The sequence below is a fragment of the Dipodomys merriami genome, unplaced genomic scaffold (assembly GCF_024711535.1).
Source record: "Dipodomys merriami isolate MVZ:Mamm:240054 unplaced genomic scaffold, mDipMer1.0.p SCAF_204, whole genome shotgun sequence".
Lineage (NCBI taxonomy): Eukaryota > Metazoa > Chordata > Mammalia > Rodentia > Heteromyidae > Dipodomys > Dipodomys merriami.
Window position 1 is genome coordinate 392,183 of NW_027203427.1, and position 72,089 is coordinate 464,271.

A 72,089-nucleotide genomic window follows, 5' to 3' on the forward strand; every position below is an offset into this window, starting at 1 on the left:
ACTCCTGAATCAACTCCCCCCCCCCCAAGTTGCAAAGTGCATTTCCAACTTAGTGTTTTGGGAGTATCACTATGGCATTGGGTCTCCCTTTGTCCTTTGTTTCACCATTTTGTGGCCTTGAGCTGAAGAGCGCAGTGATAGCGCCCAAGCCCAGAGTTCAAACTCCATGACTGACAAAAATAAGGAAAGAAAGACAAAAAGAAAGAAAAGTGTCAATATATTTTCAAATACAAATGTCTTCAAAGAATATTTTGAGTCCATTATATTTTCCAGCAGTATGTTCCAATCAGTGAGGACATGACATATTTCATATTGATATTCATATTTTGGGGGGGTCCAGTCATGGGGCCTGAACTCTGGGCTTGGGTGCTGTCCCTCAGCTCTTCAGCTTAAGACTAGCACTCTACCACTTGAGCCACAGCACCACTTCCGGCTTTTTTCTTTTGCTTATGTGGTGCTGAGGAATCGAACCCAGGGCCTCAGGCATGCAAGGCCAGTGTTCTACCACTGAGCCATCTTCCCAACCAAATTTGGTATTAAGTAGTAGGCCTGACAGTATTTTTTTTGAAACGTAAAAGATTTTTTTTCCTTTTAAAAATAGTATTAGCATAGAGAAACTGTACAAAGGGCTTTCATTGGGATATTCACAAGATGATTAAAATACACATTGATCAAAATTCAAAATATATACTATTCTTTATTATTCTTTATTCACATACATTTATATGACATATATGCCTAGATATCATATATGTCACATATTCCACACAGGACTCCTAGGCCACATATATGTCACATGTGTTACATACATTACATGTGTCACATATGCCACACATTTGTCACATGCATGTTACATACAATATCATTTGCACGTGTCAAATATGTCACATGTGTTATATATGTCACATATGTTTTGTGTGTCCAGTATCGACATGTGCATTATTTACACATGTTTATATGCTAACATATATGGGTATATTGTCCTATATACTCTAATGACATATGTATATATTCTGAGTATATGTTTCATGTATATATAATGTTCTCTGTATACTTCTTCATAATATTCTCTATACACAGAGACTATATAATATTGCATTATAATATATAATATATTCTATTGAATTTATTAATTATCGCCACCTCCTTTTACTTTTCACTCTACCTGATGGCCCTCCAAAATTTATCCATTTATTCACTTTTTAAATTTATTTTTTTGTAGAAGTGATGTACAGAGGGGTTACATTTACATACGTAAGGTAAGAGCACATTTCTTGTTGAACTTGTTTACCCCCTCCCTCAATTTCCACCACTTTCCTTTCCACCTGACTACACTTCCCCACAAGTGTAGTTCAACTTAGTGTTTGTGAGTATTGCTGTGGCAATGGTTCACCATTTGTCCTATTTTACCATTTTTATTCCCTTTTCCTTACACAAATGACTTGTAGTTTTAATTTAATATTTCTTCTGAATTATTTTCTGAGCACTAAATTATTTTCAAAGTAGCACTCACTTTCATTACTGTGTTGATTTCATTTCTGTGCGTGTATGTTTACATTTCTTTTACAACTCCCTATTTACTGATTCCTTTCACTAGAATGAGACTTAGGTTTAAACATTTATAAAATGATAACCAGTTTCAAGTTTGTTAACCTGAGTAATAAAAGTTAAATCTCACAGATCTGAAAAATTATTACTGAAAAAACAGTAAAAAACTTTGTGGGTATATAAAAATTTTATGTAATTTGATGTGCTCATCATAATTTGTTCTCTTTCACAGAAATCATTGCCAATAATTTTGACATACAAAGCCAAAATAGTTTTTATGCAATTATCACTTTTCAGCTTGTTAAAATGTCATGTTTAGCTAAATTTCTCAAAAGAGATTTCAAGGTTAGCTTTCTTGCAGAACACTACCTAGAGTTAGATTTGTTTGTTGGTGTTGCTTTTCAGTTAAGAATGACTTTAAAAGATCTACATTTTATTAGTGTTTATTTTTAAGAGCTGAGGTTGAACATATGACCTCTTATTTATTAGAATGGTCCTTGATTACTTAGGCCTTGCACCCAAAAATGCTTTTAGAGGTCATTTTGGAGATAAGTCTTCTGACCATTTTTTTCTTAGACTGGCCTTCAATCAGGATCCTTCAGATCTCAACCTCCTAAGCAGCTAGGGCTACAAAGCTTATCTCTGCCTCCCAGCATTAATCTATGATTCCCATTGCTCCAGTATTTATGTTCAGTTGTGTGAGCTTTGTTCTGAAGTGAACTAAGGGAAGCAATATTTTCTAGAAGTTGGGTCATTCTACCCTCAAATGCATTAGTGAGAAGTGCAGCATTATCACATTGTTTCCCTGTTGAAATGATTAGTGGTATGAGGTTCTTACTCCTGTTATCATCATTAAGTGAAGCCCAGGAAAATGCGAGGCACAAGCTAATCATAAACAGAATGCTGCATCCTGGCTTGGACCCAAGGTTACTATGCAAATCATGAGATGATGTGAAAGAAAAGTGCAAGTGTGGTACATCTTGGAAAAGGGAGACAAAAATGGAGTTTTCCCAAGAATTGTCATTGTGAGACTGTGAATGGTCAGGATTGGCACAGTAACTGCAAGATTCTTACTAATATTCACCAAAATTTTCAGTAGTTAAATACATTAAACATTAACTAAACTCTTCCAACTGATACACCATGTGAAACATGACATGGTTGGTACCAGAACAGTTGATTACAAAAATAAGGGAAGCAATACTTCTTGTGTTACCTCATGCAAAATATTTAAGTCATTGGACAGGATGAGGACAGAGTGCAGTATTTATGGCTTTGTCTTAGCCCCTTCTTTGAGTTTTAAAGTCATGTTTAAGTTCCTCTTCTTCAGTACATATCAGTTCCGGACATCAGAGCAGACTTCTGATATCTCTTTCAGTTCAAGCACCACTGCAGAACCTTGAGTCACCACATGCTCAGGAGTCACCTTTGTCACTGCTACTCAGGTCAGCCAGACTATCCTGTCCCAGTCTAAGGTTCCACACCTCCCCCTGGTGGTCAAAGGTGAAACAGCAGCAGGTCTCAAGTTGTACAGCTGTTCATTTATTCCTATCATCAACACAAAGGAATTATTTACTGTTATATACTGATAGTTATTATGAACAATCGCCAGCAATGAAGTCATGAGCACATCTAAGAAAATCAGTGATCTCACAGAATTTTCATTTTAATGAGACTGACAGAAATCAAATGAAGAAATACTGTTTCTTTTTTTTTCTTTTTTCTTTTATTTATTTTTTTATTGTGAGAAAACTGTACAGAGGGGTTACAATTACATGGGCAAAGTAATGAGTACATTTCTTATCAAGCACTGTTGCCTTCTCCTTTTCCCCTTCCCATCCCTTTCCATCTGCCCCCCACAACCCCAACGGATCCTTCCCCCCCACCCAACGTTGTAAAGTTAATTTTTCAACATAACAACTTGTACATCTCATTGTTGCAATGGGTCCACCTGTATCCCTATTTAAATGATTTGGTTTTGCCCTTCCCCTCCACAAATTATACCAACATCAAATACAGTGAAAGCAGGGGTTATACCGTGCGGGAATGACATACAAAGCAACAAAGAAATCATCTTATAAATATGTTAGAAACAATCACATGAAAGAAAAAAAAAACATTTGAACACTTATCTTGGGGTTCATTTCCCTAACATCAACTTATCTGACCTTTTCTGCTTGACTCAGACATATACTAGTTATTGCAAATAAGGGAAACCATAGGACCTATGTTTCTTTGGGTCTGGCTTACTTCACTTAATATAATGCTGTTTCTATGGCTGCTCCTAACTTACTCCTTTGGGATTCTCATCCCCATTTTCAATGTTGTTGTGGCTTTTGAACTTAAGGCCTGGATGCTGTGGCTGAGGTTTTCTGCTCAAAGATAACACGGAACTGCTTGATCCACAGTTTCACTATTGGCTTTTAGTGGTTAATTGGAGGTAAGTGTCTCACAGATTTTTTGTGTGTGAGCACAGCTCACTTTCCTAAGTAGCTAGAATTATGGGTTTGAGTTACTGGTCCCGAGTCGTATTGTCCCACTTTCAGCAATGTCCTTAATCAGGGCACATGGTATTGGGCTTCTTCTAATTTATCATAGTGAACAGAGAAATAGACAAGAAGTTGGACAGTTGAACAATTATTATATTTCATAGAAATTAAACTCAACTGTGTGCTCACTAGTGGCCAGTTATCCAAAGGCAGAGCTCTTCTAATCCATCATGTGTTCACAGCTTGAAGCAGTACACACTGGTCAGTGAGGATGATTACTGTCTGATGAAATCTATATAAACAAACACAGACCAATTTTTAGCAGTGTGTATATTTTTACTATATTCATCATGCGTTTCAATAAAAAGTAGCCTGTCCATTTATTTTAAGGGAAGCATTTGAGGGTAAAAAAAGAGAAAGAAATGATAGTCTCTTATATCCCCAAGATTCTCAATAACCCCTTTTAGTTCTATGACTAACCTTTTCCTTCTCTGATTAAGTCACAGCATTGGTCCTTAATTGTAGAGTGGACACTTGCTTCTCTAAAACACTGATTTTTCCTTCTTAATTCTCAGGTATCATTTGGTGTGCTGTTCAGTTTTGAGGATGTTGATTCCCATCACATTCCATAGATTAGGTTCAGCCTCACTAACTGGATTTTAGAGAAAAAAAAGTCTTAGGAGGCAATGTCATGTGGTTATCTATCCTCACGGGGCATATTACCTGTGCTTCCCTCGTAGGAAAACACTGTGTAACAAAGATTGTTGGATTTCAGTCTTTATTCACATCCCTGCCCAAGCATCCATCTCTCTCTCTCTCTCTCTCTCTCTCTCTCTCTCTCTCTCTCTCTCTCTCTCTCTCTCTCTCTCTCTCTCTCTCTCTCTCTCTCTCTCTCTCTCTCTCTCTCTCTCTCTCTCTCTCTCTCTCTCTCTCTCTCTCTCCCTCCCTCTCTCTCTCTCTCTCTCTCTCTCTCTCTCTCTCTCTCTCTCTCTCTCTCTCTCTCTCTCTCTCTCTCTCTCTCTCTCTCTCGCTCTTTCTCTCTTTCTCTCTCTTAAATTCCAAGGGATTTCTAGGCTTTCATGTCATGGGCAGAGGAGGAAGAGCAAACATACATTTTTTATTGTATCAGAGCCACCTTTAGGAGACATATTTCTTTTTCTAATTCTCACCCATTTAATACATTGTCACAGTTTTCAGCCAAGTGTAAGTAAAAGTTTTCCAAATGGCCATCCAGTTTCTGCTCTTGTTTGGACATAATAATGAATAAAGTCCATGTGGGAACCCTCCTCACTTCACTCTAGCTTCACTGCCTGTGGTCTTTGTCCTTACTGCCTGGAGATGTCCTCTGCATACTGTGTGGCTCCAGTTCCTCATCCTCAATCTTGGTCATGTTGCATTTCACCCCATTTGTTTGCCTGTTTGTGTCTCATTGTGTCTCATTGAAAACACCATCACTTAGACACTAGAGAATCTGGAGGGGGATATAAGGATATTCAGATGTATGGAATGGAGTAGACTAAAGTAAGTGTGAGCCCATGGTTTAGAGCACAACATAGTTTCTGAGGGGCCACGGTTTCAGATAATAAAGACAGGAGACATACTGCACTGAAAAGCTTAGAAAATGACTGGTGTTGAAAAGAATAATTGTTACAAAGCAAGAAATAGAACCAAGTTCTTTCCTTCATATGAGGTTGAAAATTAAAAAAAAAAGATCTTATGAAAAATGACTTGGAGGGAGGCTTTGGGAAAGAATATTCACAAGAGAAGAAAAGCCAATATTCATCAGGAGTACACAGGGCAGCATTGCAAACACCATGGGCTGGTCTCTACATTGCAGAGCATGAGTTTTGTTGCACTTGTTTTGTTTTAACATGGTATTTAAAAAAAATTTAAATCCATCCTGCTACCTAGGTAGCTATCTAGATTTTCCTTCCTTGTATCCTTGCTTCCTTGCTTTAATCTATTTTATTTTTTTTATTTTTTTCTACTTCCTTAACTCCATACATTCCTACCTATCTACTTCTACCTAGCCACCTACCTACCTACCTATGATCAGTGTTATCACTTATCAACTTCTGGGTAATGCTGGTTATGATTAACTACACTTTGGGGTAGGGCAGAAAAACAAAAAACTCAGATATCTCGTGCCAAGGCAGCAGTCTTCTAAAATTATTTTCATTCTGATTTTTTTTCTGAGTGACTGACATGAAAAAGCTATTGCGAATATCCTAATATAGATCATGTTGAAAGCAAAATATACTTGAAAAATTTTTTGGTCGGTCATGGGGCCTGAACTCTGGACCTGGGTGATGTCCCTCAGCTCTTTAGCTCAAGGCTAGCACTTGAACCACAGTGCCACTTCCAGCATTTTCTGCTTCTGTGATGCTGAAGATTTGAACCCAGGGCCTCATGCATGTGAGGCAAGCACTCTACTACTGAGCCACCTTCCCCAAGCACTCTACTACTGAGCCACCTTCCCAACCCATAAAAATAAACTTTTTAAAAAACAGTAAAAGAGTCATTCTGTCTTTGGAAAAACATTTTTCAAGGACAAATTTGTGATGTGCAGGTCTCATTGGGACACATGATAACTTTAGTTCTGGGCTTTGACCTTGATTTCCACCACCCTGCATCTGTGCTGGCTCTGTTGCTTTGCCTAGCAGTTGAGGATTTGCATGAGCCCAGAGCACAGCCCACTTGGCCTGAGAACTTCCTTAAGGCTGCTCAAATTCTGTGTATCAGTCAGTTCCAGTCAACACATACCATGGACATGAGGGCCTCTGCCCAGCTCCTGGGGCTCCTGCTGCTCTGGCTCCCAGGTAAGGAAGGATAGCACTTCTTCCACCCTGTGGGAGAAGTCTAGGTCTAGAAGCCTGGGTCTTCATGGAAGGTCTCACAGTATAACTAATTGGGTGGATATTTGTCTTTTGTTTCCATTATCAGGTACCAGTTGTGACATTCTGATGACCCAGTCTCCATCCTCTCTGTCTGCATCAGTAGGAGACAGAGTCTCCATCACCTGCAAGGCCAGTCAGGGTATTAGCAATGTTTTACAATGGTATCAGCAGAAACCAGGGAAAGCTCCTATACTCTTAATTTACTGGGCAAACAGATTGGAATCCGGGGTGCCATCCAGGTTCAGTGGGAGGCAATCTGGGACAGAGTTCACTCTCACAATCAGCAGCCTTCAGCCTGAAGACTTTGCAACTTACTACTGTCAACAGGGTAATAGTTACCCTCCCACAGTGGTACAAGCCATCACATAAACCTCCAAGGGAAGCAGAAGTGACAGGCTGGGCTGCCCCAGCTGCTTCTCCTTGTGGTTTCACCTGCTGACAGTGCTTTGCAGCTACAGCCAGGCTCTGAAGTTCAGTTGGGGGAACATTATATATACATCAAACATATACTCAGAATATATACATATGTCATTAATGTATTTAGGACAATATACTCATATATTAGCATATAAACGTGCAAATAATGCACACGCCAATACACATGAAACATATGTGACATATATAACACACGTGACATATTTGACATGTGTGACTATAGCATATGCAACATGCATATGGCAAATATGTGGCATATGTGGTGCTTGTAATGAAGGTAACACATGTGACATATGTGACCTGGGTGTCCTATATGGAATATGTAACATATGTGGTATATAGGCATAAATGTCATATAAATGTATGTGAATAAAGAATAATATATGTTTTGAATTTTGATCAATGTATATTATAATCATCTTGTAAATATCCCAATAAAAGCACTTTGTACAGTTACTCTAATACTATTCTTTAAAGGAAGAAAAATAAAAAATCTCATCAGAAATGACTTGGAGGGAAACTTTGGGACAGAACATTCACAAGAGAAGAAAAACAACCATTGATCAGGAGTGCACAAATACTTCTCATGCTGTCCTGTTTCCTGAGACTCCAGCCATCCCACCCCACCTGCTCCCCTTTCACCACTCTCTCTAGCAACACTATTACTCAAGGAAAGAGGGTAGTGGGCATTGGGAACACATTTTGTCTCTTCACCTCTTAGCATGATTAGAACGAGAGGAAGAAGAAATAAGTTAAAATTGAACATCTGTGGTTCATTAAATATATCCTGTGTGATCTCACTGAAGCCCATTTAACTAACTCATCTTCTGAATAAGGATATTAATTTTTCATGCCATCATGCCCATGCAATTGGAAATCAGCAAACACACAGATGAGTAACATGAACCAGACTCTGACTCTCTATTCAAAACAAACCTGGATTCCCTTGTAACAGAGCATCTTAGACCATTTTTAATATCTCTGTTAATGAAGAGAACCAATCTTCATTTTAAGTGGTTTGTTCACAGGCAAAGGGAGAGAAATTATGTTTGATCAATTATATTCCTAAGATTCATAATGATACTTCCTTCAAAATGTAACTTACTTTCCTTCTTTAATCTATAATTTATGGCCTTGGTCATAGATGAAAGAATACACATATATGTTTGCTCTTCCAATGCATCTGTTATGCACAACTATTGTTTGTATGCAGTTTGCTTTTAAGGATGTTTAAATTAACCCCATTGCAGGACAGCTGATTGCCTGTTTGAGAAGACATTCCCTGGGCAGTGATTGTCTCCTACATTTGTCCAAGTTGATCTTACCTGTCTTGACCTCATGGAGAGAAACAGATCCTAGTGGTAGATAGAAGCCTGTGGGTGGCAAGGAGAATACACAGTCATACAATTTGTTAACAACAAGGAAAATCCTTCTCCTAATTACAGAAGTAGGATACAGGAGGACAGAGGAGAGAGGTAGGAAAAAATCATATCTTGCTATAACAAATGAACCCCTGGATTAAGTTTTGTTTGAGCTCCTCCTTGAATTACCTTTTGTTTCTCCTGAATGTCTCTCAAACTAGATTCATGCAGTTTTCCTCCAGGTTATATTCAATAGTGCATATATATGTGAGCAAAGACCAGAAGTGCCACTGTGTTCTTTTTATGGTGACTCTTAACAGACCCATGGTTTGAATCATCATTAATGGTGATCTTCATTTCAATTCCAGACTAGGTGATGGCTGCCAGATTTCTCTGGTGTATAACAATTCTTTCCCTTTTGCAATTTATGAAAATGTGTGGAGAAGTTTTTGATCATTTTAGAATATCACATTCCTTATGAAAATATCATGGTGAATCCAAGGATTAACAATTGATTCCATGAAATCGGCTAGTGGGCATCCCTTGCTAGCTGATTCTCTCCACTTTTTCCTTTATCTCACACACCAGGAATTTTTTTGTTTTGGGCATAAAATGGTCCAAAATTATCTTACACTTTCCTAGTTTTGCTTAAAAAAACCGGATTATTTCCACAAGGGTCACTTGTTTCATTTACTGGAGAAAGTTTACAGGTGCATTAGTGATAGTGCTATCTTTTTTTTTTTTTTTTGTCGAAGTGGGGGCGGCTTGACCTCTGGGATTGGGCGCTGTCCCTGAGCTCTTCAGCTCAAGGCAAGGGCTCTACCACTTGAGGCACAGCACCACTTCCAGTTTTTGAGTGGTTTATTGGAGAGAAGAGTCTCATGGACTTTTCATCCCGGGCTGGGCAGAACGGTGACCCTCAGATCTCAGCCTCCTGAGTAGCTAGGATTACAGGCATGAGCCACCAGCGCCCAGCTTTGGTGCTATCTATTAATGGAACTAGAGCATCATTATTTCTAGGCTGTGAAAAACTATCCATCCACTCATTCATTCATCTAGTCTTACATATACATACATATATGTGTGAATTTATGGTGATTTGTCCACCTGAATGCACAGCAATAGGTTATTCTGAAATACATTCTTAGACAAAGTTCTCCTGTAGTTAGATTATAATACTTTCCCTCAAGAATTTAGCCACATGATCAACTTTTTTGGATGATGAGAAATACCAGCTGTCACTGTCACTTACATGATCACAGCATACATCCCCCCTCACATATTTGCTCATATATTACTCACACTGGATAACACTGCTGAGATGAGTCAACTTTGCATCCCATGCAGTAATGATTTGTGGGCCCTGACAACTGCACAGGCCCATAAGGATGTCCTCGTGTCTCATTCCACCTCAGCACCTTCAATGCAGCCTGCAATGCTCTTTCTCCCTGGCATAGACAATCAGCTCTCCTCACTCTTGCTTCTAAGCCCCATGTTGACTCCTCTCAATATGAATGACATTTCCATGTACTGCTGGCTCCTAGATTTTGTTAAAAAAATTCCAACATGATCTTCCTTTCCATGGTTCTACTTGCTCTACTTGGGCCCAATATCTTTAACCCAGCTGTTAAACACAGTGTTCTCTTCTCAAATAGAAGAGACTACCAAATGAAAGGAATATATGCAAGTTTAGGCAACTCAGTAGGCTTCAGCATAACCCAAGTTTATCCTTCTTTTCAAGGAGAATCTCTGATTCAAACACAGTAGCTTTGGTTAAGATGTTTAAAACCCAGAAGGAATATGAAGACCTCAATAATGGACATTATAAACTATACACACCCCTAGGATGGTGGAAAAGATTGGTCAGGTTTGAAGAGAAGAAAATGTCTTGCTTTTATGTATCTGCTGATGCAAGAAATTCAGAGATATAGGAGAAAACAAGGCTGTGCTGCACAAGTCACAAGGTTAACTATTTTCTAATCAATGTAATAGCTTTACATTCTTATTTCATCTCTAAGGATCGCATTACAGGGCAGCAGTGCTGACAAATTGCCACATAAAGATGATCAGTAAAACAGAGCAATTCCCAAAATTCCTGCTCTGGATAATAAATGCCTGTGCCAAATGAGTATTGTACAAACGTATGTAAATTTCTGGAACTAACCTTTTGATGGATAGGTCTTGTCTCAGATAAAGAAATAAAAAGAAAAGAGATTTTTATCCTCAATGGGATCAGTGGTGTGCTCCACCTACAGGAAAGAAATGTGCTGATTCTCTTCTGTGGCTACAATACAGACTGTTGCCTGACCTAAGTCTCCTGAGACTCAAATTTGTGTAGATCTACTGAGATGAGGCAGCCGTACAGTTGTGTTTAACCTTGTCCAGATGCTGATGATTTGCATGTGCCAGCAGCACAGCCCACTGCCGTCAGGACTTCTTCATAGGCTGCTCATAGTCAGTGTAGCAGTCTGTCCCAGTCAGCACACAACATGGATGTGACGATCCCTGCTCAGCTCCTGGGGCTCTTGGTGCTCTGGCTCCCAGGTAAGGATAAAGAATATTGGGCATTAAAATTCCTCAGTGTGATCCATGATGCTTTACTTTTCAGGAGAGCTTTCTTATAATTCAGTTAATAATGTGGATATTTGTTTCATGTTTCCCCTGCCAGATGCGAGGTGTGGCATCCAGATGACCCAGTCCCCATCCACCTTGTCTGCATCTGTAGGAGGCACAGCCACCATTACTTGCAGAGCCAGTGGAAACATTTATAGCAATTTAGCCTGGTACCAGCAGAAACTAGGGAAAGCCCCTAAACTCCTGATCTATGGTAGTAGTAATTTGGCATCGAGTGTTCCATCCAGGTTCAGTGGCAGTGGATCTGGGACAGATTATTCTCTCACCATCAGCAGCCTGCAGCCTGAAGATGTTGCCACTTACCTCTGTCAACAGGATCTCTACTTTCCTCCCACAGTGAGATAAGCCATGACAAAAACCTCCCAGGGTAACAGAAGTGAGAGTCTGAGCTGCCCCAGCTGCTTCTCCTGGTGCCTCCACCTGCTGACAGATCTGCTCATATATAGACAATATAGACTTGAAGAGTGTGAATTGTGTCAACACCTGAGATGCATAAAACAATAACACAAGTAATAGATGTCTAAGCAGCAATGGTTTTTGTTATTGTTATTGCAATCTTGGTGTTTGAGTTTTTTTGTTCAAGGTTAGCACTCCAACTTATTGAGACACAGCTCCATTTCTGGTGTTCTGGTGGTAAATTGTAGCTAAGAGTCTCACAAAGTTTCCTGCCCAGGCCAGCTTTGAACTAGGATCATGAGAGTCAGTTTCCAGAATAGCTAGTATTAGATGTATGAGTTACCATCAGGAATTATTTATAATACAAAGAACAGATTCATTGTTTCAGATTTAGTCATTACTTCTCTGATATCTATTGTATTAACATATTTTAGCAGTATCTATTAATAAGATTCTGGGATTCTCCATATACATCTATTATGTACATTGATCACGTCCTTCTACTTTTCCCCTGTGCTCACCTTCCTGCCTCCTGAACTGGAGCCCGTTTTTGGCCCACATAATTACTCTTCTATTTTAATTGCTTTAAGTTTGTTTGAATGAGAAAGACCATACATAATGGCTTTTTGTTTTACCTGTTTTTTTTTTAATTTAATTTTATTTTATTTGAGAACATACTGTACAGAGGGGTTACAATTACATGGGCAGGATAATGCATACATTTCTTACCAAGCATTGCAGCCTCCTTGTTTTACCTGTTTTAACAGAATGTCCTCTTCCATTCATTTTGCTGCGGATTACAGGATTTTCTGTTTCTTTAAATATGTTGTATACATGTATATATATACATATATATGTACATAGAGAGATATATGTACATATATACGTATATATATGTATATATATATAAATATATATACACACAGACATATATACATATATGGACCAGTTCATTACTACTTTTAATTGATTCTAGGACACTTGATCAATTTCAAATTTTCTCTAGTGCTAACAGTATCACAATAAATCTATATATGTAGAAATTCCTTTATAAATATCACTTTTGTGTGTTGGCTTTATTTCCTTCAGATGTTTCCCGGGAGTGAGGTAGCCAAGACATCTGGTATGTCTCTTTTTTGTTGTTGTTTTTTAATTTTATTTTTTTTATTGTGAAAATAGTATACAGAGGGGTTACAATTACATGGGCAAGATAGTGAGTACATTTCTTGTCAATTATTGTAGCCTCCTCCTTTGATTACCCTTCCATTCCCTTCCCAGCCTCCCCCCCTCCCAACCCTCCCCTCCACCAAAGTTGTAAAGTTTGTCTTCTACATGACAACTTGTACTTATTGATGCAACAGGTCCACCTGTATCCTTATTTAAATGACTTGTTTTTCCCCTTCCCCTCCACAAATTATAACAACATCAAATAAAGTGAAAGCAGGGGGTATACTGTGGGGGAGGGACATACAAAGCATCAAAGAAATAATCTTATAAATGCATTAGAAATAAATGTATGAAAGAAAAAAAACATTTAAATGCATATCTTAGGGTTCATTTTCCTAACATCACCTTATCTGACCTTTTCTGCTTGACTCATCCATATAGTAGATATTGCAAATAAGGGAAACCATGGGATTTATGTTTCTTTGGGCCTGGCTTACTTCACTCAATATAATTTTTTCCAAGCCTTTCTATTTCCTAACAAATGGGGCAATGTCATTCTTTCTGATGGAGGCATAGAATTCCATTGTGTATATAGACCACATTTTCTTGATCCATTCATCTACTGAGAGGCATCTGGGTTGTTTCCATATCTTATGGTATGTCTCTTTTTAGGTATTTTAGTAACTTCCTTACTGTCCTGTAGACTGGCTACGCTAACTTGCCTTCTTACAAACTGAGTTTGCCTAGTGTTGAAAGGAAGTTTAAAGGCAGATGGGAATGTTGTCTTGTGTACTAATCTGCTCAACCTTCTCTATTGGATCACATCATTCCACTTTTTTTCTGTTCTGTTCTAATTTATCCACAGGCAACAAAGTAACAGTGTATTAAATCACGTAGTTAAACATTTACAGATTTGGTCTTAAAGGAAGATCTGGAGAACCTAGATTGTGGAGATTTAGTAAGGAAAAACATGGGTCCCATATGTAATCTGTCAGTAGTCATCTTTTTTAATACATTTTTATTGTAAAAATACTGTAGAGAGGGGTTACAGTTACATGAGTAAGGTAATGAGCACATTTCCTATTGAGCATTGATGCTTCCTCCTTTATTTTTCCCTACCATCCCTTCCTTCCCCAAGTCCTCAACTAATCTCCCCCACCCCTCCCCACCCTTCCACTTCCTCCCCTTTGCCATTCCCCCCCACCCCACCCCGGCCAAGTTGTAAAGTTCATATTCAACATAGTGTCTTGTACATCTCATTGTTACAATGGGTCAACCTGTATTCCTATTTAAACATTTGTGACCCTATCTTGGGGTTTATTTTACTTAATATCATTTTATATGATCATATGTTCATAGCTTTTGATCTTTTCTGCTTTTCCTAAACTTATAGTAGCTATTGCAAATAACAAGATTATTATTTTCTTTAAAAGTCTATAAATGAAATACTACTTTGGATTCATCATTATAATTTAGTCCTGGGATTACACTTGAGACTTCTGAAGGAGAACAACCAAGTGGGTTTGGGTTTTCCCATCATCTGAATTGAGATAAGTAATTTTTGTTTGTAAAGTATATGGTTGCAATGTATTCTGTGGTCATGTATTTCTCCTGATGTTTCACAAAATGTGAATTTGTATATGGGACAATATGCATTGCATCTATATCCAAGATCAAATTGGTGGTTTGAGATAACAGAATGGATGAATCTTCAAGAAATACAAATGGTGATATAGTCCATACAGGAAAGGCTGCAGGCCAAGAGCCCTGGTCTCTGGTATCTGTACTGCTGCAGAGTTGTAATCCTTCTGAGTTACAGGAATATCCTTCTTCCCTAGGGAGTTGCCTGAAACTGAAACCACAGATGTTGGGGTCCCTTCCACAGGCTTAATGAACAGTGGCCTTGTTGGATCTGTTTCTTGAAGCTTTGCAGGAATCTACTCCATAACAGTTCCTAAGACTGTGTACTTTGATATTCCAGATTGTGCACTTTTCTGCCTGTTATCCATATTTAAAATTATCAGCAAGAGTAGCCACTCCACACAGGAGCGAGGGAAGCCAGTTTACTCCAAGAACATCACCTAAACATTTTGTTGCTAATCAACATACTATCTAGTGGTCCTGCCAAAAGTGGGCAGTTTTGCAGGCTTTCAAACCTGAAGTGAAACAAGAATAGAGGAACAACTGAGCTCTCTTTCCCTGCAGCAGGGTTGGCCCCACTGTGGACCTAGGGAATGGACTACTGCTGTGATCTATCCTCTGAACAGGATAGATCCAATGAAGAAACACACAGAGTCCACATCCCCTCCGGCATCTGTTCTTATTAGAGTTCTTACTACATTGTTGGTGGGAGCGTAAACTTGTTCAACCACTTTGAAAAACAGTATGGAGTTTCCTCAAAGACTCCACATAGAGCTCCACTATGACCCAGCAATCCCACTTTTGGGCATTTACCCAAATGAGCACAAACAAGACCACACTAAAGCTACCTGCACGAGTATGTTTATTGCAGCATTATTTACATAGCTAAGATATGGAACCAACCCAGATGCCCCTCAGTAGTAGAATGGATCAAGAAAATGTGATATATATACCCAATGGAATTCTATGCCTCCATCAGAAAGAATAACATTGCCCCATTTGTTAGGAAATAGAAAGATTTGGAAAAAATTATATTAAGTGAAGTAAGCCAGGCCCAAAGAAACATAGGTCCCATGGTTTTCCTTATCTGCAATAATTAGTATATATCTGAGTCAAGCAGAAAAGGTCAGATAAGTTGATGTTAGGGGAATGAACCCCAAGATAAGTATTCAAATGTTATTTTTTCCTTTCAGGCAATTGTTTCTAACTTATTTATAAGATGATTTCTATGTTGCTTTGTATGTCCCTCCCCCACGGTATAACCCATGCTTTCACGGTATTTGATCTCGGTATAATTTGTGGATGCGAAGGGAAAAAACAAATCGTTTAACTAGGAATACAGGTGTACCCATTGCAACAATGAGACGTACAAGTCGTTATGATGACAAACAAACTTTACAACTTTGATGGGGTGGTGGGGGGAGGTTCGGGTGGGGCGGGAGTATGGAAAGGGATGAGAAGGGGAAAGAAAGAGAAGGCAACAATGCTTGATAAGAAATGTACCCATTATCTTGCCCATGTAATTGTAACTCCTCTGTACGGTATTCTCACATTACAAAAAAGAAAGAAAGAAAGAAAGAAAGAAACACACAGAGGCTATGAAATTTAGGCTTGAACTTTTTAGTTTGAAACTTTTGTTGCCACAGGGTAATGATGATGAAAACAATTGTAAATTATGTTTTTTTTTATTATTTTAAACTTTTGCATAAGAAGGTATCATTCTCCAAATCAGTTTATTAGTTCAATACATCATGTCAGCCCCTCCATCATTCTCCCTCATTCCCCCAAGGAAATTTGATATTTGAATTGTCCACTCTGTCAGAATGACTGAAGGAGCACTATGTGAGAGGTCTAATTTCTGAGAGCAATGAAATATATCAAAGGGTTATACCACTTTTTCTGGGTCTCCAAATTCTTTCTTGTTGACAAGATGCTCTGATTATTGTTGTGACATTATAAGGCTCCAATTGATTGAAATATAAGATAGGGACTTGAATGAAGACACTGCCTTTTTCATAGGGTCCTTTGTGATTCATCAGGTGTCAGGACTTTCTGGCATTCTTACATTCCTAGTGGAACTTTTGATCTCTTCTTCTCTCTTCCTCTCTATGTTTCCAAACTCAGTGATGTGATGTTGATTTGAATCTTACTTGGGAGTCATTGTTTTGTAATAGATCATGACTAGTCCAGGGTTTTAGGTCTATCCTAATCCTGGTTCCTTCTTGCTTGGCTGAAGAAGTGAAAATTAATTTCTCTTTGACAAATATGTTTAGCATTACTGGTAAGAACTTCCAGGTTGCTGAATAAGGCCATACTCAAGGGACAGAATATGGAGTTCCCTAAACCAAGAGCAAGACTTAGGCAATTATTAGGTGGGCATTAAGAAACATATGGCTTTTGTAAGGGTCATATACATCAAGAGGGAAAGGCTCCAACAGCACTGGTATTGCAAAGTCCCCCTTTCATTTTCCCTAGAATGCCAGAGATTGGCATGTAGGATATAGAGAGGTGTTAGCTACTATTGACTTCATGCCTTCATTCAGTGGGCTCTGGTGGGAATGTGATGGCTGTCAATGACATGAGAGCAAAAAGAGGTCAAGGGTATTTCTTGTGAGCAATGAATGATGAAGAGGCAGTAGTCTGACTCTCATATAGTGTCTGAACATCTGCAAGATTCACAGGAGTGTAATGCATTGTAGCTAACAATGTCCTGTGCTGATCCCATGCAAAGAAACCTGATACTCTGTCACTCCCCTCACTGCAGGTAAAAAGAGCTTCCAAATGCTTTCTTCTTCAAGGGGTGGACTAGCACAGCCCACACAGCTGGGTTTATAAACATGCTGCATGCATGCTGTGACATGATAACTGAAGATCCATCAGGGTTTTCCCAACATGGAGCAGAGGCAGTAGAAATCCATGTTCATCAGTCAGATCTGCATTAGGAATGATCTGTGTAACCATAGGAAGCAAAGACACCTGAGCCTGTGCAAGATTCTATCTTTCTCCATAACCACCAGCAGCCTTCTTGCACACTGTCATTAGTTAATATCCCATAGCAGACACTGACCCTGTAACAAAGCATATACTGGATTACGGCTCAGATGTTTCCTTTTACCTTTACCCCCCAGAAGTTTCCACACCAAATGTAACCTTGTGTCGAATATAAATTTATCAAATAATTGGGGAAAATAAAAACTTAGTGACCATCAGCTTAAATAGAACCAATGATGTTTACTGTGATGTCTTAAACTCACTGGTCCTTTTTCTTCTGCTTTCTGGTTATGACATTAATATACAACTTTATTTTATTCTTTAAATATTTTGTGTAGGCAGAGTAATTAGTTGCTACTTCCATGACATCAGCGTTATAACGGGGTTAAAAATCCCTTTCAATAATGGTTTAAAGTGATTGCATTTTTTATGATCATCACAAAAATAAAAATGTAATCAAACAATATATCAATACATTATTCTGACAATATTACCATCCGAATTTGAAAATAAATAGGATTTGTTTATTTGGTAGGAATTTATGCAAATATATGCTTTCTGTTTGATTTCTTTTAAAATAGTGCTGTGTGATGAGTTCTTAATAATGCTTGTCATTTCAAAAATTTACAGGGTATAATGAAAATAAAGGAACACTTCCATCACCATGGTAAGATAAAGAAGACTGTGGTCAAGACAGTAAATTAGTTTAGAGAAATATGTCAAGATAATGGAAATTCCTACTAATTCTAATTGAGAAGAACTGGAATTTGACAGTATAGCTTCCTGAATTCAATGGTATTTACAATCATCTGGTCCTTATACCAGCAAAACACTAGGGGTCACTCAAGTCATATATGTCCAGACATTTTTCTCATTAAAACTTCTGGACTAACTTTTTCAGACTTCATTCAAAGGATAGGAGGAGAAAAACAAAGGTGAGGCTAATAGTGCTCGACAATAAATGTACTCATCTACACAGCATATTTGCAATAAAATAAAATTTTAAAAGGCACCAATGGCTCCCACTTCTAATTCTACCTAATTGAGGGTTGAGAATATTTGGTTTGAAGGCCATCCTGGACAAAAAGTTCACAAGACCCCTTCTAAGCTGATACTGGTGCACACAGTGCTGTGTAGCTTTTTTCCTAAGCTATGGAATGGGGGGTGAGATTTGGAGGATTGCATTTCCAATTGTGTTATTTGGAGCTCATATTCACCTTTTGTTGCAACCTTATTTTTGTAAATTTTATTTTATTGTAAAAAATGCTGTACAGATGGGTTACATTTACATGAGTAAGGCAGTGAGTATATTTCCTGTTGAGCATTGTTACCTTTTCCCAAGTTTTATTCCCTCTATCCTTTTCCTCCTCCACCACCCTCACCCCTTCCCCCACCCCTTCCCCCCGCTCCCCTGAAGTTATAAAGTTCATTTCCAATAAACTCTCTTGTGAATATGTTGCAATGTGTCATCCTATGTCTTTGTTTCACAATTTTGTTATTCCCCTTCCGGTCCCCAAATTAGACAAATGTATATACAAGATGCAGGGTATCAAAATCAAGTACAGTAACAACAGGGGATATACCATAGGAAGAAGAACATACAAAGGAAACAAAATAATCACATAGTACATTAAAAATAACAACAATAAAGAAAGACCTCTTGTGTCCATATCTTGGGGTTCATTTCGCTTAGCATCATGTTATATGGTCATATGTACCTGGCTTTTGAGCTTTTTCCTGGTCATCTGATAAACTGTCCTCTACACACATGAATTATTATAAATGAGGGAAACGATGGGACCTATATTTCCTTGGGTCTGGCTTACTCCACCTTAGATCGCTGGGACTGCCTGTCTTTTTTTGCCAGTCCTGTACTTGAACTCAGGGCCTGGATGCTATCTCTGGCCCTCTCTGTGCTCAAAGTTAGTGCTCTACCACTTGAGTCACAACATCACTTTTGGCTTTTTCTGGGTATGTGGTACTGAGGAATTGGACTGAGGGCTTCATGCATACTAGGCAAGCACTCTACCACTAAGCCACATTCCCAGCCCAGGACTGACTGTCTTATTTCATAATTAGTGGGGTGATTCTTTCTCCATCCTCATATCCACTCTTCTTCCACCTGCAACTGAGAGCTATTCATCTAATTGCTCTTCTCTCAAACCCACATCAGAGGAATGATAATCAGGAGACCTTGTCTGCACCAGGAGTGCATGTTTACCATAAGCCAGGTCCAGCATCAAAGCTCTACTCATTATGTGGAAGGGGGAGAGGAAAACAGAATTTATTTCTATAATCTGCTTTGACTCCAATAGTGTGTGAAATAGTGCAGTTAGCAGGGTTGCTATAGGTACCTGTCATGTAGGGCCTGGTACAGATGGACTCTGACTTTGGCAATGCCTGGTCTGTGAGCTACTGGCCTTTGGGGAGCATTGCTATCTTCGTGCACCTGCAGCAACTGCTTGGACTCACAATAAGATGGTGGATTCATTGTCAAGCAAATGTCCTGTCCCTGTCTTCCCAGTTGTGACATCCAGCACTAGGATGAACAGCTTCCTCACATGCTGGACTCCAGGTGGGAGCCTTCCTCATCATACTCTGGATTCATCACCTGTTGCATTTTCCCTTGTCTTCTCTGGGCTTTGCAGCTCCGGTGTCCCACTTCATACTTCACTATGCTACATGTCATCCTTTCAGAGCTTGTTTATATCATAAACTCTAAGTTCAATCACTGAAAACTTCTTTAATTACAAATTCCATTAAATGGGAGGTACTGTAGGAATTTACAGAGTAAATTGAAGTTTAGTTCAGCCTTGGTTTAGAGAATAGCTCAGGTTCTGAGGAGGAATAAGTTAGATTAAGAACAATAAGGCATGAATGTCATCAAGACTTCAGGAGACTTTCAGCTCAGAAATGTACAATGATAATATGGCTATGCCTGTAGCCAGGTCTGATGTTAAGTCTACTGGGTGATGGTGGTGGGAAAGTGCATTCAGAAACAGAGGACAGCAACCTGGAGTTGATAGCAAAACCCAATGGCTAGCCTGTACATTGTACATCATAGCACAATACTGCACATACTTTAATATCGTACTTTTCATTGTCTTTCATTAAATCTTAGTTGATACTTGTCTATCATCTATTTATTTAACTGTCAATCTCTCTATCAACCTAGATACCCATGTAGCTTGAGAAATTGAGTGATTGTGTCCATGATTAACAAATGGGTTCAAGGAAATCAAAGACTTAGAAAATCCCATGTAAATCATTAATTCCTCATTTTGGAACTGTTTTTGCTTGAAAAAATGACTTAGATAAAATGCTATCATGAAAAGCATGTCATGACCCATGTATAAATTAAAGTTCATTGTATTTAACCCGAGAGGTATTCTGTCCCCTGAACCCCAGAGAGGAACATTCTCTTCAGGCACATCAGTGCTACCCTGGTATGGTTTTTTGTATTTGGGACATTATGTCTGGGCTGAGATACTGAAATCTGGCATGCTGGTGCAGCTGCCCTGGCCCCTTCCAACCCCTACTGATTTGCATGTGCCCAGAGCACAGCCCACTGCCCTGAGCAGTTCTTGAAAGCTACTTACATACTGTGCAAGAGTCAGTCCTAGTCAGCACACAGCATGGACATGAAGGCCCCTGCTCAGTTCCTGGGGCTCCTGCTGCTCTGGATTACAGGTAAAAAAAGACTATGAGGTTCTCCTCAGTCTGCTGTAGTCAGTGATGTGTGGCTGTTTATGAAGTTTCTTATAACATGCTTGATTCTTTGTATACTTATTACTTTTCCAATGGCAGGTACCAGATGTGACATCCAGATGACCCAGTCTCCATCCACTTTGTCTGCATCTCCTGGAGACAGAGTCACCATCACTTGTCGTTCCAGTCAGGACATTAGCAGTTGGTTAAGCTGGTACCAGCAGAAACCAGGGGGAGCTCCAAAGCTCCTGATCTATGATGCAAACATTTTACAATCCGGAATCCCCTCCAGATTTAGTGGCAGTGTATCAGGGACAGAGTATGCTCTCACCATCAGTAGCCTGCTGCCTGAAGACATTGCCACTTATTACTGTCAACAGCATTTTATCCCACCCACAGTGATACAAGCCATAACATAAAACTCCAAGAAGCAGAAGTGTAAGGCTAGGCTACCCCACCTGCTTTCTTCATGCTTCCTCTTGCAAGAGCTGTCCTAGAATCATAGGACATGAATCCTGCCCAGGATATCCTGGACCAGTGAGCTTCTATGTCTCAATCTTTAGAGTAAGTATAATTATAGATGTGCGATACTGGCACTGGGCTGAATGTTGAAATATTAAAATGACATTCCAGACTATAAACAAGGAAATACTCCGCCTTTGTTCTGGTTTCATTTAATCTCGAATTGATTTTCACAATGTGCAGAGAGACACTCGGAAGTTATTTCAAAATTTTATTTGAGATTTTTAAATACTTTATGCACAAATTTCATCAGCAAGTAAAGACAGCTTGCCACTTCATTTTTCTGCTTCATGACTTTTGTGCTTTTTTTCCAGTTAGTTTTAGATTTTCTTATTGCATTTGGAGAACCTCAGTACAATTTGAGGTACAAAAGGTAATAGTGTACATTTCGTTCTTGATTTCTAGATGTTTCTTATGAACTCTAGAAGTGACTCTTTGGCCACTGAGGAAGATCAAACAAAATCCATGTCAAAGGCAAGCTGAGTGACCTTCAACACAAGAGCTCCAGTCAGATCACCAGTCATTAAGAGTGTGACTAGTCTTGAGCGGGTGGCTCGTTCCTTTAAATGCTAGCTACTCAGAAGGCTGACATCTGAGGATGTCAGCAGGAAAGTCCATGAGACTCTTATCTCCAATTATCACTGGAAAACCAGAAGTGGACATGTGGCTCAAAGTGGAGAGTGCTACCCCTGAGTTCAAGCTCCATGAGTGACCAAAAAAAGTATGAATTGCTGATGAATATACGTACTTGTGTTGTATGTCAAAAAGTTTTCGAGTAGTTCATTGCACACTATTTTTGTTAAAAACCAATTGCTTCACTATAGATATTTATAAAACAATCGGAAACAGGGGAAATGAAAAAAAATCTACAAAATATATGAATAAATAGAATACATTATGGTTCATTTATGGAAACATCCAAGGAATAGCTAGTACTATTACAAATATTATGGAATTATATATTGTAATATACAGTAATGTATGGTAATATATAAATGGAGCAATAAAATGTTACTTTATATGTACAATGAAGACTTATCAAATATCATTATGTTCACAGTTTAAAAAATGAGTGGCATATATCCTTTGGGCCATATGTTTTAAAACATGAATATAGACTTATTTATTGCTGCATACATACATACATATGTCTTTATATTCATAAATATCAAGAGAAAGATGCATCATGTGTAGATATACACACACAAACACACATACACAAACACAAATTATGAGGCATTTGATGAAACATAGTTTAGTTTGTCCAGAGCCTGTCCTAAAGACAGAAATGTAAGAATGCAGAGCATGGAACTTTTGAGGAAACCTCTATATTGCTCACCTATATTTTGCTAAATAATCTTATTTCTACACTTACCATTTTCATGAAAATTTCAAGAAAACAGAAATACTTTGGATGACCTTTTGTAGTAGTTCTTCTGCATTGACAAGTGGGTAGAATAGCTTGCAGATTAAGAAAGTGTATTTCTGAACCTGTCTGTGAGAAACTCTCTAGAGAGAATTGAGTGAGACAGGAAGATCCACCTCATAGTCCACAGCTCCTTTCAATAGGATGCAGTCTCTTGTGCAATAAAACAGCAAGGAGGAGGAAGGAGAACATTCACTTTGCTTCTTGGGTGACATGATGTGAGCTCCACTGGACTCTGCCCATACAGCAGAGTAAAATTTCTAATCTAAGATTAAAATAAAGAATTCTTCCCTTCAAGTTGCTTTTTATTAAGGTCTTGTCACAGCAATTAAAAGCTAAGTACACATCTTTATAACATGTTCTAACTAACGTTGACCAATGATATAAGATGAATGCTGTACTGAGAGCATTTGGCATCACCATCTCTGGGTTGAGAGGGATGGCTATTATTGTAGTGGAAACTATGGCAATTTGTTAGATAACAATGTGGGGAAGTAGATTTTTTTATAAGTGTGGGAAAATAAGTTTCTAAGCTGAGGATGTAGAATAACATACCAAACTCATCTATTTAGCCTCAGGAGGATGAAATGTGGTTTGAATAAGGCAGGAGTGCTGAGGCCAGGACGTGGGGTCGTACTCCATATTCTGGGAGTAGGAAGAGAGTGGCAGCTCTTCTCTGCAGGAGGCAAGTGAGTATAGAGCAAGGTTTCCCCCTATGGCTCCATGTACAACTCAACTGTTAAAACTGAGTTTCTAGATCCTTTGCCTTAAACTTCTCAATAATTTGTGAACAAATCCACATCCCATGATAAGTCCATTGGCACTGAGTGCACTTGACATCTGTAACTAAGAATAATGATGAAATCACACAGAGAATAACAGGCTCCTTTTTTATAATTATAATACTTTTCCAGCACACTGGCTTCGGGAAGTCAACACTAATAACCTTGTAAGTTATCGGGACTCAATGACAAATAGACAAAAAAGAAATGCAAATCAAAACAACATGGAGATTCCCCTCACCCCAGTTAGAAAAGCTATCACCAAAACCTCTAATAACAACAGATGCTAGAGGGAATGTGGACAGAACCATACTGTACTGCTGGTGGGAGTGTAAACTTGTTCAACCTCTTTGGAAAGTAGTATGGAGGTTCCTCAAAAGACTGCACATAGAGCTACTCTATGACCCACCAGTCCCACTTTTGGGCATTTACCCGATTGATCACAAACCAGACCATACTAAACCTACCAGCACAACTATGTTTATTGCATCATTATTTACCATAGTTAAAATATGGAACCAACCCAGATGCCTCTCAGTAGATGAACGGATCTAGAAACTGTGGTATATATACACAATGGAATTTTATGCCTCTATTAGAAAGAATGACATTGCCCCATGTTTTTAGGAAATGGAAAGACCTGGAAAAATTTTATTAAGTGAAGCAAGCCAGGCTCATAAAACATAGGTCCCATAGTTTCCTTTATTTGTAATAACTAGTACATGTCTGAGACAAGTAGAAATGTTCAGATAAGTTGATGTTAGGCAAAATGGACCCCAAGATAAGGACTCAAATGTTTCTTCTTTTGTGCTATTGTTTCTAACATATTTATGAGAATTTATTTTGTTGCTTTATAAGGTCGCTCCCCATTAATATAACCCCTGTTTTCACTGTATATGATGTTGGTATAATTTGTGGAGGGGAAGGGAAAAAACAAATTGTATAAATAGGGATACAGGTGGACCCATTGCAACAATGAGATGTACAAGATGTTATGTCAACAAATGAACTTTTTTGGCACAGGGCAGGGCACGAGGGGTGGCAATGGGGGTGGTGCAGATGGAAAGAGATGTTAAGGGAAACAAAGCAGGTGGTAACAATGCTTGATAAGAAATGTACTCATTACCTTGACCATGTAATTGTAACCCCTCTGTACAGTATTTTCACAATAAAAAAAAACTAGCTCAGGGGGAACCACTGGTTCTCCCCATTTGGACCATGTCATGCATGAATAGCGATAGATTTTCCTTTACCACTTAAGCCTTCCACATGCCATGGGACCTATGTTTCTTTGGGCCTGGATTACTCCACTTGATATAATTTTTTTCCAAGCCTTTCAATTTCCTAAAAAATGGGGCAATGTCATTCTTTCTGATGGAAGCATAGAATTTCATTGTATACATGTACCACATTTTCTTAACTACTCATTTGTTGAGGGGCATCGGGATTGGTTCCATATCCTAACTATGGAAAAAAATGATGTGATAAACATGGTTGTGCTGGTAGCTTTGATATGACCATGTTTGTGTTTGTTTGGGTAAATGCCAAAAAGTTGGGATTGCTGAGTCATAGTGGAGCTCTATGTGGAGTCTTTCGAGGAACCTCCATACTGCTTTCCAAAGTGGTTGGACAAGTTTACACTCCTACCAACAGGAGGGTTCCCTTCTGTCCACATCCCCTCCAGCATTTGTTATTAGATTTCTGGATTATAGCTATTCTAACTGGGGTGAGGTGGAATCTCAACATTCTCTTCAATGATCTTGAAAGCAAAAATTCAATATCACACTCTTTTTATGAAGCCAGCTTAACCCTCATCCAAAACCAGGCAGGGACTCATCAAAGAAAGAGAACGATAGACTCATTTCTTTGATGAATATGGTCGCAAAACTTCTCAACAAAATATTGGCCACTTGACTTAAACAACTCATCAAAAAAATCATACACCATGATCAAACAGGATTCTTTTTAGGGATGTAAAGCTGGTTCAATATATGCAAATCAATTAATAAAATTAAACAAGAGCAAGGATAAGAACCACACAATTATCTCAATAGATGCAGAGAAAGAAATTGACAAGATCCAACACTCCTTTATGATGAAAGCTCTGGAAAAACTAGGAATCTACAGAACATCCCTCAATACAATAAAGGCTGTATATGACAAATCTACAGCCAGCATTATACTAAATGGCCATTTAGGTCATACCAAAGACATTTCCTCTAAATTCAGGAAAGAGACAAGGATGTCCACACTCTCCACTTCTTTGAACCAAGTATTAGAATGCCTAGATCATGGGCCTCAAGCAAGAAAGCTCAGGCATCATGTCCATGTCCTGGAGCTGTGCCCAGCTCCTGAGGATTTGCATGTGCCCTCGCACAGCCAACTTCCTGACCCATTCTTCATGGTCTGCTCACACCCTGTACATCAGTCCGTCCCAGTCAGCACACAGGATGAGTGAGGGCCCCTGTTTAGCTCAGGGGATCCTGCTGCTTTGACCCAAAGATAAAGAAGGACAAGACTAGGAATTTATTGAGCCCAGGGTAAACAGAGATGCCTTACTCCTCATGGAAACTCCCAGAATATAATTGATTCTGTGGATATTTGGTTGATGTTTTCAATATCAGGTGCCAGATGTGACATCTCCATTTTCCAGTGTCCATCCTCTCTGTGTGCATCTGTAGGAGACAGTCTCCATCACTTGCAAATCCAATCTGGGATTAGTGATGATTCACAGTGGCATCCTCAGAAACAAGGTGATGCTCCTAAACTCTTGATTTATTGGTCATCCAATTACAGTCTGGTGTGACATCCAGATTTAGTGGCAATGGATGGGGAAGAGAGTCTACTTTCACTATCAGCAACCTGCAGTTTGAAGATATTGCTACTTACCACTGTCAAATGAGTAATAAATAGTTCAACCCCCATGGTGATATAAGACCAAATATAAACCTCCCTGGGGGAGTACAAACATGAGAGGCTGAGTTGTGTCAGCTGCCCCTCCTGGTGGGTCGGCCTGCTGACAGTGCATCTCAGCCACAGCCAGGCTCTGAAAGTCACTGGGGGATTTGGTAGAGGGGGGGTCATTGACAACCCTCTCAATCTCGTCTGTCTGGCTTCCATCTGCCTCAGGAGCACCAACCAGATAATGCTTCTGATTTCTAATAAAAAAAACACAGATCTGTCCTTCTGAGCCTCTGAAATATAATATCCAGGTGGATATAATTTGCAGTTTGTCACACAAGAGGCCTTTGCTCTTCTTGTGCTCCCTTTACACTGCTGCACCCACCTGCTAATTTGCATAGTGCTCCCTAAGGAGGACTTTCCCTTTTGAGTCTGAGATGAAGGCTCAGTTTGCCCTTGTCTTGTCCTATCAGGACTCTTTAAAAAGAATTCTTTTAGTAAGCTCCTGGGCTGCTAATGCTCTGGCTCACTGGTAAGGACAGAGGGAGAAGAACAATGAAATCAAGTAAATTGCAAGGAAATGAAAAGAACTAGATCCTCATATTGAGTGATATAGGTCAGGAAGCAAAAACAAAATAGTGTGGTCCTACTCACTTGTGGATTCTAGATTTAATGATGGTAGTGATGATGGCATTGATGATGATGATGATGATGATGATGATGATGATGATGATGATGATGATAATAATAATAATAATAATAATAATAATAATAATAAAACATGAATTCCAAAATGGAAAAAATCTGAAGGGCGACAGGTGAGGGTGAAAGAAAGGGACAAAAGCACACTAAGTGTAGAAGATGCATTGGTATATAAATAAATAGATATACATGTATATACACTCACATGTGCATTTGAGATATGAAGTTCCTTTAAACAGTATGAAAAATGATGGGAATGGGAGAGGAAGAGTACAGCAATAGAAAGGAGGTGGTGATTTTTTCAAAATAAGCTGCATTCAGGTAAAGATTCTCATCTAACCTCGTGTTGTTAATATATGACAATGACAAGTTATCCAACAATAAAATAAGTAAAATGCCATGATTATGCATATAAAACTCCTGGGAATTTGCACAACTATTAACAAAGAACGGTAAAACTCCTAATGAAAATCTTGTCAGCTGCTATGTCATAAAAAGGCCACTAGATGGCAAACAAACCTCACAAAGAAAAACCTGAAACCTAACCTTGTCAATAGGAGCTTGAAGCCAGGGAGTTCATCTCATGCTTTCATGGCACACATGGCATGTAAGACCATGGTTACAGAAGGTATTGTGTCTCCCCATGTCCGTCCACTTTGTAAACTGTTATCAAACCTCACAAAGATGACACACAAGTTTCTTGTAGTGAAGTCATTAAGGGCAGGTCAGAAAGGTGAGGGAAGGAGGGTGGACCCTGCAGATATGCAGCCCTGAAGGGAACATGTGCACACACCCTGTCCAGCTGTGGGAGGTGAGAGGGGGCTGCAGTGTCAGTGCTGTTCCCCAGCAGTTCCCAGAGTCCTCTGCAGTGATCAGGCCACTGATTGTCCTTAAAGGCACAGATGGTGTCCTGAGCTTCATGATGTCAGGCTAGAAATATAACTGCTCATTGTTCCTAGCATTCTTTTTCAGTGTCAGAATTTAAAATGCTGAGTTAGAACTTGTGACTTTAAATGAGCATCATTATTCCACAATACTGTGAATTTCCGGAAATTAAGTAATCACTTAATCACAATCAAAAAAAAAAAAAAAAAAAAAGAACCTTGGGGAAGGGAGGGAGGGAGGGGATGGTAGGGGGAAAACAATGGAGGGGGTAACAATGTTCAAGAGGAAGTGTACTCATTACCTCACTCATGTAACTGTAACCCTCTGTATAGTATCTTTACAATAAAAAAATTAAAAAAAAAAAGAAAAAGAAAAATTGGCAGCTTGATCAGAAAAATAAAAAAATAAAAAAATAAAATGCTGAGTTAGACAATTAGAATTATATTAATTAATGTGCTAGTTTAATATGTAATTTACTACATATGAACAATAGATTTATAAATTCTACATTCATTTGTGAAGTGCTACTCTCTATTCTGAGAGGAATAGACTTTTTCCTTGGACCCAGGCCTCACTCAGGTCCATGGTCCAGACCATTAACACCTTTCTTTCCTGTATGCTCTTTCTTCTTCCAGGAAGATCCCCAGAAATGTTTTCCTATGTCCTCCTTGGTCTTCATCTCTTTCCTTAGTTTTCAGCCTCATCTCTCTGTCAGGTGGCTACATTCCTCACACCTCAGGGCAGTGTAAGTCTACCTGCAGCTTTGATATGAGCCTAGTTTTCCAACTCTTCCATGTATTTCAGTACCTAAAGTCTGTGCAGATTTCAAGTTCACAAGTCCCATGCCACATGGCCACACATGCTGAAGGCAGCCCTGGAGTGTGGATCTGGAGAATGTAATGTGTTATCCCCAGAGCCTGGCTGATTTTAACCACACTGAAATAGATACTCTTGGGGTCTCTCTTCCTCATCCTATTATTATGGCCCCTTGAATTTACCAGATGGCCTTCACAACTATAGCAGCCAGCTGCCTTCTCCTGGTTTTATTTAGTACCAGCTTTGTCCTTCAGTGCATGTAAGAGACAACAGATCTCTCCCAGCAAGGGCAGTAGGAGTTATTCATTGGATCATGTAATAAGATTGGAAGTGATATTTCAGAACAGTGAAGGAGGTGGACATATCATTTAGGGAAGCTAATAAATCATCATCAAAAGAGGGAAAAGAGCATTGTAGAAGAATTATGTGAGCATGTGGTACAGAGAACATTAATTTTTTTAAAAGATGGAGGTCATAAAATCAAGACTCAGATGGAGTTATGGTAGTAAATGATACTGAAGAAAACACTGATTGGGTATTCAGTTACTCATGGTCTATTGGCTTTTAAAGAGCAGTGTTATCTTTGCACATCATCTTCTTGGACTTTCAGTGTAAGTTCCATTGGATCACCCTGTTCATCTAACTCTGGTATGACAATCTATACAATGGGATGAAGTATATCTACATGCTAATCTCTATGTGGGGACTTTCTTCACTTCACTTTGGCTTCACTGTCTGTGATTCCCCAGGTTGAAGATGTTCTTTGCAAACTGGGTGGCTCCAGTTTCTCAACCCCACCCTTGACCTCATTGCAATTTATCATTTGTGTACCTATATGAATCACATTTCCTAAATACAACTTGTGAAAACTGCTTTATTGGTGTTCATGCATATAAAACTAGCCACACAGGAGGCTGAGATCTGATGATTAGCGTTGGAATTCACCTTGGACACAAAAGTCTATGAGTCTCTGTCACCAGTTAAACACCAAAAGGTTGGAAGTGAAGCTGTGACTCATTTGGCACACTCTCACCCTTGAGCACAAAAGCTAGGGACATAGTCAAGACCCATGCCAATACACAAAAAACTGCTTGACTTAGGAACTAAAAGACATGTAATTTGAAGGACTATGCAGCTTAAGGAGCATAATGAAGTATAAGTAAAGTTGAGTCCTCGGTCTAGAGAACAACTCAGCTTCTGAGAAAGAAGAGTTTCCATTAATAGATGAAACAAATGTCCTCTAAAAGTTCAGAAATATCTGGCACATACATGCATAATATCCACAAAGCTAGATATGATTCCAGGTATTATCCTAAAACTAAAGAAGAAATACCTGAGGTGAACTGTTCCAGAGGGAGATGATAGGTAAGAATATTCAGAAGAGAAGCAATCCAGTCATTTATATGAGTTCACAGGACACCAATGAATGTACCAATGGATTGTCCATATACCTCGATCATGACACCTTATTGCACATATGTTTTTCAGTACTACTTTCCATTAAAAACTTTGAAAACTGTCCACTTCTCTCTATCAATGCATCTATCTGTCTTTCTACCTACACAGATATTATTACTTTTATAATACACATGTCTGAGTAATAATGATCATTATTAAACCATTTAACAAGGTTCAGGCAAACAACCTGAATATTCTTAAGAATTCTGTGTCACAAACTCCACTGATACCAGAGCTAGGGGCATTTTAAAATTAATTTTCTTTGGAAATGTTTGTCTTTGAGTGACTACTTTTAGTGAAGGAAAAACGAATCAAGTCATGAATAAGTTGAAAATGTTAAAAATTCTATTTGGGGTTGGGAATTGAGCTCAGTGGAAGAGTGCTTACCTGGAAAGTGCAAGGCCCTCAGTTCAGTCCTCAGCTCTGGGAAAAAATCTATTTTTATTACAGGCCAACAGAATCATAATGTTTTCTTGTCTCTAGAAACACAATGTGCTTGTCTCTATAAGCACATTGGACATCTGGGTTCTTCAGGTGTGTGCTTTGTCACTGAGATCTGCCAGCTGAAGCTCTGACTCTCACTGCCCAAGCCATGTTGATTTGCATGTGCCCAGAGCACAGCCCACTACACTGGGAACTTCTTCATAGGCTGCTCACACTCTGTGCAGGAGAAGTTCCAGTCAGCACACAGCATGGACGAGGGCTTCTGCTCAGCTCCTGGGGCTCCTGCTGCTATTGATTGAAGGTAAGGAAAGATGATACTGGGGAATATTCGTCCAGTATTCAGCTGAGCTACCTGGCTGTTCATGGAAGTACTTGGGCAGCAGAATTAATTAAACTGCTAATGGCTTTATATTTCCAATGTCAGGTGCCAGATGTGACATCCAGCCACCATCCCTGTCATCATCTCTGGGAGACAGAGTCATCATCACTTGCAGAGCCAGTCAGGGCATTAGCAATTATTTACATTGGTACCAGCAGAGAGCAGGGAAAGTTCCAAAGCTTCTGATCAGTTATGCAACTACTTTGCAATCTGCGTTTCCACCAAGGTTCAGTCGCAGTGGATCTGGGACAGAGTTCACCCTTGCCATCAGCAGCCTGCAGACTGAAGTTGTGGCAACTTATTTCTGTCAACAGAATTAAAATTTTCCTTCCATAGTGATACAAGCCATGACAAAAACTTCCCAGAGAAGCAAAAGTGAGAGGCTGGGCTGCCCCAGCTGCTCCTCCTGCTCTACCTGCACAACTGCCTCTACTCTACACAACTTCTCAGATGCAGCCAAACTTTAAGGTCACTGGAGAGAGAGAGGTCATGGAGGCATTTGCACACCCTAACTCTGTCCTCCTGCTCATCCCATGCAGCACACACCTTACAACGACTCTTCTGACTTTAAAAATCACTAACCTTCAAAAAGGGAGCTAAAAAAAATAGAATGGAAGAAAGACAGCCTCTTCAGTAAATGGTGCTGGCAAAATTGGTTAACTACTTGTAGAAAACTAAAGCTAGATCCTTCACCCTGCACCAGAATCACCTCTAAATGGATCAAAGACCTTGGAGTCAAAGTAGACACTCTGAAAACATTACAGGATGGAATAGGCGAAACTCTAGGTCTCCTTGGGACAGGCCAAATTTTATTAATAGAAACCCAGAAACACAACATATCAAAGAAAGGTTGGACAAATGGGATTGCATGAAATTGCAGAGCATCTGCATGGTAAAGGACATAGCTATCGAGATCAATAGAAATCCCACAGATTGGGAGAAGATCTTCACTAGCCATACAACGGACAAAGGTCTCATATCTAAAATATACTTGGAACACAAAAAATTAAATCCCCCAACAACAAATCCTCAAAGAAACAACAGCTCAATAAATAAGTGGGCTAAAGACTTAAAGAGAAACTTCTCTGAAGAAGAAAGAAGGATGGCCAATAGACACATGAAGAAATGCTCAACCTCCTTAGCCATAAAAGAAATGCAAATCAAAACAACATCGAGATACCACCTCACCCCAGTTAGAATGGCTATATTCAAGAACTCTAATAACAACAGATGCTGGAGGGGATGTGGCCAAAAGGGGACCTTACTTCATTGTTGATGGGAGTGTAAACTTGTTCAACTACTTTGGAAAGTAGTATGGAGTTTCCTCAAAAGACTCCACATAGAGCTCCCCTATGACCCAGCAATCCCACTTTTGGGCATTTACCCAAATGTTTACAAACAAGACCACACTAAAGCTACTAGCACAGCAATGTTTATTGCAGCATTATTTACTATAGCTAAGATATGAAACCAACCAAGATGCCTCTCAGTAGATGAATGGATCAAGAAAATGTGGTCTATATACACAATGGAATTCTATGCCTCCACTAGAAAGAATAACATTGTCCCAGTTGTTAGGAAATGGAAAGACTTGGAAAAAATTATATTAAGTGAAGTAAGCCAAGCCCAAAGAAACATAGGTCCCATGGTTTCCCTTATTTGCAATAACTAGTATATGTATGAGTCAAGCAGAAAAGGTCAGATAAGGTGATGTTAGTAAAATGAACCCTAAGATATGTATTTAAATCTTTTTTACTTTCATGCATTTGTTTCTAATGCATTCATTATTTCTTTGAATGTGGTATGTATATACAATGGAATTCTATGCCTCCATCAGAAAGAATGACATTGCCCCATTTGTTAGGAAATGGAAAATCTTGGAAAAAATTATATTAAGTGAAGTAAGCCAGACCCAAAGAAACATAGGTCCCATGGTTTCCCTTATTTGCAATATCTAGTATATGTATGAGTCAAGCGGAAAAGGTCAGATAATGTGATGTCAGGAAAATGAACCCTTAGATATGTATTTTAATGTTTTTTTCTTTCATGCATGTGTTTATAATGCATTTATAAGATTATCTCTTTCTTGCTTTGTATGGCCCTCCCCCACAGTATAACCCCTTCTTTCGCTATATTTGTTGTCAGTATAACTTGTGGAGGAGATGGGGAAAAACCAGTTGTTTAAGGATACAGGTGGAACTGTTGCAACAATGAGAAGTACAAGTTGTCATGTCCAAAATGAGCTTTACAATGTTGGTGCGGGGGTGGGGGTAGTGGAGGGGGGGAAGGAGAAGGATTGGGATTGGGGTGGAGGGGGAGGCTGGGAAGGGATGTGAAGGGTAAACAAAGGAGGAGGCTGCAATGCTTGGTAAGAAATGTAAGCATTATCCTGCCCATGTAATTTTAACCCCTCTGTACAGTATGTTCACAAATAAAATTAAATTAAATTTAAAAAATACAATTACAGCATTTTTTAAATTTTATTTTCTTGTAAAGATGCCATCCAGAGAGGTTACAGTTACATCAGTAAGATGATGAGTCCATTTTGTGCTGGGCATTGTTTACAATATTTAATGTACATATGTGAAAGAGAAACTACGCAACTTAGTGGGGGATGGATGGGGTTGAGCGAAATGCATCCAGATGAATTGTACTCATAAAGTGATATGTGAAACTCCTTTGTACAACTACTTAAAAGATAATAAAAACTAAAAAATGAAAAAAAAGATTATTTCTTTGTTGCTTTGTATGTCCCTCCCCCACAGTATAACCCCTGCTTTCACTGTAATTGATGTTGTTATAATTTGTGGAGGGGAAGGGGAAAAACAAGTCGTTTAAATAAGGATACAGGTTGACCGGTTGCAACAATGAGAAGTACAAGTTGTAATGTCAAAAATGAACTTTACAACTTTGGTGGGGGGGGGAGGATTTGGTGGGGGGCAGGAGGAGGCTGGGAATGGATGGGAAGGGTAAACAAAGGAGGAGGCTACAATGCTTGATAAGAAATGTACTCAATATCTTGCCCATGTAATTGTAACCCCTCTGTACAGTCTTTTAACAATTATAAAATGTTTTAAAAAAAAGATGTCAGTGAGACACAAAATGTTTAGTAGAAGTGAGCACAAATATATTGAATACTAAGATACCAGCATTGCCTGATAATCCAGGGAAAAATAGTATAGAACTTTACATTCTCCCTGCAACAAGATTCTGGCTGGATTCTTCATAGCCAGATCCCATCAAAGCACAAGAGATACAAACTCACACCTAGAGATGCCTACAGCAAAGCTGGGTCCTGGGTCATCTCCTTACTAGAACACATGGGAACAAACAAATAAACACCAAAAACCTAAACAACAAGGAAAAATAATAGGCATATATGGTGAATGGAGAGGATAAGCAGAGGGTATAGAGATGTTTGCTAATGTGAACAGATCTGGTATCAGTAGTCAGAATTTCATGGTGACAACTAGAATCATCACAAATGACAGACATGGCACAATATAAACAATTCCAAATTAAGTGAAAAATGTTGCTCATTTATTATGGAACAGTAAAGAAACCTATAGTTCCAAAAGCTGGTGAGCCTGTGAGTGAGTCACATTGGAAGAATTAGGCAGTGTGCTGCCTCCCCTCTATTACTTCATCTGATGAATTATCATTTTACATAAAAATGAACAAGACTTTTAAATGCATAAAATCCTTGTAAAACGCAAACTAGAAACTGGAATTATGTGTAGAGTGTGGCAGTGATAGGATGTTGCTCACTTGCCAAATTGATTACAAAATGCAGAATTTTACTTTGGGTGTTATGGAGATTGAAACTCAAAATTTCCTGTCTGCTACACAATTACATGGTCACTCTGAGTTATTCCTCATCTGCTTTTGTTTTTCTGACAGGGTAACATGCTTTTACTTTAGTTGGTCTGGCAATGCACTTTCAACTTCAGACTTTGTGTTTGTTCATCATAATATGTAAGAATGTTTGGATTTTTTTAACAAATATTCACTGAATCTTAAAATCAAGGATTAATTTGGTTTGGAAAGGGGTACAAGATGTCCCCTTCCTCCATGACCACCAGTCAGTCACCACCTTGAATCCCAAAGATTATAAATCCATTCAAGTTGAAATTCGGATGGAATTGAGACCGCTGTAACTATCATTTGTTTATGCATTATACAGCCCATGGATGTCTACAAACTCCATTGGGATTTCAAGGCTTTCTCTGGAAAGCCCTTGAGAATTTATTTTGCCATTAAGATGTTATTCAGAGAAACATCAGGTCTGGAAACAAGTTCCTACAAACACCATAAGTAAGGAAGTAAGGCTGAATAGCAGTTGAAAATACATTTAATGGTCACATAGATCTCAACCGCTCGCAGATCTGACCCTTTTCTCTTCCCCAGGACCAGAAAAAAAGCACAGTACCACTGAGGCAGTGTGGCATTGGTTTTGGTCCTGTCTTCAACTTGATTCCAAGTTACAATAAGTGAAAGTCATGAGCATTAAATTAATAGCCCTCATTTCCCAAATTGCCAAATTTAGCAGTCTCATTGAAATAATTACAAATTTGCCTTCATTGTCATCCTGAAGGCCTATCTTCTATCCCAACCACTTCAGGAATTTCACCCAGAGATCTGTGCCTCCCACCATCACACCTAGATGAATTGAGAAACAAAGTGATATTTAAAATGAGACACAATGCTACTAAATCTTTAAAACAGCTATTTTTTCTTCACCCTTGAAGTTGCCCAGTGCTGACCAGCTGGTTTTAAAAAGTATGGATGACCCTCTCCATTCTCCAGGTAGTAGCAGAAATTTGGACACATGTATCAAGAAAGAGATACATGAGGACTAGGGAGTTTGAAAGTAAGTTATTTGCCCTGAATTTGATGTGGAATGATCAGAGGGTAATGGATATATGAATGTACTATAGTTCTTGGATAATATGAAACTGTAAGTCCAAGTAAAAATTGTACCTGGTGATGTGGCAAATCACAAAAACTTAAGAAATTTTGTACTTTTCTAGTAGCAACATGTTTTTGCTTCAGCCCTCTAGCCATCTAACCACATGACATGCTTACTAAAACCCTTGGTATAGTTGTTTTCTCTCATTTTGAAAATTTTCCTCTGTAGCAAAATTTTTTGTTTATGCAGTAAATTCAGTAAGGAAGAGTTGGACTCAGTCTTTATACCTACTCTTGGGAGGAATCACATTTTACTTTGTGTATATGTTTGTTTTAGAAGAGCCTGAATTATAAATTGCTTGAAAATTTAACAGCTTATATATGTCTTGCTATGCCAGTGAGAAGGTTTCAATGCATAGAGATATTAAACCAGTTAAAAATATCCACAAGGGCTGGAAAGGTGGCTCAGTGGTAGAGCACTCACCTTGCATGCCCTGGGCTCGATTCCTCAGCACCACATAAGCAGAAAAAAAAGCCAAAAGTGGTGCTGTGGCTCAAGTGGTAGAGTGCTAGCCTTGAGCTGAAGAGATGAAAGACAGTATCCAGAGCCAGAGTTCAGGCCCCACAACCCAACCCCTCCCCCCCACCCCCATCCCCACAAAAAAAATCCACAAATTCTATTCTTTTCATATCTTCACTTCTCTACATGTCCTGAATATGAAGCACTCAATTATTACTTTACTCTTCTACCTTTCAAGCGTCATGACATAAGGATTGAAAAACTCAAGAGAAATGTTCATCATCCCTGAATGAACCAATAGATCTATTCAAAGGACAGTAGACTCACCACAGCTTCTGCTGTATTGGTGAAACAAAGTCTCTGGGCTAAACTAAAGTACGTAGGCACCGTGGAAATATGAGGATTTCCTGAGTTGAGCTGGTCCTATAGCTATTATCAGCTTTACCGACCTTTGCTGATTTGCATATGCTCAGAGCACAGCCTTCTGCCCCAATGACTTCATAATAGGCAGCTCACACCCTGAACACAGTCAGACCCAGTCAGCACACAGCATGGACATGAGGACCCCTGCTCAGCTCCTGGGGCTCCTGCTGCTCTGGCTCCCAGGTAAGGAAGGACAGCACTCCTCCCATCCTGTGTTCAGTGCTGCCTGGGTCTTCAGGGAAGTCCTCCTATAACATGACTAACAGTGAGGACATTTGTGTTTATGTTTCGAATGCCAGGTTTAAGATGTGACATCCAGATGACCCAATCTCCATCATTCCTGTCTGCATCTCCAGGCGACAGAGTCTCCATCACTTGCCGGGCCAGTCAGGGCATTAACTATTATTTACACTGGTATCAGCAGAAACCAGGGAATGCTCCAAAGCTTCTGATCTATAATGCAAAGAATTTAGCCTCTGGAATTCCATCAAGGTTCAGTGGGAGTCAATCTGGGACCGAGTTCACTATCACAATCAGCAGCCTACAGTCTGATGATTTTGCCACTTATTACTGTCTACAGGGTAGTAGTTACCCTCACACAGTGATACAAGCCATAACATAAACCTCCCAGGGAAGCAGAAGTGAGAGATTGGGCTGCCCAGCTGCTGCTCCTGGTGCCTCTATCTGCTGATAGAGCTTCTCAGATGTAGCACGGCTATGAACACTTTTGAAGTTTTCCATTGAAATGTGAAGGCTCCCCTGAATCTTTGTCCCTTTTCTCCTTCTCTAGCAGAAGCACAGACATGGCCATGTGTCTTCTCATATAAAGTCATTCTTTCTGATTCACACAGTAAAATAGAAGCTAGACAAGAATCTCTAAGAAGGAATTCTTTTAATTCAGGAAATGAGTCTAATCATTAGGTTCTTTAATCCTAGGTCATCAGAGAATTTGGAAGGAGGATTGTGGCATTCTCTGGTTGAGTGAGGCTGTCCTAGGGTTTTGAGCACATAATCCTGTGACTCTCCACCCTGTGGAAAAAGCCAGGTTGAGTGGCTGATGCTCTCACCTGACCCAACTGTCTCTCCAGGGGAATTCTCCAGGCCTCAATGATGATCAGATGTCAGGCAGCTTATGTCAAAAATTATAGAAGTCTCGATTTTCTGGGAAGTTGGCAGAGGAGAAGCTGGAGGCTAAACAAGCTCTCCCATAGAAAGCAGTTTTAGTGTTCCAGTGAACAGTCCTAGGCCAGAGAATCACACCAAGTGGACCATTACAGTACAGAGAGTTTGGCCAGAGAAGGAAAATCCAGGCAAGAAGACAGATCTGAGCACTTTCAGGTAGCCAGGCTGTGGCAGCTGCAGTAGCATCCATAGCCACCATACCTACAACACAGAGAGTCCGGGACAAAGGTGCCAGATACAGTGGATGAGTAGATTCTACTCAACACCAGCAAGAACTGACAAAGAATCAATACTCTGGCATGAGTAGAACTCTGACATCCTCACTCCTTCTCAGGGAGCAGAGGAGGGAAGGCTGTCCCTCCCCAACCCCACCATGGAGATCTCCATCTTTGATACAGACAAGGGCCTGGCTGAGCAGCTAGCTCCCACTCAGGCCTTGGAAGAAAACAAAAGCCATTTAGCCTATCACAGAAACCTGTCCAGACCTGCCAGGCTCAACTCCACCCAGGGGAAAGTCACCCAGACCAGGCAAAGGAGGCCCTGCCCCCAGAGGAGTGGCTTTCTTCACTGGGTAAACAGAGCCAGAGGATCCCCCTCCCTACAGCAGCCTTGACAATCAATTGAAATTCAGTAAACATAAGCCCTGAGAATGGCTCCAAGCTGGGCTCTGTGAGTTTCTCTGGAGCTAGACCCTCAGGGAAAAGCTACTATTTGCTGAAAGGCCTCAGCACTACCCAGAACCTAGATTCATCATAGAATCTCCAAACTAGAGGAAACAACCATCTCCCTCTTTTGTGATACTCAAAGCAGATCTCTCTCAAACTGAACTAGCCTGGGAGGAGAATCACAAAATCTTGGGAAAAGCAGAGCATTTTTCTGCCTCCTCAAACTGACTTAGGAAACCAATCAAGCCACAGGAAACCCTAACACCACAAGCAGACCAGAGACTCCACCAAGAGACTGGTTACGGACACAAGGGACATACAGGATCTTTCCATCACCCCCACGCCCCCCCAAAAAATCCAAGAACTCTTTTTGTACCTTTAAACTTTTTTTAAATTTTTTTCCTCTTATAATTTTTATTTTAGGTTTATATGTGTGTCTGTGCTTTATTTTTATTTATCTCTATTGACCTTTTGGTGCCTTATTTTTTCTGTATTTTTTCTTTTTTTCATTCTTTTCAATTTTTTCTCTTTCATTTTTGCGTGACTTAATTTCTGTTCTGTTCTTCCTCAGATATATCTGTCATCCATTATTAGACCTTATCCCCCATTGTGTTCACATTTAATCCAGAAATTTATTACTCATTTTACAACCTCTTATGCTTAAATTCTTTAATAGCAGTATTATCTCTTTATCTCTATATAATTTTTTAAGAATTTTTGTTTTTCCATTTTTTCTTGTTTTTTTTCTTTTCTTTTTAAATCTCTCTCATACATTCTCTCCATTCCCTCTCCAAGATTAGGACTTGGTTAAATTCACTCTCCTTTTACCTCTCCATACCCTCTAATCCTATTTTTCCCACATTTCTCCCTAAACCTAATAATTTCTGGTTTTCCAAATTCTTCCTTGCTTTTCTTATCCCATTAATCAATAGTTATTTGATGTTGAGCAGGTTGTATCTGTTGAACTATATTATATCTGCAGCCTTGTGACTGTGCAACTACAGGACTTTAGTTGATGGTTGCCTTAAAATAGTGTTCTTGCACAAAATTGATGCTACTTTCATGCCAAATGGGCAGAACAATCCGGAAAAACAAGAAAAAAATGGCAAGTCCAGGTATCTCAACTTCCTCTCATGATAATCAGGTGACAGAGCAGTTAATGAAAAATCCAGAGCAGAGTTCCCAATGAGCTCTACAAACACTTCTGGTAAACATATAGAATGAAAAGAACGAAAACCTGGAAAGGACTCAGTGTGAGCGTGATAGGGAGAGAGAGGAGGCAAACCAAAGATCAATACAGGAATCTCATGAGCGTGAGGAAGCTATTCAAAGATTGATACAGGAATTGCATGAGCAGCCTGGGAACAGACAAATAGAGACACAGGAATTGTGTGAGCAGGCTGAGAACACTCAAAGAGAACTACAGGAATTGTGTGAACGTGAGGAAGCTAATCAAAGAGTAAAACAGGAAGTGGGAGAGAGGGATGAGAATAGACAAAGATCAATAGAGGCATTCATGGAATCCATAAACAGCTGAAAGAATTCAGGGGGACTACAAAGGGAATGCTGAATGGAGCCTGACAGAAGGAAGGGGAGTCCAAGGAAACCATAACAAATCAACTAAGTGATTTGAGAATAAACATTGAACACCAAATTAAGGAAGTTCATACAAGATCTAAAACAAAGCTCCAACAAAAAATTTGAAGCTATTAAAGCTGACCAATTAGAAGGATAAGAAATAAAAAACAAAGTAATAAGTCTTGACAGTAGGTTAGACCATGCAGAAGATCGACTCTCAGGGATTGAAGACAGCCTAGATATTATAGAGAAAGAACATGCAACTATCCAAGACAAATCCAAGAAATATGACAGATCTATTCAACATTTGGAAGACACAATCAGAAGGCCTAATCTGAGGATAATGGGTGTAGAGGAGCACCTAGAGACAGAAGTTAATGGTCTAGGAAATTTGTTTAACAGGATCCTAGCAGAGAACTTCCCAAACATGCAAAAAGATAGGCCTAATCAGATACAAGATGCTCTTAGAACCCCAAATAGACCAGACTAGAACAGGACATCCCTAGGTCAGGTTATAATCCACACAGGATCAATTCAGACCAAGGAAAAGATCCTTAAAGCTGTCAAGGAAAAAAGATTAATCACCTATAAAGGGAAACCAATTAGATTCACCTCAGATTTCGCAGCAGAGACAAAGCAAGAAGAGCCTGAAATGATATATGCCATTCCCTAAAGACAAACAATTATCAACCAAGAATACTGTACCCAGCTAAACTCTCCTTCATAACTGAAGGTCAAATAAAAACCTTCCGTAGCAAAGAAAAATTGAAGCAATATATCTCCACCAAACCAGCCCTACAAAAGATACTTAAAGATGTCCTACACATAGAAAACCAACAAGATCACAATAAAGGACAACAAACCTCACCCAAACAGAATCCAAGAACCATAGGAAGGACCCAGTTGCCGCAGCCCTAAAGAAGATGGATAACATGGAAGGAACTCCCAAATACCTCTCAGTCTTATCTCTCAACATTAACAGACTTAACTCTAAAATTAAGCGAATAGACTGTCTAGTTGGAATAAAAAGTAAGATCCTTCTCTCTGCTGCGTTCAAGAATCACACTTTGCCCATAAAAAACAAACACACTTGAAAGTGAAAGGCTGGAACAAAATCTACCAAGTAAATGGCCCCCATAAACAGGTGGGAGTTGCAATCCTAATATCAGATAAAATAGGTTTCAGATTAAAATTAGTGAGAAAAGATAAAAAAGGTCGCTACATACAAGTTAGGGGATCTCTCCTTCGGGAGGATATTACAATTCTAAATATCAATTCACCAAACAACAGAGTACCCAAATTTATCCAAGAAACACTACTTTCCTTCAAATCTCACATAGATCCAAAGACATTAATTGTTGGGGATTTTAACACATCACTATCCCCACTAGATAGATCAACTCAGCAAAAATTCAACAGAGAAACTGGAGAGCTAAAGAACTGCATAGATCAACTAGATTTAACAGACATATACTGAATATTTCATCCAGTAGCATCAGAATACACGTTTTTCTCAGCAGCACATGGAACATTTTCCAAAATAGACCACATTTTAGGTCATAAAGCAAACTTGTCCAAATTCAGATACATTGAAATTATACCTTGCATTCTCTCAGACCACAAGGGAATAAAAGTAGAACTCAACACCAAAAGCCATGAAAGAAAGTCCTGTAACACATGGAGGCTGAACAACATACTGCTGAATCACCACTGGGTCATGGAAGAGATTAGAAAGGAAATTCAAATCTTCATGATATTCAACAAAAATGAACATACAAATTACAAGCTCTTCTGGAACACAGCAAAGGCAGTACTCAGAGGCAAGTTTATAGCTCTGAGTTCCTACATCACAAATTGGAGAGATCTGAAACTAACAATTTAATGAGATATCTGAGCCTCCTTGATAAAGAGCAATAAAATAAAACCCAAACCAGTAGATGGAAACAAATAAAATTAAATCAGAATTAAAAAAATTAGAATCTAAAAAAAAACCATAGAAAGAATCAACAAAAGAAAGAGTTGGTCCTTTGAAAATATTAACCAAATTGACAGACCCTTAGCAAATCTTATCAGAAAAAGGAGAGAACACACCCAAATAAATAATCTCATGGATGAGAATGGAAACATCACCAGAGATACAACCATAATTCAGAACATTAAAGGGAATACTTCTCAAACCTTTATGCTAAGAAGTTTGAGAACTTGGAAGAAATGGACCTTTTCCTAGCAAATATCCACATGTCAAAACTAAACCAAGATGAATTAAACCATCTTAACAGGCTCATATCAAGCATTGAAATAGAAACAGCAATAAGAGCCCTCCCATCTAAAAAAAGTCCAGGACCAGATGGATTTACAGTGGAATTCTACAAAGTCTTCAAACAGAGCTAACACCAATACTCCTCCAACTCTTCAATGAAATTGGAAGAGAAAGTTCACTACAAACTCATTCTATGAAGCCATCATAGCCCTCATCCCAAAACCAGGCAGGGACTCATCAAGGAAAGAGGACTATAGACCCATTTCTTTGATGAACATTGATGCAAAACTTCTCAAAAAAATTTTGGCCAATCGATTTCAACAATTCATCCAAAAAAATCATACATCATGATCAAACAGGATTCATTTCAGGGATGCAAAGCTGGTTCTATATACAAAAATCAATTAACATAATTCATCACATCAACAAGAGCAAGGATAAGAACCACATAGTTATCTAAATAGATGTAGAAAGTATTTGACAGGATCAAATAACTTTTTCTATTTTTTTTTTGTTTTTTTTGGGGGGGGTCCGGTCCTGGGACCTGCACTCTGGGCCTGGGCGATGTCCCTCAGCTCTTCAGCTCAAGGCTAGCATGCTACCACTTGAGCCATAGCACCACTTTTTTTCTGCTTATGTGGTGCTGAGGAATCGAACCCAGGGCCTCATGCATGCAAGGCAAGCGCTCTTACCACTGAGCCACCTTCTCAGCCCATGATCCAATAACTTTTTATGATGAAGGTTCTGGAAAAATTAGGGATCCATGGAACATTCCTCAATACAATAAAGGCTGTATATGAAAAACCTACAGCCAGAATTATACTTAATGGTGTAAAACGAAAGCCATTTCCTCTTAACTCAGAATGAGACGAGGATGTCCACTCTCTCCAATTCTCTTCAATCTAGAATTAGAATGCATAGTTACAGCAATAAGACAAGAGGCAAACATGAAAAGGATCCAAATAGGGAAAGATGAAATACAACTCTCCCTCTTTGCAGATGACATGATTTTGCATCTAAAGAATCCCACAGACTCCACTCCCAAATTACTCAAGCTGATTCAAAACTTTGACAAAGCAGCAGCATATACAATTAATCCTCAAAAATCAATGGCTTTTCTGTATGCCAACAATGAGATAAGCATGGCTGAAATCAGAAAAGCAACTCCATTTGTAAGAGCCCGACAAAAAATAAAATACCTAGGAATTAACTTAACCAAAGAAGTGAATGACCTCTATGATGAAAATTTTAAAAACTTGAAAAAGGAAATCACAACAGAACTTAGAAAGTAGCAAAACATCCCATGCTCCTGTATTGGAAAGATCAACATCATGAAAATGGCAATACTTCCCAAGGCTATCTACACATTCAATGTGATACCTATAAATATTTCAACCTCATTCTTCAAGGAAACAGAAGAGGCAAGCCAAAAATTCATATGGAACAATAGAAGACCCCGAATAACAAAAACGATCCTTAACAGAAAGAACAGTGCTGGAGGAATATCAATACCAAATTTCAAACTCTACTACAAAGCCACAGTAATCAAAACAACTTGGTTCTGGCACAAGAACAGACCTCAGGACCAATGGATTAGAATTGAAAACCCAGAAATGAACCCACAGATCTATAGCACTCTAATCTTCAATAAGGGAGCTAAAAAATAAAATGGAAGAAAGACAGTGTCTTCAGGAAATGCTTCTGGTAAAATTGGTTAATCTCTTCTAGAAAACTAAAGCTAGACCCTTTTGTGTCACGGTGCACTAGAATCAACCCCAAATGGATCAGACTTGGAGTCAAAGAAGACACTCTGAAAAGATGACAGGATGAACTAGGAGAAACCCTAGGTCTCCTTGGGACAGGCCAAATTTTCTTAATAGAGACCCTGAAACACAACAAATCAAAGAAAGGTTGGACAAATGGGATTGCATGAAATTGCAGAGCTTCTGCATGGCAAAGTACATAGCTAGCAAGATCAATAGAAAGCCCACTAGCCATACAATGGAGAAGGGTCTCATATCTAAAATATACCTGGAACTCAAAAAATAAATCCCCCAAAAACAAATCTTCAAAGAAACAACTGCCCAACAAATAAGTGGGCTAAAGACTTAAAGAGAAACTTCTCTGAAGAGGAAAGAAGGCTGGCCAATAGACAAATGAATGCTCAACCTCCCTACCCATAAAAGAAATGAAAATCAAAACAACATTGAGATACCATCTCACCCCAGTGAGAATGGCTATGATCAAGAACTCTAATAACAATAGATGCTGGAGGGGATGCAGACAGAAGGGAACCTTACTGCATTGTTGGTGGGAATGTAAACTTGATCAACCACTTTGGAAAGTAGTATGGAGGTTCCTCGAAAGTCTCCACATAGAGCTCCCCTATGAACCAGCAATCCCACTTTGGGGCATTTACCCAAATGATCACAAACAAGACCATACTAAAGCTACCAGAACCACTATGTTTATTGCAGCATTATTTACCATAGCTAAGATATGGAACCAACCCAGATACCCCTTAGGGAATGAATGGAACAAGAAAATGTAGTATATATACACAGTGGAATTCTATGCCTCCATCAGAAAGAATGACATTTCCCCATTTGTTAGGAAGTAGAAAGACTTGGATAAAATTATATTAAATGCAGTAAGCCAGGCCCAAAGAAACATAGGTCCCATGGTTTCCCTTATTTGCAATAACTAGTATATGTCTGAGACAAACAGAAACTGTCAGACAAATTGATGTTAGTTGAAATGAACCCCAAGACAAGGATTCAAATATTTTTTTCTTGCGATTTTTAACGTATTTCTAAGATGATTTCTTTGTTGCTTTGTATGTACCTCTCCCATAGTATAAGCACTGCTTTCACTGTATTTGATGTTGATATAATTTGTGGAAGGGAAAGGAAAAAGCACATTTTTTTAATTTAGTTTACAGGTGGACCAATTACAACAATAAGATGTACAAGATGTTATGTGGAAAAACAAACTTTACAACTTTGGTAGGGTGGTGGATGGGAGGAATGGAGGTGGTGGGTGGAGAGGAGAAGGGATGGTATGGGGAAACAAAGGAGGATGCAACAGTGCTTGATAAGAAATGTACTCACTATCTTGCCCGTGTAATTGTAACCCCTCTGCATTGTATTTTCACAATAAAAAAAAAGAATTATAGAAGTCTATCCAGTTCACCAAATCTCGTCAAAGAATGATCTAATCAAGAACTCTACAGGAAAGCAGAGAAGGAATAGGGATTTGAGTTTCCACACACAATCATAATGATCATAATGATGTATTGTAGCTGACTGTCAACGATGATCACTTTTCCCCAACTGTCAGAAATAGTCCACCTAAGTGAAGGTATTAGGACTCACTTAAATTTGATTCTAAGTTGTTTCTACAAATGTGGGAATATAATTTTTTAACTAACAAACTTCATTAATTCTTTTACATGAAACTCAGACTCTGGAAATTGTATGAAACCTTACAAGTTGTTCATGATCTTACACATCAACAAACAATTGGAAGAATTTCTTGATAAAGCAAATGAGATACAAAACAATATTATAATATATAAAAAGGGAAAATACATTAATTGGGTTAAGATTTCTTTTCCTTCTATTCACAAGTGACTCAAGCCTGCAATCCTAGCTACTCTGGAGGCTGTGATCTGAGGATCACGGTTCAAAGCCAGCACGGGCAGGAAAGTCCTCAAGACTCTTATCTCCAATAAACCACCAGAAGTGGCTCTGTGGTTTAAGTGGTAGAGTGCTTGCCTTGGGCTTAAGAGCTGAGGGACAGTGCCCAGGACAGTGCCCCATGACCAACAATAAATAAATAAATAACAATAAAAAAGAAAGAAAGGAAAGGAGAGGAGGAAAGAAGAAAACTAAAGGAGGGAAAGTAAGAAAAGTTTCAATGCATAAAAAAACACAGGGATTTTAAAAATAAGTTTTGTATTGTGAAAATACTGTACAGAGGGATTACAGTTACATAGCAAGGTAATGAGTACATTTCTTATCCTGCATTGTTGCCTCCTCCTTTGCCAGCCATATGGCAAGAAATCCAGGGTTTGGAGGAGTTCAGGTCTGGGTGGAGCTGAGAACCTAACATGGGCATAATGCTTACAATATCAAGATTGGCTGATAACCCAGCTAAAAATAATGTAGAACTTTACATCCTTTGTGCAACCAGATTCTAGCTGGATACTTTACATTCAGTTGTCATGAAAGTTTGGCATTAATTAGGTACCACTGTAATATTCTGGCCACACATCAGTAAGAAATCCAGAGTGTCCAGGCTCCAGGGTGTGGAGGTGTGGAGACTGAAGACACTCACAGTCCCTGTTCCCATGTTGATGACCTTGGATAGGATATCCAAGTCAAGGGATAGATATGACATTTGAGTTGATAAAGCTATGTCCAAATTTTACCCATATGCAAGACTTTTCTAAATGCTTTTCTGCCTTCACTGGCTTTACAAAAGATTCAGAACTTCACTCCTAGAGATGCCCACAGCAAAGCTGGTGTCTGGGTAAAGATAATGTGCCTAGTACACTACAGGGAAAACAAAAACATAAACAAGCAAAAATAAGCAAAGCATGTATGGTAAATAGATAGGATGTGCATCAATTATGGAAATGTTTGCTAAATTGAACAAATCTGATGTTACTAGTCAGACTTTCAGGGTAATAACTGGAATTTCACAAATGGCAGATTTGAACAATATAGGAAATTCTGACTTAGAATATGATGTAGGCAATTTAACATGGGACAGAAAAGACATCCCAAAGAAGAGAAGGTGACAGACTGGTGAGTTATATTGGAACAATTATGCAGTTTCTTCTCATCATATAACTTCTTCTAATAAATGATGATCACTGCACTTAAACATAGTAAGAATATCTAAACACATTGTAGTAGAAAGACTCAGGCAGGCAAGCCCACCTAGTCGTCCGGAGTGAGAGAGCCCACCGCAACAAAGTTGTTATTAAATAAGCAACTTTATTGAGAAAGTTCCTACACTGACCAGCCAGGGCCACAGCACAGGCTTGGGAGCTGATACTGAGACCCGAGCGGCCCATGTCCTTACGTTTTTAAAGGCAAAAATCACAAGGTGAAGCCTGGTCACGTAGGCAACCAATGAGATTTTCACACATCCAAAAGATTGCACAGACATACCAGACCACACACAGGTGGCCAGTGAGGTTACACTTTGTCACATAATGGCTGTTTAAACCAGCCTGTCACTTTTGGTTTAAATGACTCAGGAATTCAATGGTAAAGCAGAGCTTAAGGTAAACATACACAAAGGAGTTTAGTGGAGTTTAACATAAGCATGTGAAAAAGGTGGAGTTTATCATAAACTTGGGATGTCACCAGCATGCCAGCATGAGCCAATTACTGGCTACCTGTTTAGTGGGTCAGTCCTTAACAGAACAATGAAGGTGGGTTAAGTTGTTAAGGGGAGGGGGACCTAGAGGCATTCTTTTCATTCCAAGAACTGGGCCGGTTGGAGCCAAGGTTTTTGTTTTGTTTTGTTTTGTTTTTCTAAAATCCCTAAAACAAAAACAAAACCTGTAAAGAAGCTGTCCCAGCTCCAGTCTCCTGTCAGGGCCTACTTCAACATAAACACTTTATAAGAATAGATATTTTTTCCCCATTATCATTATATGATGAGAAGAAGCTTTGGCTTACATAGTAGAACACCTCACTTGGGTGAAAAAGATTAGAGACTGAATCCAACCCTAAGCTACAGCCACAGTTTCAGAACAAAACATAAGAAGAAATAAAAATAAAGGAATTACATGAGAATGAATTTAAAAGTCAGTAGTTCAAACCCTAAGAATATTATGTGTGCCTCCTTGAAAATAAAGATTATGTTCTTCATGGTATTATGCTAAGAGTTAAGTTACCCTAGCTAATGCTTATGTATCATGCATTTCAACTATAATCTTCAAAATATCTACTGTAATAAAATGGTGTCAGGGAAGAGAACTCTGCCTGCAAAACACTGTTTGCCCTGGTGCAGCCTGAGACACCAGCATACACCAGTGTGGGAATATTGAAGTGAGCCATCCCTTCAGTTGCACCCAGCCCTGCCCAGCACCTGTTGATCTGCATGTGCGCAGAACAAAGCACACTTCCCTGAGTATTTCTTCCTAGGCCATTCACACTGTGTGCAGTCAATCCCAGACAGCACATGGGAAATCAGAGAGGGAGAAGGGTTCAGGGAAATAGAAGTTGAGAGCTGGCTATCTTTTGTGGTCATATGACCCAAAACTCAAGGATTTGTTCATGATTTCATTACCCAAGAACATTTCCATGATTCTAAGTATCATCAGCATATTGCAAGCAAAGCAAGAAAGTTTCATTAAGTCACAGATCAATGGAAAATGAAATTTTTGCATGAAATATGTAAGAATCTCTTCACAAACAAACCAAATTCTTTCTTAACAATATATAAAGAAAACTCAAATAGGGATGCAGTATTATTTCTTTCTCTTCAGAATTTGTACAAAATTAAACATCATTAACATCATGAAGACCATGTGACAAAGGCAAAATTATAAACCATCTCAGATCTACTGAATGTGAATATTCAATTCAGCAAGATAAGTATTCCTTGTTAGGTCTAAGAAGCTTTGTGCAAGCCAGGGTCTGGTGGCTCACAACTCTAACTACAGCTACTCAGGAGACTGAGATTTGAAGATTGTGATTCTAAGCCAGCCCAGAAAGGAAAGGAAGACTCATATTTCTAATTAACCAAAAACATCTGGAAGTAGAACTCTAACTCAAGTGGTAGAGCACTAGTCTTGAGTTCACATAGTGCAAGGAAAATGCCTAGGCCCTGCATTTCAGCATGAGGACTGGCAGAAAATAAGTCAGCTATGTTTACAGGATGAGTAACAAGGGTAAGATATTCTCCTTACTTCTCTATTAGCCCCATTTAAGAACATGTCTATTTAACTGACATGTTAAACATACACAGATGTGCAACTGCATATACATGCAGATGCACACACACTTACACATGCCTTCATTAGCTCATTCCCAGTTGTTAAAACAAAGTATCTATGCACTGTAGAAAAAACAGTTTTGGTTAATCCACACTTTTAGAGTTAGAATGTCCTAGGTGCAGTGTCCTTATTTGTCTGTTCTCAGGTGAGGGCTGTCATGTCTGTATCAGGACATGGTGTGTTATTAGAAAGCCACACGTTGAAGAGGCTGATTATTTGGTTGTCCTCATGTCATAGCAATTGACTCTTAAGAGATCTGACTTACTCCTTTAACCCTCCCAAAGGCAGCACCTTCAGTGATCTAAGCACTTCCCACAAGTCACTGACATTTTTGGTCTTCTAGTTATTAGCATAGACACACAGGGGTCCACTGAGAAAAATCCTTCTTTCACAGACTTTGTGGAAAAGGCACATCAAAATGTTAGTAGTGCCTGTCCATATGCTAATACATTTGTATTAACACACAATTAAATTGGAAACATGTAAAGTTACTGTCCTCAAAGAAAGAATAATATACTTAGTACTTGCCAGTACCATAATGATGCATTCACTTCTACAGCTTGAGTAGTCACTGGGTTGGGAAAGTTTCACATTTATAAATGACATCATAACATTGTGATCTGAGTGTTCATGGTTCTTCAGCCTTAGCTTAGATATAATATGGGGATCATCCTAGTGTACTGCAGGGCAGCCACAAAGAGGCTCTGTCAGCACCAGGTAACTTTGCACATGAAAATGTATGGCATTAGTTTTAAGATGCTGGTCTTTGTTTTTTCGTTTTTTTCAGTTATACTAAAGATTGAACTCAAGACTTCACAAGTACTCTTCTACTGCTGCAACATATCCAGATCTTTTTGCTTTTGGTCATTTTTTTCAAGTAGAGTTTTTGGGTTATGCTTGTCTGGGTCACAAGCCAGACATTAGTTCAATCACTAAAGTTTTCTTCATTTTGAAAGTAAAAGAGATGGGTAACATAGTAATGCATATGTTTATAGAGCAGAGTAATCTGAATAGACTTCAATTTATAGGATAGAGAATATCTCAGTTTCTGAATGGGAACAATGTCATCCAAAGGTGAAGGAGACTTCTACCTCAGGCATGTGGAATGATCACAAAGCTGTTCATGAATCTATGTCCTTCCTGAATATAGAGAGCCAAAGTCTGATGTTAACTATTCTAAATCCTGGTTATTGAAAAGTTCATTCAGGAGTGGAGGACAACAAATGGCTTATGTCTACCCAATACGTAGACTGTACTTTGAGAATGTAACAATATATTTCACAGAGTGTATTTTGACATATGTCTTCATCATTCACTGAAATATTTTAGGTTTCCCTCTAATCATCTATCTATCTCTCCATCTATCTTCAGTCTTAAGTCTCATTCTGTCAAGAGCCCTGCAGGGAGTCTCTCTGCATGATACGCTTGACTATCTCTCTGGAACATATCTCCAGGCTATTTACAGAATCTGGTCTTTGCATCCTGTCCCAAACAAAGACCAGGTAGCTGCTATTGACCACCTTTTCACATTGCCCTAAGCAAACATCTTGCAGTTTTTACGGCCAATGAAAAAGCTTCCTTATTCTAAGCATATAAATACCCCTGCGTGAAAAATAAAATTTGGCAGCTTGATCAGAATCCTTGTCTTGCTGTCCTTCTTCGTGTCTCTTGTCCCTTCATTCCTTCTCGCTTAGGTTCATTGCCCTGGTTGAAGTCCTGCGGGTCGGGACAACTGGCACCCAATGTGGGGCACGAGCCTCTGACTAAGGAAGGAACGCTGTCCTCCGGGAAAACTTGGCCAAGTACAGTCTGAGATCGGGAGATCGCCTCGACAATCTGGACAACTGGCGCCCAACGTGGGGCACGAGCCTCTGACTAAGGAAGGAACGCTGTCCTCCGGGAAAACTTGGCCAAGTACAGTCTGAGATGGCGAGATCGCCTCGACAGACCCCGCCCAGAGACAGATCCAGGAGGAGAGTGGGGAGGGCGCATGGTGAGTGACCCATTATGGGACAAGCAATATCGCCACATGATCTATTTCTGTCAGACCTCAAGAAGGCCCTCAAGACACGGGGAACTCAGGTTAAGAAAAAGGATTTAGAATTATTTTTCTCATTCATAGAGGACTTGAAGGAATCATAGATGCAAAAAGCTGGCAAAGAGTAGGAGATTGTTTAAAAGATTATTATGAAACCTTTGGTTCAGAAAAGGTTCCTGCTACGGCCTTTTCCTATTGGAATTTGATTAATGACATTTTAAAATGTTCTCTGTTTGATAGTGGAATTTTAAAACTTGTAAAAACGGGAGAGGAGGTTCTCCAAAATGCCTCTCAGCCCCCCCGCGGCTTTGCCCATCAGTTGTATTAGATATGCCTGATGGTCAATTTACTGAAAATCCCTCCCTTTTGTGACCCAGCCTTTCAAGGGCCCACTGCCCCTCCAGATCCAGATGTTCCCCCACCCCTTTACCTAACCTGGCACCTTTACGCGAGACTCTTCAACATAGGCGAGAACACCTTCAACTTTTAAAAGAACTGCAGTCCCGTGATTATGAACTCCGCATACTGGCCTTGGCCGATACGCCAAAACCGCCTGATAAAATTAAGGTTAGATCAGGCCATCAATCAGTTCTCACCTTTCCAGTAACTCGGAGCCAGACAGATAGGATCTCAGAGGGTGAGGAGGATGAATCAGTAGAGGAGGAAAAGGAGGATGAAGAGCAGGATACTGGGGATGAAGAGGAACAACCCACCCAGGGAAAAGGCCAACAAGAGTATAACAGGCTTAGCCTTAGGTTTGTTGAAAAGCTTAAAAATGCATGTGCCCAATATGGCCCGACTGCCCCTTATATGTTAGCCTTGTTAGAAAACCAAAGTGCGCGCTGGCTCACCCCTAATGATTGGAAGTTTCTAGCCCGCGCCACTCTTAGTGGGGGTGATTTTGTTTTATGGAATGCGGACTTTAAGGAACAATGTAGAGAGACCGTGCAAAAAAAATTTGGCTAAAACATCTTCAAAAACCTGGACCTATGCTAAACTTTTGGGTAATGCGCCCTTTGATACCAATGCTAAACAGGCGCACTTCCCTGCCAGAATTTTGGCACAAATTCAAAATGCTGGAAAAGTCTCCCTCAAAAGGGATCGGCTACTACTTCCCTGGCAAAAGTTAGACAGACAGGGGCCAGATGAACCCTACAGTGACTTTGTCTCGTGGCTTTACTTGGCTGTGGAAAGGCTTCTTGGGCCTAGTGAAAGTGAAAGTGCCTTTGTTAAACATCTTGCCTTTGAAAATGCTTAACCCGGCATGTCAAGATGTCCTCCGACCACATAAAAACAAGAGTGACCTCTCTGAGTTGTCTTTGTGCTGGAGTAGGGACTGCTCACATCATAGGCGCTGCTTTTACCAAGGCATTTCAAAGTTCAGTCCCCAGCTCACTCGCTTACTTGCTTTAATTGTAAACAACCTGGTCACTTTGCACGGGAATGTCCCTTCGGCAAACAAAGCCAAGGGGCAGTGCCCTCCAAAGCTACAGGTAGACCACTCCCTGCCACTCTTTAGATCAAGAACAAGTGACCCCAAGGTGGCTGCCAGAACGCTTGATAAAACAGGTTAATGGCTTACCACAACCCAGGGGAAACCTTCCCCCCCCACCCCCAGGATGATGCCTTTTCTCTTACAGATGCAGCTAGAACTCCAGACATGGACCTTCCTTTTTGAATTTATTAAATAACAGATTAATCTCTTGGTTTCTAAGCCCATACAGTTTCAGCACCATAGCCTTGATATGGCAGACCACGGCATTGGATCTAGGATGACCCCAGGCTTTTAATTAGTGTTTTGCCATGAGCTTGTTCCAGTGGGAAACAGCCCCCCTTCTTTTTCTTATTTAGAAAACCCTTCTTCTTATTCATAACTCCTGACCACTCAACGGGCAAGACCTATTGCCATAAGGGATAGGTTCGCCCCTCTTCCTATAGGCCCCTCCGCTTGGGGGAGGATGCACCTATGGGAGGAAGAAAAAATGCTCAAATCAAGGGTGCAGGTAAGACTGCAGGGGGATGGATCCGCGAGATCCCCAAACCCAAGACCCCTGAGTGGCAAGCTCTGGTGCATGACGATTGGCATGCATACCCACAAGCCACATACCCACAAGCCGTCTCCTCAAAAAACATGCCAAGGCCTGTAAAAATTCTCCTCCCCGAGTGAGGACGCTCGCTCGGAGAAAAACCCTGGGCCCTTAGAGGAACAGAGCCTCTGCCACCCCCTCAAAAAGAGCACCAACAATTGATGGTCAATTTTCTAAATAAGAAAGGGGGAGATGTCGAGAGCCCTGCAGGGAGTCTCTCTGCATGATAAGCTTGACTATCTCTCTGGAACATACCTCCAGGCTATTTACAGAATCTGGTCTTTGCATCCTGCCCCAAACAAAGACCAGGTAGCTGCTATTGACCACCTTTTCACATTGCCCTAAGCAAACATCTTGCAGCTTTTACGGCCAATGAAAAAGCTTCCTTATTCTAAGCATATAAATACCCCTGCGTGAAAAATAAAATTTGGCAGCTTGATCAGAATCCTTGTCTTGCTGTCCTTCTTCGTGTCTCTTGTCCCTTCATTCCTTCTCGCTTAGGTTCACTGCCCTCGTTGAAGTCCTGCGGGTCGGGACATCATTCTATCTGTGGGTAATTGGGTAATTCTATTCATGAACACTAACCAATAAAGTTTGTTTAAAAAAATCAAGCTAATGGGTCAGTGAATCTGGTAAAAAAAAAAATTACTTGTATATCTCTGGAGCTGTCTTTTCCTGGAAGATTGGCTTAGGTAAAAAGCTACCAAAAAAGTGGTCTCAGGTGACCATATAACCTATGATGTCTAGGAGATCTTCCTGTCTTCTGTGGTTATATCTATTCCAAAGGAGCGCTTTCTCAGAGAAAGTGGGTTGAAGCTAATCATTTACTGCCTTTACTACCTGAGCCTATTGTTACCTAGGAAAAAAGCATGCCAAGCCAGGAGAGAGGAGGCTTCTGGGCTAACAGAGCAAATAATCTGATGTTAACTGTCCTAGACCTTGGTGGTGGGAAATCACATTCAGGAGTGGAAGACAGCAATTCATTTATATGGAGTTGATAACAGATATACACTGGGTAAATTGTAAATTGCAGACCATGAAACTATAGCTCACAAACTATATTGTTATAGTTTACCTTGTTATTCAATTTAATATGATTAGGGTTCTATCATCATCTTTTAATCTATCTAGCTTGCTAGCTATCATCAGGCTTAAATATTGTTACATCTCTGGGCAAAGGTGTAATTGTGTTCATAGTTAAAAATTAAAAAAATTACAGAGGGCTGGTAAGGAGGCTCAGTGGTAGAGCGCTTGCCTTGCATGCCTGAGGCCCTGGGTTCGATTCCTCAGCACCATATAAGCAAAAAGAAAAAAAGCCGGAAGTGGCGCTGTGGCTCAAGTGGTAGAGCATTAGCCTTGAGCTGAAGAGCTGAGGGATAGTGCTCAGGCCCAGAGTTCAGGCCCCACGACCGGACCCCACCCCAAAAAATAATAAAATAAAATAAAAAGTTTATAGGAATTAAATAGGAAATCTAATCAAAATAATGAATTATACATTTCTGGATCTATTTTTCCCTGAAAAGATTGGCTTAGATAAAAAGTTAGTATGTAAAGCATGTCATGAACAACAATTAAATCACAATTCACTCTATTGATAGGATATGAATTCAGTTGGTTCTCTGGACTCCATGGAAAAACATCTTCTGCAAGCACAGCTGTGCTACCCTGGTCATGTCTAGGGCACCTTGAAGAATACAGGTCTGTGCTGAGATACTAAAGTCAATTAACCTTGCATCTGTGCTCCTCCCTCCGAGACCCTGATTTGTCCATGCCCAGAGCACAGCCCACTGCCTGGAACACTTCTTGTAAGGCAGCTCACACCTTATGCAGAAATCAATCCTCCCAATCAGCATACAGCATGGTCAGGAAGGCATCTGCTCAGGTCCTGGGTCTTCTGCTGCTCTGACTCACATGTAAAGAAAGAAAATGCATAGCTTCACCAAGCTCATTGTAACCAACACTGCTTCAAGGAAGTTCTCTAAGTAATACATAATTATAGGTTGTTTTTTAATGTTTTCAGTGCCAGGTGTTAGATATGACATCCAGCTGACCCACTCTCTATCCTTGTCTGCAGCTCTAGGAGACAGTCATCACTTTCAGGAACAGTCAGGGCACTGGTAGTTACTTAAGCTGGAATCAGCAGACATCAAGAAAAACTTCTGTTTGCTTTAATCTAAATGTAATATGAATAAAATGGCATAATTTTGCATATAAAATTCCTGAGACTCTCTTGCATAATTATTGAGATAATCATTTAACATAACAAAACAAAACCAGAACTTCAAATGAAAATCTTGCCAGGTGTTATGTCATGACATTGCCATTAGTGGGAAATAAAACCCCACAAAGAGAAGAAAAAAAAAAAAAACTGATCCCTGACTTTAGAAACCCGGGAAAAACATGGGTGATCCTGCCCAGCTTCAAACTCCTTTTTACATGGGGAGCATTCTGCCATGATTTCATAACACTCATGGCAAGTGGGACTATCATTATGGGGGAGAGGTCATGTTTCCTAATGTACAGGTTGCTGACTATTCCATATTTTATTTTGTAAAGTGGAATCACTTTACAAGGTTGACACTTCCACCCAGATTCTTATAGGGAGCTCATTAAGTACAGGTCAGCAAGGTGAGGGAAGGAGGGTGGACTTTGTAGATATGCAGCCCTCAAGGGATCATATGCACACACCATGCCCAGTTGTGGGAGATGAGAAGAGGCTGCAGTGTCAGTGCTGACCCTACTGGGTTCCCAGAGTCCTCTGCAGTGAGCAGGTCACTGCTTGTCCTCAAGGACACAGATTGCATCCTGATCTTCATGATGCTCAGGATGAGAGTGAGGAAAGGCCATGTGGTGGTGACTATCCATTGTGCCCTAGTGTGTTTTCTCAGATCAAAATTTAAAATGACCGATTATATGATTAACATTAGTATTATAAATATATTAATAACTAGTTTATTACATATGACATAGTCATATAGCTTCTGCATTCATTTCTATGTAAAGTCCTCCTTTACATTTTATTATAATTTTTATTGTGAAAATACCATACAGAGGTATTACAATTACATGAGCAAAGTAATGAGTGCATTTCTTATCAAGCATTGTTGCCTCCTCGTTTGTTTCCCCTTACCATCTTTGCCTTCCCATTCACCCCCCTCACACACACACACACATTCAAAGTTGTAAATTCCATTTTTTGGTATAGCATCTTGTACATTTTATTGATGCAATGGGTCCACCTGTATCCCTATTTAAACAATAATCCTCCTTTCTATTCTGCTAGTTACATTAATTTAAGTAAGCCAGCCCAAAGAAACATAGGTCACATAGTTCCCCTTTTTTGCAGTAACTAGTATACATCTGAGATAAGCAGAAACGGTTAGATAAGTTGATGTTAGGCAAAATAAACTACAAAATAAGGAATCAAATGGTTTTTCTTTCTTGCTATTTTTTCTAGCATATTTATAAGATGATTTCTTTGTTGCTTTGTATGCCCCTCCACCACAATATAACCCCTGTTTTCACTGTATTTGATGTTGGTATAATTTGGGGAAGGGAAGGGACAAAATCAAATTGTTTAAATAGGGATACAGGTAGACCCATTACAACAATGAGAAGTATAAGATATAAGACCTTATGTCAAAAACCAACTTTAAAATTTTGGTGGGCAGGCAGGGGAGGATAGGAAGGGATGATAAAGGGAAACCAAGGAGGAAGCAACAATGCTTGATAAGAAATGTACTCATTACCTTGCTCATGTAATTGTAACACGTCTGTATGGTATTTTCACAATAAAAAAATTCAAAAAAGAAAAAGAAATCCGCCTCAGTGGATTTTGGATCTTCCTGAAGACACTGAAGACTTTTCACCTTATCCCAGTCACCGCCCCCGCCCAGCATCCTTCCCACAGAGTCAGCCCTTCTCTGAAGTCTGGGACTCTCAAACTTTCACCAAGGTCCCAGACCTAATCAGGTTCATGGCTCAGTCTATAAGCACTTCCTTCTTGCCAATAAGCCTCATAGAAAGGAGTCTTTGTCTCCTTCTGTTCCCACATCCTTACCCTCGCTTTTTTTCTTTAGGAAATTAGATCTTTATAACAACTTATTTCCCCTCATTTCTCAACAATACATCCAACATTGTAATCTAGCTATCAGAAAATTAACCTCTTTTTCATGCTGAATATCACATTAATTATTATTATTTCTCAAAGCCACTGTCAGACCACTTTTGGAAGTTGAATGGAATCATGAATTTGTTATTAAAGTAAAAAATACAAAGACAAAATAATAAAGATTTTGTACCTCTATTTTGGAAGGTTAGGACGTAAATTTTTGTTACTTGATTTTCTCAAAATAAACTACTCTCTTATTATTTTTCACTTCTTATTGATATTGTATAGGTGATGTACAAAGTGATTACATTTACATAAGGCAGGTAATAAGTACATTAATTTTTGAACAGTGTCACCTCTTCCCCCATTTTCTCCCTTTTCTTCCTCCTGATCCTTGACCCAATAGCTGTGTAGTTCATTTTCAACAGTGTCTAGTAAGTATTACTGCTGCATTTGTTGACCATTTGTCCCACCATTCCTATGGCACCCCTTACTCTCTTCAAAATAAAACAAAACAAAATTTATATACAAGACAAAGGGTACAGAAAACAAAAACAGCCAGAAAGGAGATAAAAAATAAAAAGCAAAAAACAAAAGAAATAAACCATAATTTTAATTGATGATATATATGCATCCATTGAGGCTTTTTTTTTTGTGTGTGTGAAAATATCGTAAAGAGTACCTTTCTTATCAAGCATTGTTGCCTCCTCCTTTGTTTCATTTGCTCATCTACACACACACCCCTGACCCCTTCCCTCCTAGACCCTTCCTCCCCAGCCAAAGTTGCAAAGTTCTTTTTTTGCCATAACATGTTATACATCTCATTTTTGCAATGGGTCCACCTGTATCCCTTCCCCTCAACAAATTATATCAACATCAAATACAGTGAAAACAGGGGTTATACCGTGGGGGAGGGACATACAAAGCAACAAAGAAATCATCTTATAAGTATGTTAGAAACAATCACAAGAAAGAAAAAAAACATTTGAATCCTTATCTTGGGGTTCATTTTGTCTAACATCAACTTGTCTGACCATTTCTGCTTGTCTCAGACATATACTAGTAATTGCAAATAATGGAAACCATGGGACCTATGTTTCTTTGGGCCTGGCTTACTTCACTTAGTATAATTTTTTCCAAGTCTTTCTATTTCCTAACAAATGGGGCAATGTCATTTTCTGATGGAGGCATAGAATTCCATTGTGTATATATACAACATTTTCTTGATCCATTCATCTACTGAGGGGCATCTGGGTTAGTTCCAAATCTTAGCTATGGTAAATAATGCTGCAATAAACATAGTTGTGCTGGTAGCTTTAGTATGGTTTCATTTGTGATCATTTGGGTAAATGCCCAAAAGTGGGATTGCTGGGTAATAGGGGAGCACTATGTGGAGTCTTTTGAGAAATCTCCATACTGCTGTCCAAAGTGGTTGAACAAGATTACACTCCCACCAACAATGCAGTAAGGTTCCCTTCTATCCTCATTCCCTCCAGCATCTGTTGATGTTAGAGTTCTTGCCTCTTTTTTTTTTTTTTTTTTTTTTCTTTTTTTAAATTTTTTATTGTGAAAATACCATACAGAGGGGTTACAATTACATGGGCAAGGTAATGGGTACATTTCTTCTTTTTTTTTTTTTTTTTTTTTTAAATTGTATTTTATTTTATTTGAGAACATACTGTACAAAGGGGCTACAATTACATGGGCAGGATAATGCATACATTTCTTACCAAGCATTGCAGCCTCCTCCTTTGTTTACCCTTCACTTCCCTTCCCCGCCTCCCCCCTCCCCCCACCCAATTATACCCCCCTCCCCCCCCCCACACCGACATTGTAAAGCTGGTTTTGACATGACATTTTGTACTTCTCATTGTTGCAACAGGTCCACCTGAATCCTTAAACGACTTGTTTGTCCCCATCTACTCCACATGTTATATTGACATCAAATATAGTGAAAACGGGGGTTACACTGTGGGGGAGGGACATACAAAGCAACAAAGAAATAATCTTCTAAATGCATTAGAAATACATGCATGAAAGAAACGAAAACATTAAAATACATATTTAAGGGTTCATTTTCCTAACATCACATTATCTGACCTTTTCCGCTTGACTCATACCTATACTAGATATTGCAAATAAGGGAAACCATGGGACCTATGCTTCTTTGGGCCTGGCTTACTTCACTTAATATAATTTTTTCCAAACCTTTCCATTTCCTAACAAATGGGGAAATGTCATTCTTTCTGATGGAGGCATAGAATTCCATTGTGTATATATACCACATTTTCTTGATCCATTCATCTACTGAGGGGCATCTGGGTTGGTTCCATATCTTAGCTATGGTAAATAATGCTGCAATAAACATAGTTGTGCTGGTAGCTTTAGTGTGGTCTTGTTTGTAAACATTTGGGTAAATGCCCAAAAGTGGGATTGCTGGATCATAGGGGAGATCTATGTGAAGTCTTTTGAGGAACCTCCATACTGCTTTCCAAAGTGGTTGAACAAGTTTACATTCCCACCAACAATGAAGTAGGGTTCCTTTCTGTCCACATCCCCTCCAGCATCTGTTTTTGTTAGAGTTCTTGATTTTTGCTGTTCTAACTGGAGTGAGGTGATATCTCAATGTTGTTTTGATTTCCATTTCTTTTATGGCTAGGGATGTTGAACATTTCTTCATGTGTCTATTGGCCATCCTTCTTTCTTCTTCAGAGAAGCTTCTCTTTAAGTCTTTCGCCCACTTATTTATTGGGCAGTTGTTTCTTTGAGGATTTGTTGTTGGGTGGTTTAATTTTTTGAGTTCCAAGTATATTTTAGATATGAGACCCTTGTCCGTTGTATGGCTAGTAAAGATCTTCTCCCAATCAGTGGGTTTTCTATTGATCTTGCCAGCTATGTCATTTGCCCTGCAGAAGCTCTGCAATCTTATGCAATCCCATTTGTCCAACCTTTCTTTGATTTGTTGTGCTTCTGGGTCTCTATTCAGAAAATTTCGGCCTGAGCCAAGGAGACCTAGGGTTTCTCCTATTCCATCCTGTAATGTTTTCAGAGTGTCTGCTTTGAGTTCAAGGTCTTTGATCCATTTGGAGTTGATTCTGGTGCAGGGTGATATATAAGGATCTAGCTTTAGTTTTCTACATGTAGTTAACCAATTTTGCCAGCACCATTTACTGAAGAGGCTGTCTTTCTTCCATTCTATTGTTTTAGCTTCCTTATCGAAGATTAGGTGGCTATAGGTCTGTAGGTTCATTTCTGGGTTTTCAATTCTATTCCATTGGTCCTGAGGTCTGTTCTTATGCCAATACCAAGCTGTTTTGATTACTATGGCTTTATAGTAGAGTTTGAAATTTGGTATTGATATTCCTCCAGCAGTGTTCTTTCCGTTGAGGAGCGTTTTTGCTATTCGGGGTCTTTTATTGTTCCATATGAATTTTTGGATTGCCTCCTCTATTTCCTTGAAGAATGAGGGTGGAATTTTGATAGGTATCGCGTTGAATTTGTAGATAGCCTTGGGAAGTATTGCCATTTTCACGATGTTAATCTTGCCAATCCAGGAGCATGGGAGGTTTTGCCATTTTTTAAGTTCTGTGTTGATTTCCTTTTTCAAGATTTTAAAGTTTTCATCATAGAGGTCCTTCACTTCTTTGGTTAAGTTAATTCCTAGGTATTTTATTTTTTGTGGGGCTATTACAAATGGAGTTGCTTTCCTAATTTCAGCCACACTTTTCTCATTGTTGGCATATAGGAAAGCCATTGATTTTGGGGGTTAATTTTATAACCTGCTACTTTGCCAAAGTTTTGAATCAGCTTGAGTAATTTGGGAGTGGAGTCTATGGGATTCTTTAAATACAAGATCATGTCATCTGCAAAGAGGGAGAGTTTTATTTCTTCTTTCCCTATTTGGATCCCCTTTATGTCTGCATCTTGTCTTATTGCTGTAGCTAGGCATTCTAATACTAGATTGAAGAGAAGTGGAGAGAGTGGGCATCCTTGTCTTGTTCCTGAGTTAAGAGGAAATGGCTTTAGTTTTTCACCATTGAGTATAATGCTGGCTGTAGGTTTGTCATATACAGCCTTTATTATATTGAGGAATGTTCCATGGATTCCTAATTTTTCCAGAACCTTCATCATAAAGGGGTGTTGGATCTTGTCAAATGCTTTTTCTGCATCTATTGAGATAACCATGTGGTTCTTATTCTTGCTCCTGTTGATGTGATGAATAATATTAATTGATTTGCATATATTGAACCAGCTTTGCATCCCTGAAATGAATCCTGTTTGATCATGGTGTATGATTTTTTGGATGAATTGTTGAAGTCGATTGGCCAAAATTTTGTTGAGAAGTTTTGCATCAATGTTCATCAAAGAAATGGGTCTATAGTTCTCTTTCTTTGATGAGTCCGTGCCTGGTTTTGGGATGAGGGTTATGATGGCTTCATAGAATGTGTTCGGTATTGAGCTTTCTCTTTCAATTTCATTGAAGAGTTGGAGGAGTATTGGTGTGAGCTCTGCTTTGAAGGCCTTGTAAAATTCTGCTGTAAAACCATCTGGTCCTGGACTTTTCTTAGCTGGGAGGTCTCTTATTGCTGTTTCTATTTCAATGCTTGATATGGGCCTGTTAAGCTGGTTTAACTCATCTTGGTTTAGTTTTGGCATGTCAATATTTGCTAGGAAAAGGTCCATTTCTGTCAAGTTCTCAAACTTATTAGCATAAAGTTTTGAGAAGTATTCCCTTATAATGTTCTGAATCTTGGTTGTTTCCGTGGTGATGTTTCCATTCTCATCTCTGAGTTTATTAATTTGGGTGTGTTCTCTCCTTTTTCTGATAAGGTTTGCTAAGGGTCTCTCAATTTTGTTAAGTTTTTCGAAGAACCAACTCTTTGTTTTGTTGATTCTTTCTATAGTTTTTTTGGATTCTAATTCATTTAATTCTGATTTAATTTTGATTATTTCTTTCCGTCTACTGGATTGGGGTTTATCTTGCTGCTCTTTTTCAAGGAGGTTTAGATGTGTCATTAAATTATTAGTTTCCGATCTCTCCAATTTGTTGATGTAGGAGCTCAGAGCTATAAACTTGCCTCTGAGTACTGCCTTTGCTGTGTCCCAGAGGAGCTGGTAATTTGTGTGTTCATTTTTGTTGAATAGCATGAACATTTGAATTTCCTTTCTAATCTCTTCCATGACCCACTCATGATTCAGCAGTGTGTTGTTCAGCCTCCATGTGATACCGGACTTTCTTTGGTGGCTTTTGGTGTTGAGTTCTAATTTTATTCCCTTGTGGTCAGAGAGGATGCAAGGTATAACTTCAATGTTTCTGAATTTAGACAAGTTTGCTTTGTGGCCTAAAATGTGGTCTATTTTAGAAAACGTTCCATGTGCTGCTGAGAAGAACGTGTATTCTGATGCTGCTGGGTGAAATGTTCGGTAAATGTCTGTTAAGTCTAGTTGATCTATGCAGCTGTTTAGATCTGCGGTTTCTCTGTTGAGTTTTTGCCGAGTTGATCTATCTAGTGGGGAGAGTGGTGTGTTAAAATCCCCAACGATTAATGTCTTTGGATCTATCTGGGATTTGAGGGAAAGTAGTGTTTCTTTGATAAATTTGGGTGCTCCATTGTTTGGCGAATAGATATTTAGAATTGTAATATCCTCCTGAAGGAGAGATCCTTTAATTAGTATGTAGCGACCTTCTTCATCTCTTCTCACGAATTTTAATTTGAAGTCTATTTTATCTGATATTAGGATTGCAACTCCCGCCTGTTTATGAGGGCCATTTGCTTGGTAGATTTTGTTCCAGCCTTTAACCTTGAAAATATGTTTGTTTTTACGGGCAAGATGTGACTCCTGCAGGCAGCAGATAGAAGGGTCTTGTTTTTTAATCCAACTAGACAGTCTATGTCGCTTAATTGGAGAGTTCAGTCCGTTAACATTAAGAGATAGGACTGAGAGGTATTTGGGAGTTCCTGCCATGTTATCCACCTTCTTGGGGGCTGTGAAAACTGGGTTCTTCCTAAGGTTCTTGGATTCTCAGTTTGGGTGCAGTTTCTTGGCCTTTGTTGCGTTCTTGTTGGTTTTCTATGTGTAGGACATCTTTAAGAATCTTTTGCAGGGCTGGTTTGGTGGAGATGTATTGTTTCAATTTTTCTTTGCTATGGAAGGTTTTTATTTGGCCTTCAGTTATGAAGGAGAGTTTAGCTGGGTACAGTATTCTTGGTTGATAGTTGTTTGTTTTTAGGGCATGGCATACATCATTCCAGGCTCTTCTTGCTTTGATTGTCTCTGCTGAGAAATCTGAGGTGATTCTAATTGGTTTCCCTTTATAGGTGATTAACCTTTTCTCCTTGACAGCTTTAAGGATCTTTTCCTTGGTCTGGGTTGATCCTGTGTGGATTATAATGTGACGGTGGGATGTCCTATTCTGGTCTGGTCTATTTGGGGTTCTAAAAGCTTCTTGTATCTGAATAGGCCTATCTTTTTGTATGTTTGGGAAGTTCTCTGCTAGGATCCTGTTAAACAAATTTCCTAGGCCATTAACTTCTGTTTCTAGGTGCTCCTCTACACCCATTATCCTTAGATTGGGCCTTCTGATGGTGTCTTCCAGGTGTTGGATAGACCTATCATATTTCTTGGACTTGTCTTGGATGGTTGTATGTTCTTTCTCTATAATATCTAGGCTGTCTTCAATCCCTGAGATTCGATCTTCTGCATGGTCTAACCTGCTGTCAAGACTCTCTACTTTGTTTTTTATCTCTTTTCCTTCTAATTGGTCAGCTTTGATGGCTTCAAGTTCTTTGTTGAAGCTCTGTTTTAGGTCTTGTATGAATTTCTTTACTTCCTTAATTTGGTGTTCAGTGTTTGTTCTCAAATCACTTAGTTGATTGGTTATGGTTTCTTTGGACTCCCATTCCTTCTGTTGGGTTCCATTCAGCCTTCCCTTTGTGGTCTCCCTGACTTCCTTCAGCTCTTTGTTAATGGATTCCATGAATGTCTTTAGTGATCTTTGTGTATTCTCTACCTGGTCTCTTAATTCGTGAATTACTCTTTGATTAGTTTCCTCCCTTCTGTGGGATTCCTGCAGTTCTCTTTGAGTGTTCTCTGCCTGCTCACGCCATTCCTCCCTTTCTCTTTGAGTATTCTCAAGTTGTTCACGCAAATCCTGTATCAGTTTTTGAGAAGCTTCCTCACGCTTATGATGTTCCTGTATAAACTTCTGGGATGCCTCCTCTCTCTCCCTATCACGCTCATTCAGAGTCCTTTGTACATTGTCAAACTTCTCATTTATCATGTTTGCTATTAGTGTTTGTAGAGCTATTTGGGAACTCTCCTCTGGATTATTCTTTATCTGTTCTAATCCCTGATTATCAAGGTTGGGAATTGAGATACCCGAATTTGCCATTTTTCTTGTGTTTTTCCTGCTTACTCGGCCCATTTGAGATACAGATTGCACCAGTTTTGTGCTAGAACACTATCTTAAGGCAAGTATCAACCAAAGTTTGCATTTGTACAGTCAATAGTCTACAGATACATTCTAGTTCAACAGATACATCTATTCAACATCAAATGACTATATGTTAAAGGACTTCGAACCGCAGAAAAGAATTTGGAAAACCAGAAATTATTAGGATTAGGGAGAGATGTGGGTAAAAAATAGGAATAGATTGGTGTGGGGAGGCACAGGGAGAGTTAACTATGTCCTAATCACAGTGCAGGAATTGGGTTGGGTAGGATGCAAGTAGAGAGAGAGAGAAAAAGAAGAGACGGAAAGGGGAATAAAGAGAGACCAGAAAAAGAATAGAAACGTAAAAATTAATGTTATTATAGAGGTTAAAAGACCGTCTATTTAGAGAGGAATGTGAATATGTTCAGAGAAGGGGAGGGACATTGAGGAGATGTGGAAAGCTTTAAGGATGGGAAGGGGAGAAGAAAAGATCAGAAGTTCAGTAGAGCTACATAAAAAACAAAAAGATAATTAAGAATGAAAGAAAAAGAGAAAGAAGACAAGAAAAGAAAGGAAAACTCTCATTCACGTATTCCTAAAATAAAAATTATGAGAAAAAAAAAATTACTGGAAAACAATTATTTTTTCAGAAGAGGCAAAAATTAAAGATTAATAAAAGTTTTAGAAGGGAAAAAAATTTATATATATATATATATATATATATATATATATATATATAAGGTAACAAAAAAGAAAAAACAAGCAAAAAAAAGAAAAGAAGAAGAAGAAAAAAAAAAAAAAAGAAAAAAAAGTCTTTTGATTTTTTTTTTTGGGGGGGGGAGGAGTGGGAAGAATCCTGTATCTCCCTTTTGTCTGCAACCAGTCTCTTGTTGCAGTCTCTGGTCAGCTTGAGGTCCTGTGGCTTGATTGGTTTCTTAAGTCGGTTGGTTGGAAGAGGCAGAGAAATGCTCTGCTTTACCCAAGATTTTGAGATCCCCCTCCCAGGTTAGTTTTCTGGGAGGGTGGTCTGCTTTGAGAGTCACAAAGAGGGGGATGTGGTTATGAGGCTAGGTTCTGGGTAGGGTTGAGGCCTTTCAACAAACAGTAGCTTTTCCCTGGGGCTATTTTGTGATAGAGCTCACAGCGCCCAGCCTGGAGCCATTCTCAGGGTTTCTGTTTTTCAATTGATTGTGGTGGCTGCTAGAGGGAGGGGCAGCCTCTGGCTCTGGTTACCCTGTGACGCTAGGCACTCTGATGGCTGGCGCCTGAGCTGGGTGACTTTTCCCTGGATGGAGCTGAGTCTGGCAGGTCACTTCGCCGTTAAGTTCTTGTGACCTGCTAAATGACTCATTTTATTCCAAGGCCTGAGCTGGAGCTAACAGCAACTCCTAGCTTTGTCGGTATCCAAGATGGAGATCACCGGTGCTGAGGGGGGAGGGGTGGCCTTCCCTCCTCTGCTCCCTGAGGAGTGAGGATGTCGGGCTTGTACTCACGCCGAGTCTTGGATCCTGGGTCGTCTCTGGTCTGCAAACAGCAGGATGAAGATTTCCGCTCCTTGTCGGTTCTTGTTGGTGTTGAGTAGAATCCGCTCGTCCGCTGCGTCTGGCTCCTTCGTCCCTGACTCTCTGTGTCTCAGGTACGACTCCCGCGGTGGTGGTCGCTGCCGCGACCCCGCCGCCGGAGCGGCAGCTGGTGCGTTTCCTTGGCTTCCCCTCTCTTGTCTAACTCTCTGTCCTGTGATTGCACACTTGGTGTGGTTCTCTGGCTTAGGACTGTTCACTGGAACTCTAAACCTACTTTCTATGCGAGAGCTTGTTCAGATTCCAGCTTCTCCTCCTCCATCTTCCCGGAACCTCTCCGAGTTCTTGCCTCTTTAGTAAATGGTGCTGGGAAAATTTGTTAATCACTTGTAGAAAACTAAAGCTAGATCCTTATCTATCACTCTGCACCAAGATCAACTCCAAGTGGATCAAATATTTAGCAGTCAAAGCAGACACTCTGAAAACATTACAGGATAGATTCGGAGAAACTTTTCTTTCTGGGTACAGGCCAAAATTTTCTTAAAAGAGACCCAGAAACACAACAAATCAAACAAACAAATCAAATGGGACTGCAAGAAATTGCAGAGTTTGTCCATGGCAAAGGACATGCCTAGCAAGATCAATAGATACAACAGACAAGGGTCTCATATCTAAAATAAACTTAGAACTAAAAAAAATTAAATCCCCCAAAAACAAATCCTCAAAGACACAACTGCCCACTAAATAAGTGGGCTAAAGACTTAAAGAGAACCGTCTCTGAAGAGGAAAGAAGGATGGCCAATAGACACCCTTCCTTTTTTCTTTTCTTACACTGTTACATCCACCTGACTATTTGCATATAGCTCCCTAAGGAGGACCTTCCTTTCTAAGTCTGAAATAAAGGTTCAGCTCTGAACTTGCCTTGACCTGTCTAGACCCTTCATTTGACTCCTAAAAATGAAGTCCTTGTCTAGCTCCTGTGGCTGCTAATGCTCTGGATCCATGGTAAGGGCAAAGGGAAGTGAGGAATCAGAGTGGGGGAGGGTGACCTCTTATGGACCAGTGGTAATTTATCCATGTGTTAGATGTTCATGGTAGGGCAATGAGCTTTATGTCTGAGAGAGTGAGAAACAGTCCAGAAATAGCTAGAACCTGTGCTTGAGTGAAGACTCTGCTAGGTAGGAATACTGCTCTTGACTCCTCGATACACTTTTCTGCAGCAAGAATATCACTTTTAATACTTAGTATTTAAAATTAAAAATCAAATCAGAAGATGAATAAGAGGAAACATATATCTAAATAAAAGTAATGCATGCATGGCTCTCTATGGTTATATATAACCTTGCTCTCTACCTCATTCTAATTTCAGGATCCAGTGGAGATGTTGTGATGACCCAGACTCCAAGGTCCTTGCCTGTCACCCTGGGAGAGCCAGTCTCCATCTCCTGCAGGTCTAGTCAGAGTCTTCTGTATAGTGATGGGAACACCTATTTGTATTGGTTCCTACAGAAGCCAGGCCAGTCTCCACATCGCCTGATCTATTTGGTTTCCAAACGAGATTCTGGGGTCCCAGACAGATTCAGTGGCAGTGGGTCAGGCACAGATTTCACACTGACAATCAGCAGGGTGGAAGCAGAGGATACTGGAGTTTATTACTGTTTTCAAAGTACACATCTTCCTCCCACAGTGATACAGCCTTGAACAAAAACCTCCCATCTGGCTGGGTGAGCTGCCCTCATGGCTGGCTGGTCTGGGGAGCAGAACAGCCGATTGTGTGAGTCTGCCTAAGAGGAAGATATTGAGGTCATATAAGAGTGACTCTGAGTAGAGGTGAAGAGTTTATGACAATACAACAAAATGCAATATATAACGACCAGGAGAATAATTACCTGAATATAAAGACCATATAAACCATGAGGTGTTTATTGAAAAATGCAATTCTCTCTTTAGTAATATTTTAGCCAACCAGAAATCTAAAAATCAAATGTGTGCTATGATTATTATTCTCTTTGTGATGAAACTTATAATACTTCCTTTCAGCACATGCTAGCCTACAACTTTTGCCATGCTTTCTTTTCAGAAACTAGAAGCCCAGTTGTGCCTTTTCTAGCTTCTGCTCTGTGTGTTCATCAAACCCTGCCTGACCATCAAGACATTATCAGAGTTTCAATGGATGCTCTCTACATCTGTTCAACCTCTATGTCTTTACATAAAAAAAAACATATTAAGAGGGCAGCATTATCCTTGTGTGTCTTGTATCTACTTCTATCACCTTAGATACCTGGAACTATGATATCTCACAGGCTAGGACTTGGGAAATTCTTAAGTCTCCACCAGTGTCCAGTGTGCATCTGCTTCAGATGCTATAAATTGTTTCACCATAATGCTCTCCAATCCAGCTGGGAAAAAGCGGCATGAAGTTGGAAATTCTCTGAGTTCATCAAGGTATCATTTATAGGAGAAGTATAGGTTTGGAATGTATATGAACTAATGGAATAGCTTTACATTACTTATGGAATCATCTTAACAGGAACAATTAATGCAATGTTTATCCACAATTGTAGCATTTTGTGGAAGACCAGCCAGAAATGTCAGAGTTGAATCTCAGTTCTCCTCTCTGGTCAGGAATTTTAACAGAGTATACAGAAGTACCCATCAGATTTCTAATTCTCACCTAGGCTACTGATTGGCTCACAAGTCTGTGAGTCATCAGAAAAGAAAACTTAATTATAACAGGGCCTCCAACACAGTGCTATTGCTGTGTGATTGACAAGTCAGTTGTTATCATTACCATGTGACAAATGAAAAATTATAAACCATCTCAGATCTACTGAATGTGAATATTCAGTTCAGCAAATAACAAGTGTTCCTTATTATGTTTAACAAACCTTGTTCAAGCCAGAGCCAGGTGATTCACAAATGTAACTACAGCTACTCAGGAAACTGGGATTTGAAGATTGTGGTTCAAAGCCAACCCAGACAGAAAAGGAAGATTCAATTCCAATTAACCAAAATCTGGAAGTAGAGCTCTGACACAAGTGGTAGAACACTAATCTTGAGTACACATTGTGCAAGAAAAGGGCCTAGGCCCTGCATTCCAGCATGAGGACTGGCAGAAAAAAAATCAGCTGTGTTTACAGGATAAGTATCAAGGGTAAGAGATTCTCCTTCCTTCTCTATTAGCTCTATTTAAGAACATGTCTATTTAACCCATATGTTAAACACGCATAGATGTGCATCTGCATATATATGCATATGCATATGCACACACACATACACATACCTTCATTAGCTCATTCCTCCTTGTTAAAACAAAGTACCTGAGCACTGTACAAAGAACAGTTTTGGTTAATCCACACTTTTAGATTTAGAAAGTCCTAGCTGCAGTGTCCTTATTTGTCTGTTCTCAGGTGAGAGCTGTCATGTCTGTATGAGGACATGGTGTGTTATTAGAAAGCCACATGTTGAAAAGGCTGAATATTTGGTTGTCTTCATGTCATAGCAATTGACTCTTAAGAGATCTGACTTACTCCTTTAATCCTCCCAAAAGCAGCACCTTCAGTGATCTAAACACTTCCCGTAGGTCACTGACATTTGAGGTCCACCGAGGAAAATCCTTCTTACACAGAGTTTGTGGAAAAGGCACATCGAAATGACCGTAGTGCCTGTACATATTCTAATATAATTGTATTGGTAGACAAAGAGAAGATGCATGCACTGTAATTTAATATTTTGGTATAAGCTCTCATCTGCTGTGCATATTACATTTCTATAGGTATCAGTGCAGGTTGTCAGATATTGAACTATACAATTCACCTCTTACTGATAGGAATTCTATCCCCATCAAAAGCACCAGGAAATGGGTATTTGAAAGAAGAAGGGGAAAAATAGAAGAGTAGAAGAATGATAGGCAAGAGAATAGAATGCAGGCAAGACTGTATCAAGAAAAAATAGGGGAAAGGGTGGGTAAAAGGGGGTGAAGATGTTGAAGGGATGACACAGATTGAGATGCATTGTAAACATAAACTGCTTTGTTAAATGGCAAAACAATCCAATATACTCTAAAGAATGAAAAGTAAGGGAAGAGTTAGGGTGGGAGGGGTAGGTAACAATGTTAAAAGGGACAACATTGATTAAGAGGCCCTGTTCTTAAAAACTTGTGTTGAATGGCAACTCCCTTGTATAACTATTTACCAGAAAACAAAAATATTCAAAAAAGTTACTTAGGGGTAACAAGTTACACAAGAAATGTACTCACCACCTTACTTATGTAACTGTTTCCCATCTGTATATCACCTTGACAGTAAAATTAAAAATAAACATAAACATAGAAATAATCCAAGGCCTCTTTGAATGGGGATGAAACATTTTAAACTTATGCATGATATCAACACTTATGCATGATATGCCATGTCAACACTTCCTTCCTATGCTATTCCATGTACCATGATATTTGCATATTCTCCTGTATGTAATGAAATCTATGAAGGCATATAAAACATGGTGCTGAGCTAATTGAGAAGTTAACTTGCACATGAAGTTCAAGTCCAAGGAGATGTAGTCACAGGCTCAGATTCTCAGATTTTCTCCTCTAGATCTTTCATGAGAGAAACAGTTTCTCTTCTTTATGGAATTAAGTGCTCAGAATCTTCACCAAATAGTACATTTTCAAAAGGGATTGATATTCTTCATCCTCTGAAAATATGATGCACTTGACTTGTCCTCCTTATTTCCATCCATAATCAGATAGAAGAAACAATAT

The 72,089-nt window shown here is 39.4% G+C and overlaps 4 gene segments (V, D, J or C); all 4 read left to right on the forward strand.

Moving 5' to 3' along the window:
- Positions 1-6,801: 6,801 nt before the first annotated feature.
- On the forward strand, positions 6,802-7,303 carry LOC138833362 (immunoglobulin kappa variable 1D-13-like). The segment is given in 2 exon segments: positions 6,802-6,856; positions 6,981-7,303. Coding segments are annotated over 2 exon segments (378 nt in total).
- A 3,907-nt stretch (positions 7,304-11,210) lies between these two features.
- LOC138833327 (immunoglobulin kappa variable 1D-13-like) lies at positions 11,211-11,754 on the forward strand. The segment is given in 2 exon segments: positions 11,211-11,274; positions 11,399-11,754. Coding segments are annotated over 2 exon segments (366 nt in total).
- Positions 11,755-21,191: 9,437 nt separating this feature from the next.
- Positions 21,192-27,683, forward strand: LOC138833363 (immunoglobulin kappa variable 1-39-like). The segment is given in 4 exon segments: positions 21,192-21,249; positions 21,367-21,665; positions 22,104-22,162; positions 27,566-27,683. Coding segments are annotated over 4 exon segments (531 nt in total).
- A 9,861-nt stretch (positions 27,684-37,544) lies between these two features.
- LOC138833364 (immunoglobulin kappa variable 1-9-like) lies at positions 37,545-38,055 on the forward strand. The segment is given in 2 exon segments: positions 37,545-37,616; positions 37,733-38,055. Coding segments are annotated over 2 exon segments (378 nt in total).
- The last annotated feature ends 34,034 nt before the right edge of the window (positions 38,056-72,089 follow it).